Raw genomic sequence first — 61,901 nt, 5'->3', positions numbered from 1 at the left:
CCCCCTTTTAGTTTTTTTTTTATTTTGGCCTTCGGGCGTCCTAATGTAATGTTGGCCTTCGGGCGTCTTTATGAATGAAATGCTTTTTGTTCAGATACTTGTCTTCTCGATTTATCTTTTGCCTCTTTTTTTTTTTCTTTGCAATCCCGAAGACTGATTCCAAATCCAAAGGGATGTCCCAGATCTTTGGCCTACAGGTGGGGGTATGAAGGTTGAAGCTCTCATTCAAGTGGTTCAGTGGGATCCAACCTTTATCATAGGGTTCGATCCTATTGAGTCATTAGTCCGATGGTGTGGGAATAAAGGCTAAGGCTCCCACGAACCTCAGGGTGTCTTCATTCAGCCCTCACCTCAGGTGCTTCCTTTATAACCCCTATCTGTTGTCGGCTCTCAACTAAGGTCCTATCTAAGGTTCCCGGTCAAGTCTGCTCTGCCTTGGCCCGAGCTCCCAACCAAGGTTATTCTTTTGACCATGTTTTCTCGGCTTCGACCCAAGCGCCTGATCGAAGTGAGTGCCTTGTATTAGCAACTATTGGGAAGCGATTGCCGTAAGACAACTCATATATTTATGAAATGAAAATCCTTCAGTGTTTGGGATAGAGAGTTACAACTCGAAAGTGCTTAGGGAAAAAAATTACGAAATGTAAATGTAAATTTGCATACTACTTCACTACTGGTAGAATTTCCTCAAGTTCTTCGAGTTACATGATCGGGGTACCTTTTCTCCCCCCATAGTCTCCAGGTGATAGGACCCTGGTCGTATTATCCTCGAGACTCTGTAAGGACCTTCTCAATTTGGAGCTAGCTTTTCTTGATGCCTTGGGTCTAATATCTCTGACCTTCTGAGGACGAGGTCACCTATTCTGAACTCGTTCCTTCGACTTTAGAGTTGTAATACCTCGCAACCTTTTGATGGTAGGCGGCAATCCTTTCTTACGAGGTGTCTCTGACCTCAGTCAAGAGGTCTAAATTAGCTTGGAGTCCTTTGTCATTTTCTTCTTCATTATAATATTGAATCTGATGGGTCGCGGCTCCTACCTCCATCGGGAGTACAACTTCGGTATCGTAGGTTAAAATGAAGGGTGTTTCTCCAGTGGTTCATCTTTTAGTCATGCGGTAAGTCCAGAGGATGTTGTATAATTCTTCTGCCCATAACCCTTTGGCGTCATCCAATCTCTTCTTTATCCCTTGGAGCAGGGTACGATTGGTTACCTCTGTCAGTTCATTGGTCGTTGGGTAACCGATGAATGTTTTCCTGTGGTCAATGCTGAGGGCATCACAAAACAAGCCAAAATTTAGGTTGGCAAACTGAGTTCCATTGTCCGTTACCACCACCCGGGGGATTTCAAATTGATAGACTACCACCCTCTCGAATAAGTCCCTTATATTCTTTTTGGATATCGTAGCCAGGGCTTCGGCTTCTGCCCACTTTGTGAAGTAATCTACCGCCACCATAACAAACTTTCTTTGGCTCGTGGCTTGGGCCCAGGATGTCCATTACATGGTAAATTGTACCAGGCTTGATAGGGAAGAAGGCTCAATAGGGTGCCACCGAGGGATAGGGGTGAACATTTGACACTTAACGCACTTCTGAACAACTCCGTATCTTTCCTCATGGTCGGCCAGAACAGGCCCTGCCTCAGCACTTTATGGGGCCAAGGCCCAAGCTCCGAGGTGTTGGTAGCATATCCCTTCATGTACTTCTCGGAGTGCGTACTCACCATCGGCAGGGTTTAGACACTTGAGGTACAGTGTGGTGAACCCTATTTTGTACAGCGTCTCGTCCTTCAATAGGAAGCGTGCTGACCACATTCGTACCTTCCTTGCCTCGTCCCTGTCCTTGGGGAGTATTCCTTCCTTCAGGTATTCGATTATGGTATCCATCCATCTAGGGCCGTCCTCGCCAACGAGTAATACCTCCCAAGGTCCTTTGGTGCTTGGTTGGGGTAATACTTCAAAATACAACAATCGTCCAATGTTCGTGAAGTCAGAGGTGGCCAATTGTGATAGTGAGTCTGCAATGGCATTCTCTGTCTGTGGCACCTGCCTTACCTTGAACTCCTTGAAGGCTGTTACTTTCTCTCGGACCGTCTTTAAATACTCAGCATTCCTTTGCTCCTTGGCTTTGTAGTCCCCATTCACCTATCGCACCATGAGTTGTGAGTCACTGTGCACAACTAATTCCTGTACCATCAAGGCCCGTGCTAGATTTATTCCGACTATTAGTGTTTTATACTTAGTTTCATTGTTGGATGCATCGAAGTCAAACCGTATTGCAAACTTGATTTTGAATCCCTCAGGGCTAACAAGTATGATCCCAGCGCTGCTTCCCATGCTGTTGGATGCACCATCCACATACAATGTCCAAGTCCTTTCTGCCCGAGCCTCGACAGACTCCTGAGGTTCATCTGGGAGAGTTATCTTGGCTATGAAGTCTGCTAGGGCCTATGCTTTTATTGTAGTTCTCGGTCTGAACTGGATGTCGAATTCTCCCAATTCTATGGCCCAATTTACTAGGCGGCCAGACATATCTGGCCTCTGCAGTATCTTCTTCAGAGGTTGGTCTGTGAGCACACACACCGTGTGCGACTGGAAATAAGGCCTCAGCTTCCTTGCTACTATCACCATGGCATATGTTACTTTCTCCATCTTTCTGTGTCTGGTTTCTACATCCAACAGGGTTCGGCTAACGTAATATATTGGCCACTATTGTCTTCCTTCTTCCTTTATCAGTACAGTGCTTACTGCCACAGCCAATACAACTAGGTATAACTACAAGGTATCCCTTGTATTTGGTTTCTTCAGTAGTGGGGGCATCGTTAGGTATTCTTTCAATAGTTCGAAGGACTTTTCGCACTCCTCTATCCACTCGGACTTTTTTTATCCCTTCAAAGTTTTGAAGAAAGAAAGACACTTATCAGCTAACCGAGACATGAACCGTCCCAGGGCGGTGAATCTATCTGTGAGCTCTTGGACTTGCTTCACATTCTATGGTGACCTCATATCTCAGATGGCCTGTATTTTCATCAAGTTGGCCTCGATTCCCCTCTCCAAAACGATGAAGCTAAGGAACTTTCTCGATGCTACTCCAAACGCACACTTTGTTGGATTTAGCTTTATGCCGTTTTGCCTTAATACTTGGAATGCGTAGGTCTCGGATGTGGTGTTCCGCCTTTAGGCTTTTCACTAGCATGTCATCCACGTACACCTCTATAGTCTGGTCGATCATCCCATTGAAGATCTTGTTTACTAACCTTTGATAAGTGGCCCCCGCATTTTTTAGTCCGAAGGGCATTACTTCGTAGCAGTAAAGTCCTCCCTCGGTCACGAAGGATGTCTTCGGGACATCTTCCTCACACATCTTAATTTGATTATATCCCAAGTATGCATCCATAAAATTCAGCGTCTTATGTCCCGAAGTGGCGTCGATGAGGAGGTCTATCTTTGGTAAGGGGTAGTTGTCTTTTGGGCAGGCCTTGTTTAAATCCGTGAAGTCAATACAGATCCTCTAATTCCCATTTTCCTTTGGGACCATAACCACGTTGGATATCCATTCGGGGTATTGGATTTCACGGATGAGCTTTGCTTCTAGTAACTTCTCTATCTCCTCATCTATCTTCTGTTGTCTCGGGGGTGAAGGTCCTCTTCGTCTATTGTACCAGCTTTTTAGTCGGGTCGATGCTCAGACGATGCTGTATTACTTCTCGGTCTATCCCAGGCATGTCTAAGGTCAACCAGGCGAAGACGTCAGAATTGCCTCGAAGGAATGAGATGAGTTTTTCCCATTACTGTCTTAGCATTATAGCCCCGACTTGAAATTGGAGAGTACTATCCCCTTCTTCGGCTTCGACTTGTATCAGCTCCTCAGTCGATTCTCCCCTCTAATAGTTTGTATCATCGCGTAGATCTTCTATCGGGAGCGCTTCGCCCGCATTTTTCTTTCCCCATAAGGTGGTGGCGTAGCACTTCCGGGACACCTCCTGATCGCCTTGACACTCCCTAACCCCATTCTTAGTTGGGAACTTCATCTTGAGGTGTGGTGTGGAGACGACAACCTTTAATAAGTTTAAACCAACTCTCCCTAGTATGGCATTGTACACTGAAGTGATGTCTACTACCAGGAAGTTGATCATAACTGTTACCTAGTAGTCTCCAATGCCTGCCCTTACCGATAGCTCAGCCGACCCTTCTACTTTGATCGGGGCACCTGAGAACCCTTGCAACTGGTGTTCAACCTTCTTCAAATTTCCTTTATCTAGACCCATCTTCTGGAAGGCTTCAAGGAATAGGATATTAGCTGAGCTGTTGTTATCCACCAAGATCCTTTTTACTCTCCAATCGGCTACGGTCATGGTGATTACCAGGCATCGTCATGTGGCGTTTGCACCCCTTCCAGGTCATCATCCGAGAAGGAGATAACCATCCCCATCCTTACCCTCTTGTTTGGCCATTCGGCCACATGCACGCTTCTCGCATAGGTTTTTGCTTTCCTGGCCAAGATGAAACTATCTCCAGCGGTTAGGCCTCCACTGATAGTTGCTATAACCCTATTTGGGATTTTATGATCGTCACGGGGGCTATGGTTAGCTTCCTTGGGTGTTTGGTCCCTTTGTCATTCCTGATTGCCCCTGCAGGCTGGCCCCCTTCTTTCACGGTGGTCTCTACCATCTCTTTGGAGGTTGTCCCTGCGGACATTACCGTCTTGGGCATCCTCCTTTTCGCAGTCTACGAACTGACCTAGGTATCCTCTTCGGATCATTCCTTCGATCTCTCCTTTCAGGTGCCAACAATCTTCAGTGTCATAGCCGTGGTCTCTGTGGAAGTGGCAATACTTATCCATATTGCGTCTCTCAGGATGTCGTCCCATCTTCCCAGGCCACTTCATAACTCCGACGTCTGGGGTTTCTTTTATCTACATTAGCATGTTCGTCCGTCTCTGGTTTAGCAGTGCATATCTCTCGAACTTCTTCGGCAGACTGGGTGCTCGATCACGTTCAGACTTTCATCTCTTGCCCTCGAAAGGTTTGTCATCATCTATTGAGGTCCTTTTACTCCCCGTCTTCGCTTCAACTTCCTCATCAGCTTGGAGGGTTTCTTCCATCTGAATATACTTATCACACCGAGCCCTCAACTCAGCTAGGTTCTTCGGTGTATGCTTCGCCAAAGACATTTTTAGCTCTTTATCTTTGACACCTCCCAACAAGGCCGTGAACTCTTCTTTCGGTTCCAAACCTCTAATCGTGATCTTCTCCTGCTGGAAGTGCTTCATGTAGCTTCGCAGTGACTCTCCTTCCTGTTGTTTGACGTTGGTCAGGTTCAATGTGATCTTCTGAAGGGGTTGGCTACTGGAGAATCCCCTCACAAAGAAGTAACTCAAATCGCTGAAGCTATGAATCGATTTTTTCAGCAGGCGGTTGTACTATAACTTTGTCGCTCCTCTGAACGTTAAAGGCAAGACGGGACACATGATGTTTTTCGAGACTCGGTGAAACTGCATCGTAACCTTGAAGCCTTCCAGATGATCCAGACCCGTCATAGGTGTCATATTTGGGTAGACGAAAACCGATCAGGAGCGGGTCCCTCATGACCTCATTGGTTAAAGTCGTGTCATTAGTGAGGTCTGGCTCATAAGTTCCCGTCTAGTTTTCTGTGACCTTTTGGATCTCATCTTTCAGGTCTAGGATCATTTGCTTCAACCTCGAGTCCTCACGTCTCTGTCCATCTCCTTGGTGTGGCCCCTCATGCCTGGCCCCGGCGGTGTGCCGCGTCCTTTCTTTGGATGCGGGGTTTTCCCTCATAGCTTGATTTTGAGGATTCTGGCCAGACCTTATCGATCCTGAACTGCTCCAGTCCTCATCTTAGGCTCACTCTGGCTGGACATGGGAGCCTCGTGGTGCTTCATCGGTCCTTTGAGAGACGGCCTTGGAGACCTCCTTCATTGTCTCGGCCATTCGGTCATACTTCTCCTGAAGGGCGTCGAACTGCTCCCTTGTCACATATTCCTACTCCCTAGGAGGGGGTGGAAGATTACTATCTCCGTGTATAGAATATTTAGCCGAGCATTGGTCCCTCGTGGAACCTTCTCGATCATTGTTTCCCTGTTCTTTATCGATTTTCTTCGAGGGGGGGGAGCCCTCCTGAAGCTTCCCCCTCATCCATATTTATACTCGGAGCTGCTCTGGTTTTCTTATGATTGTAGGTTTTTCCCATCATTACTGTCGTTCCCACAGATGGCGCCAATCTGTTACTGTCGAAAATCGGTATGAGCCGACCCTGCATAAGCACGGAAGGCAGAGGCCCAGAGGTATCTCCGGGATTAGTCCTCCGATGCCCAAGTTAGTGATCGACAGAATAGTGTTTTTACAAGAGTAATGGTGGGTGTCGACGTACCTCCCTCCAGGTTTCTTTCGGTTCCCTCTTATAGGGTTTCTCGGCCTAGGGTTTTGGAAAACCCCCTCAGGCATCTTCTCCTCATGTGGTTTGAAGCCTTTCGGCCTCCATCGGATGGGCGACACGTGTTCCTCCCTAAGATACCACATGTCTTTTCCTTATTGGGTGACAAATTCTACCGTATCAGGGAGTAATTTGGTGGAAGGTGTCCGAAGGAGGTTCAGTAAATCACCTTATCCCCATAAACCAAGTATTGTCTTCAACCACACCAACAACAGAGAAACCTTCACAAATGATGAGGATGCGGATGAGGAAGACAAAGAGCATACCAACTCTCAAGGACAAATTGATGGGGACATCAAGATGTACAGCCGAAAGAAGAAGAAGACCCAACCTTCTTTGTGATTGGAAGATTAGAAAGAAGAAGAAGAAAGAAGAGGAAGAAACTGGCGAAAGAAAGAAAGGCTTGATCCAACCTTTTCAGCACTGGATTGAGCCCCTCTGCTTCCAAATTTTTCCAAGATTGTGTGGCTCCCACCAAATCTAATAGTTTAGTAGTTTTATTTTCTAGGATTTTGTTATTTGAGTCTTTAAGTTAATTAGGAAACTAAGTAATTATCCTATTTTTTTCTTTTTAGAAAGTTTCTTTGTTTATGAAATAACGTTCATAGAATAATATTTTCTTTTTAATGATTAGTCTCTTATTTATGTAAGGCCATTGGCCAGGATTGAAGGAATTTAATGAATGAGAATTAAAAAAATAGCGAAGGAGCAAACCCCCCACCCCTCTCATGATTCTCTCTCTCTCTCTCAATCTCGTCTTTCTCCCTCTCTCTTTCTCTCCTTTCTCTCTTTTCTCTCTTTCTTCTCTCTCGCTTCTCTATTCTCTCACCTCCCTCCCTCTCTCACTTTTCTATCTTTTCTCATTGGAATTATTGCTGGTTACTGACTTGAACTGCTGCTGTTTACTGTTACTGTTGCTGCTTGCTGTCTACTGCTGCTGGCCAATATCTGCTGCTGCTGTTACCTTTTGATGTTGAACTGCTGCTGCTATTTTATCTTCCTTTGATGCTGGATTGCTACTTATTTTCTCTTCAACACTGGGTTACTATTATTCTTTACGTCAAGGACTGGGCTGCTGCTGATCTCCTTTCAACAATCGGACTATTGTTGGACACCATCTTCAAATCTGGGTTCTCTTCTTTTATTCTTAGACCTGGGCAACAGGTAAGTATAGAATAAACCCTCCCATTCTCTCCATTATCCCCTCATTATTTACTCTGTTACTTTCATTAAAAGCCACCCCCTTTTAGCCATTGTTTAACCTTTTATTTACATCACTGTTTGCCTTAAGTCTTGTTAGTCTTCTTATTACAAGTATAACTGATTTTAAGAGTATATAGCATAGGTTTTTTTTATCTACTTTTGGTGCTTAATAAGCCAGTGTTACAACCTAATTTTGCTTGCTGCTATATTCCCTATCACATGTTTCCCCTTGACACTTGAGTGAGTTCATATGCTTTTCTTCCTAGATTATTATTGCTCTTTGTTACTTTGTTCATTAGCCTCACTTTACTTTGCATGTAATCTTGTTTGCTGAGCTTCCTCTTTATTATAACCAGCCTAAATCTCTTGAGTTTGCCCTACCTAGTTAGTTAACCTTATAGGAAACCTAATCACCTAGGAACCCCCTAGATCATCTTGGTATCAGAGCATGGTTTTATCCAGGTTTAGGGTAATTAGGTACTGCTGTCCCTAAACCTTACTTCAGCATGGTTTTATCAGACTATGACTGAATACTTGAGCAAGTTCAATGAATTAAAAATTAGAAGCCGTATTTGGGAGGATGTTGACCAAACACTATCTAGATTCCTTACTGGGCTTAACTCCAAAATTCAGTCTTATACGGCACCCCATCTGATGCGAGACGTTCCACAGGCCTTCAGGATAGCCCTTGAGGTGGAATCCACCATGAGAACTTATTCTCAAAGGAAGAGCTTCCAAGCTGGGGAGTCCCAATTTAGAAAATCACCCCAAGGCTCAACTGGATTCCCAAAACCCCTTGCTGCACCACAACGTCAATTTGAGAACAAAGCTAAAAGAATTTTTGGAGAAGTACTCAAGAGTAGTGGGCAACAACAATGCTTCAAGTGTCGCGGGTTTGGTCACTTCTCCAGAGAGTGTCCCAATAGGTATCTTTATATGGGAGAGCAGACCCTTAAAGAAGGTGACCAAGAGGGTTTTCAAGACCATGAGTATAAGGACTATAGGCCAGATGAGACCATATCAGATGAGGACACTGAGAAGGCCGGTGACCTCAAGTTCGGCATTGTGCGATGCATGGTCTCACAACCTAGGAGTAGCGATGATTAGTAGTGAACTAATATTTTCATCACTTACACATGTCATCAGGGCAAGAACTGTCGTGTCACCATAGATAGCGGGAGTTGCATGAATGTGATCACCAAGAGCTCTGTTGCTTGAATAGGCCTCAAACCTGAACCCCACCCTTACAAGGTTACCTCAGTTGATCAGTCCACCATTCCCATTAATCTGAGGTGTTTAGTTCTCCTACACTTTGTATGATAAGAGGATCGAGTGTGGTGTGATGTCCTAGAGATGGATGTTGCCCACATCATCCTAGGTAGACCCTGGTTATATGATCAGGATGTCACCAATTATGAGAAGTCTAACACCTATGTCTTTGAGTTCAAAGGGAAGAAGATCAGACTGACCCCCTAGTGCCCCTAGGGAAGTTAGGGTTCCAAAACATAAGGGAAGTACATCCAAACACATCCCCACCAAAACACTTAACATTTTAAATCAACAATAATTTGAAGGAGAGTGTCAGGAGTCAGGGGTGATTTATGCTCTAGTTTCCATTCAGAATAATACCGATAGGTCATGCTTATTCACTGAGGGTCCTAGAGAAGTGCAACCCTTGTTAAGGAAATTCAAGAGGTTATTCCCTGAGAAAATACTTGATGAGTTATTGCCTATGTGTGACATCCAACACGCTATTGACTTAGTTCCAGGATCCTCTCTCCTGAACTTACCCTATTACCAATGAATCCCAAAGAACACGCTGAACTCAAACGGTAAGTGGATGCACTATTACAGAAGGGATTCATTAGGGAAAGCCTTAACCCGTGTGTTGTACTGCCTTGCTCATGCCAAAGAAAGATGGCATCTAGCATATGTGTGTTGATAGTAGGGCCATCAATAAGATCACCATCAAGTATAGGTTCTCTATCCCTAGGCTTGATGATATGTTAGATATGATGGCCAACTCTTAGATCTTTTCAAAAATTGATCTCAAGAGTAGTTACCACCAAATTAGGGTTAGGCCTGGAGATGAGTAAAAGACAGCCTTCAAGACGAAGGATGGCCTCTTTTAGAGGTTAGTCATACCATTTGGCTTGTTAAATGCACCTAGCACCTTCATGAGGATAATGAATCAAGTGCTTCAACCATTTATTGGCAAGTTCCTAGTGGTTTACTTTGATGACATCCTCATCTATAGTAAGACCCCATCTTTCCACTTGGATCACTTACATAAGGTTTTTCATATGCTCTTATAGGAGAAATTCTATGTCAACATCAAGAAGTGCACCTTTATGAGTGATCAAGTCATCTTTATAGGATTTGTTGTGTCAACTCAGGGAGTGTTTTCTGACCCTGAGAAAATGAGAGCGATTCTAGAGTGGCCTGAGCCAACCAATGTCCATGAGGTACGAAGCTTTCATGGCTTAGCCACTTTCTACAAGAGGTTCATTTATCGGTTTAGTTTCATTATGTCTTCTATCATCGATTGCATGAAAAAGAAGGAGTTTCAATGGACCAAGAGTGCTATGAAGGCCTTTAATGAGATTAAAAAGCTTATAACTAAAGCTCCAGTCCTATGCCTCCCAGATTTCTCTAAGGTCTTTGAAGTGAATTACGATGTATCTGATATTGGGATAGGTGATGTCCTAGGACAAGAGAGCCACCATGTTGCCTATTTTAGTGAGAAGCTTAATGAAGCTAGGCAACGATATTCCACATACGATAAGAAATTATGTGTGATTGTCCAATCATCGCGCTTTGGTGACATTACCTTTTACCGCAAGAATTCGTGCTATTCTCTGACCACCAAGCTTTGAGATACTTGAGTGCCCAAAAGAATCTTAACCAGAGACATGGAAAGTGGGTTGAGTTTCTCCAACAGTACACTTTTGTACTCAAGCACAGACCTGGTGTCGAGAATACTACTGCAAATGCACTGAGCCGGGTAAACATGCTCCTCAGTTGCATGAATTCTAGGAGTCGTGCTAGTGTGCTACTCCAGGCAATGAGTGTAGAGGTTGTAGGGTTCGAGTGAGTCAAGGACTAATACCCCACTTATCCTGATTTTAGTGAGTCGTTCACTTCCTTGAGTGAAGGCAACCCAATCAACTGCTCAGACTACTTACTTAGGGAGGGCTTCCTATTTAAAGGAAGCAAGTTGTGCATTCCCAAGACTTCACTCTGAGATTTACTGATCTGGGAATTACATGCTGGGGGAGTCGCTGGCCATTTCGGTAGAGATAAGACCATCACCCTAGTTGAGAACTGATTCTTTTGGCCAGGACTGAAGAGGGATGTTACTAACATTGTGAGTCAGTGTAGGACATGCCAGACTGCCAAACAACAAAAACAAAACACGAGTTTGTACACTCTCCTACCCGTTCCCCATTCCCCTTGGTAGGACCTTGGCATGGACTTTGTGCTTGGTCTACCAAAAACTTCAAGAGGCTATGATTCTGTTTATGTGGTTATGGATCGCTTCTCGAAGAAGGCTCATTTCATCCCATACTCTAAGACCTCTGATGCATCCATAGTAGCCAGACTTTTCTTTAATGAGGTTGTCAAGTACCATGGGTTGCCCCTCACCATAGTGTTCGATAGGGATGTTAAGTTCACTAGTCATTTTTAGAGGACCCTATGGTGGATGATGGGCACGAAGCTCCGTTTCTCCTCTGCTTTTCACCCTCAGACCGATGGCCAGATCGAGGTTGTCAATAGGAGCTTAAGAAATTTATTACGTTGCCTCATAGGAGAACACCTTACCAGTTGGGATCGAGTACTTGGCCAGGCTGAGTTTACATATAATAATTCTAAGAACAGTACCACTGGTCTGTCCCCCTTCGAGATTTGCTTAGGATACCAACCTCGGGCACCCATAGACCTTATCCCAGTAGTGTCTAATTCCAGGACCTCCCAAACAGCTGAGTCTTTTGCTCAACATATACATGATTTATATGCAGGTATAAAAAGACAGATAACACTGAGCAATGAGCAATATAAGTCGAAGGCAAATGTACACAGAAAGCTACAAGAGTTTCAAGAGGGTGATATGGTGATGGTTAGAATTAAACCGCAACACTTTGTTAGGGGAAAAGCGAGCAAGCTACATACTTGTAGCACAGGTCCGTTCAAAGTACTCAAGAGGATAGGTACCAATGTGTTTATTCTTAATCTGCCAGCTAGTATAAAAATCAATAATATTTTCAATGTTGAAGACCTTGTCCCATACCATGGTACCTCTACCATTATCCCTTTCTATCCTCATGACTTTGAGGACTTTTCCTTCACCATTGATGAGACTATTGAACTAAACCAACCACTTCCCCCCACCTCATTATCACCTGTGCCTATGGTCACGAGAAGGACTGAAGAAGTTGAGAAAATCCTTGATGAGAAGATTGTGTCCACACACACTAGAGGTTCTAGAAAGTTCTTGGTCAAGTTGCGTGGACATCCAGAAATTGACAACACCTGAATCACAATGCAAGAAATCCAACAACTCAACCCAGACCTGCTTGAATATTAGAGCTTTAATTCACCAGAGGTGAATTCTTCCAAGCTGGGGAGAGTTGATGGGGACATCAAGATGTACAGCCGAAGGAAGAAGAAGACCCAACCTTCTTTATCATTGGAGGATTAGAAGAAGGAAGAAGAAGAAAGAAGAAGAAGAAACTGGCGGAAGAAAAGAAGGCTCGATCCAGCCTTTCTAGCGCTGGATTGAGTCCCTCTCCTTCCAAAATTTTTCAAGATTGTGTGGCCCCCACAAAATCTAATAGTTTAGTAGTTTTATTTTCTAGGATTTGTTATTTGAGTCTTTAAGTTAATTAGGAAACTAAGTAATTATCCTATTGTTTTCTTTTTAGAAAGTTTCTTTATTTATGAAATAACGTTCCTCGAATAATCTTTTCTTTTTAGTAATTAGTTTCTTATTTATGTAAGGCCATTGGCCATGGTTGAAGGAATTTAATGAATGAGAATTGAAAAAAATAGTGAATGAGAAAACCCCCCACCCCTCTCACGATTCTCTCTCTCTCTCTCTCAATCTCGTCTTTCTCCCTCTCTTTCTCGCATTTCTCTCTTTCTTCTCTCTTGGTTCTCTCTTCTCTCACCTCCCTCCCTCTCTCACTTTTCTATCTTTTCTCACTGGAACTATTGCTGGTTACTGACTTGAACTGCTGCTATTTACTATTACTGTTGCTGCTTACTATCTATTGTTGCTGACCAATATCTATTGCTGCTGTTACCTTTTGATGTTGAAATGCTGCTACTATTTTATCTTCCTTTGATGCTGGACTGCTGCTGATTTTCTCTTCAATATTGGGCTACTGTTATTCTTTACATCAAGGATTGAGTTGCTGCTGATCTTCTTTCAATAATCGGATTGTTGTTAGACAACATCTTCAAATCTGGGTTCTCTTCTTTTATTCTCAGACCTGGGCAACAGGTAAGTATAGAATAAACCCTCCCATTCCCTCCATTATCCCTTCATTATTTACTCTGTTACTTCCATTAAAATCCACCCCCTTTTAGCCATTGTTTAACCTTTTATTTACATCATTGTTTGCCTTAAGTCATGCTGGTCTTCTTATTACTAGTATAACTGATTTTAGAGCATATAACATGTGTTTTTTTATCTACTTTTGGTGCTTAATAGGCTAGTGTTACAACCTAATTTTTCTTGCTGTCATATTCCCTACCCCATGTTCCCCCTTGACACTTGAGTGAGTTCATATGCTTTTCTTTCTAGATTGTTATTGTTCTTTATTACTTTGTTCATTAGCCTCACTTTACTTTGCATGTAATCTTGTTTGCTAAGCTTCCTTTATCCTAACTAGCCCAAATCCCTTGAGTTTGCCCTACCTAGTTAGTTAACCTTGTAGGAAACCCAGACACCTAGGAACCCCCTACATCACATATCATAGAATATTCTGAAGAGGTTTATGTTGCTATTGTAGATGGTGGTGACGATGGAGGTTTTGCTACTACTTCTACTTCTTCATCTTTAACATCCTAAGACTTCTTATCCTAGAAAGAGGACCTAGCAGCCATTATGATCCAAGCCTCTTTCAGGGGTCATCTTGTATGTATCTTCCTTTAGATTATTTTCTCACTAAGGTCTCAACTGATCTCTTTAATTAATGGGATGAATTGAATTACCTTATCTTTGGCTAATTAACAGGCAAGAAGAGCATATCGAGCTTTGAGGAGCCTTGTAAGGCTATAGGCTGTGGTTCGAGGAGCACAAGTAAGGAGTCAAGCACATATTGCATTAAATTGCATGCATGTGCATGTCCGCCTACAACGCAGGATTACAGAACGCCAAGTTCTAAGCATGTCATCCTCAGAATTGAGCTGCCAAGTGTAACAACCCAATTCCCATCATAGTGTGGATCAGGTTCTCATACAAGAATGATTTTGGTACACAGTTTCTATCAAATCAAAGGACCTATGCTAATGGGAGAGAGAATGAGTGAAATCCACATTCCTACCTGACAGGTGTATGAAAACCATTCTCGTTCCTGAATATGGTCCAGGCTTCCTTCCTTCAGTTATATATGTGTTTTTCTTTGCTTTTTACACCATTGTTTAAACCCGTGCAATGCATGGTTTGTCTATGAATTTTTTTGAAAGGTTGGATAGGAATTGCAATTTTCCTTGTGTGTGTTTGCTTGTTTGTGTGTGTGTGTGTGAGAGAGAGAGAGAGAGAGAGAGAAGAGGGGGGGGGGCCGGGGGAGCATAAACTGTTCATCTCTTCATATTGCAGTGAAGATTGTATCAATGTATATAACCATTCCTATGATAGATAACAATGAGTTTGCATATATCTTACTACAGGATAGTATGGCTTGTTATGAAAATTTGCTTTTATGATTCATGCAACACCAAACTTTCACCTAGGATCATATGGTTTGATAACTGATCATCATTATGCTTTGGAGTTGGGGGCTGGATATCTCACATTTCTCAGGACAGTCAACTTCTCTAAGTGTTCAAACCACATCATATGAAAATGTTGACTGCATAGTTGTCTAGGCATCGCCACGTCTAGGCATGAAGGCGGCTTTGCCTAGACTGCCACCTTGGCCGCCTATGTGGCACCTAGGCAACTTGCTAGTGTCGCCTTAAATTCTGTCCTCCACCCCGCAACCCCCTCAACCTTCTTAGTTTGTCTAGATGTCGTGACAACTATGGTTTACAGTATTGGATCCATTATCTACGAATTTCATATAAGTAATGTACGTAAGTCACCAAAGAAAATGAATCGATAACATGAACAGAAAAATGCAACTATTCACAACCATTCAAATAGAACATCATCTGTGTAGAAGGCAAAATTTATTTACGTCACAGACTCAAGGAAAAACCCCAGCAAAGACAAGCATCTGAGTTTATTTTTTTGATGAAAAGCATCTGAATTTATTGATGAATTGGAGTTTGAGAAACTGTCAAGTAGTTTCTATGGGTTACATAAACACCAATTCAATAAAAAAATGTAAACCGCACAAATTCTGTGTTGATATAGATATCAATCACAATTCAGTATAATTTCTCTTAGGATTTTAGATACCTAAGAACCATGCAGCTAAAGACTATGAGAAAATTGGAAGTTGTTTTTGTAAGGTTATCAAAACCCAAATTCTGTTGGCCCAGTGAACCTACAAATTTGATGCCCATGTGGCCTTATACCTCCAATTTGGAGCAGATCTCCGGGAACTTGACTGGAAAGTTCAAATCCACTCTCATTGGCTACCATTAGTCCATTACCACCATTATCATGGAGCTGGACTTTCCCTAAATTTTACAAGATTTTTTTTTTTACAAGATTCAAAAGAAGAGAATGGGACCACTTTCCGTTGGTTTCTCACAGGGTTTCAAGAATCGGCCAAATCTTATTCTGAGTAATGTCATTCTTACAACTTATTTTGGAATTGGTCAATAAATGCTTTTCGATCTTCATTTATTATTCTTCCTTTAATCAGTAAAAATATCTGAAAATCAATGAAACTTGCCTCTAAGTTTATAGGTTTTTTTTTTTTTTTTTTTTTTTTTTGCTAATGACAAGTTTTCAGACCTTCTGCCTGACTAGTCCCGCGTGCCCATAATAATCACACAATTGCATAGACCGGATTATACCGGTTTGAATGAGAACCATTCAACTTTCACCAAAAGATCCCTTACCAACTCTACTACCCCTTAGGGCTAGATCTACAAGACTTCTAAATAAAAAATAAAATAAAAACTTAATAAAACCATAAATCTATGAAAATATTTGTTTCTTCTTTCCTTTTCATTCCGATCAATTTCGTACTGAATAAATTAACTGAGATAACTAAACAAATGTTTTCAGTTCCGGAGTAACTTGTATAGCATCTATATATAGATCGCAAGAATTGAGACCCCAAATTACGCCATGTATAAATAATTCCTTTATTAGGACTTCCGTCGAACATTTGGGTTTCAATCACTTGAGATCCCCAATTCCAACTTGAACCACCACGAAACTGAAAAGCAGCAAAGTTTAGAATTAAGGCTATGTTTGGTTGTAAGGGGAATTAAAGGGAAAGGAAGTGAAGTTTTCATATTTAAAAAAGAAATATATGTAATCATTACCCATGTGACTTTAACATTAATTTCAAATCATTCCATATTTGGTTATTAAATTTCATTTCACTTTGCATCCAAAACCCTTTGCTATATTATGTAAAATAAAAATTACATGTAAAATATATCACTACTAATATGGATAGAAAAATTAAGTAGTTTATACAATCATATGGGATAATGATTATAAACATCTCTTTTTAAAGTATGCCACCATAAGAAATTCAACACTAACAAAAATCAACATCATCTCCCATGTTGATGGACAGAGTCCCAATGTAGTTAATGTTGGATATATGTTTCCATCAAATCTAATATATATTAGATTTTTTTTTTTTTAATTTTCATTATGAGTGATGGTTTTTGTCTTTTTCATTAAAAAAAAAAAAGGGATGGTTTTTGTTCATCAGGTTAGAATTTTGCAATATTTGTAATTGGGGACTGAATTAGATATTTAGTTCATAAGGTTGTTGTAATATATATTTTCTTGTGAATGAGATTTTGGAAATATAAGTGTTTGTATCATTGTAGGAATCTTGCACAGAAGATCATCTATTATATATTTGCAGATCATTTTCATCATCGGTGCTCTTGTTTCCAAATCTGAGAGCTTCACACCGTTGTAAGTGGACATTGTGCATTTTGTTATACTAAAGGTTGATACTAATTCTAACTAATTACATGTGCATGGGATTCACAACATTCATTTGTGAACCGGAGAGATTCTTAATAAGAAAGTCATTTCTCGAATAGGGAGAATATCAAGTGGGAATCCATTGATTGTGATTGGACAAAATTCTACGCTCTATGGCAATTTTGTATGGCGATTACTAAAGAATTGAAGTATTATATGAGGGTATTTTATGGTGTTAATATTCCATGTCAAGTGATATTGTTAAGTAGAGTGAATAAGAGGTAAATTCTTTAGCAAATATGTGAATTTTATATTACAATTTGCTTATGGTTAAGTGATTGGTAAAAATTTGTCGATCACTAAAGTTGTAGTATCTCTAGTTATAAGGCTACATACATCTGCCCCTTATAAACCCTACAATAGAAGAGCCTCATGCATTGTTTTGCTTCTTTTATTACTTTATTATTATTATTATATTTTATTTATTGGTAACTAAGAGCTGGATTGCAAGAACCCTAGCTAGATCACTCTAAAAGATCCCTCCACTTGTCTTGTGAGCCCCACTCAAATCAGGATTCGCTCTATAATGAGGTTAATGAAGGAAGGATAGATAACCCTTTTACAAATTGTGAATTATTTCTTCCTCTCCTACATTTGGTTTTGAACCCTAGCCTTCTTAATGCACTAAGTGCGGACATTTCCAGAAGGGTTGAGAATAGATGTGTTGAGATTGTGACACCATAGAGAGGTAATTGGAAACTCGCTCTTTATTTTTAGTGAATACACTTCTGCTTGCGAGAATGCATTCTTGATGGCCAAATTTTGATTTAATATACTCCATCGCTAACAATCATATCCTTCCCACTTTCTGTTGTTCCCCCTTCTGATCCTCTCATTGGTATTTTCTCCACCAAAATTGCATCTAATTACATCATTTTCGTCATTCCTCCCAGTACCTGTCTTCTAGGAATCCTCCCACCCCAAATTTAATTTCTTCCTATGGAAACTTCTAAAGAATGGATTCCATACCAAAGCCAACTTAAAGGAGATTCATGAATATTGAGGATCAATGCCCTCTTTGTCAACAGGAAAAGGAAACTGACTGGCACCTCGTCCTCTCTTGCCCCGTCTCTAAAAAGATCTGAGCTATAGGGATCTTAGGGTTATAAACTGAAAACCTTCATGGATCCTCCATTATGAATGAATATGTTGTTTTCTATAGCTGACCAAAGTCGGGCATCTAAACCTGATTACTCCTTAACCCCCCACAAGATAAACCCTTCCAATGGCCTCAATACCAAGCGCTGCTACCCAAGGATGTGTGTATAATGAGCTTTGATCAATCTTCATGCAAAACTGGTTGAGCTGCAATTATTTTTCTGAATAGACAATGTGCATGTCCATCTTCAAGTTTCAACTATGCAAGGAGTGCACAAGAATCAAAAGTCCAAGGAGTTCTAGAAGAGAAGTCTCAAGCTCTCAGGCAAGGTGATTAGAACTCACCACTTAGACAGACAATGAGTGCTTAGTGCAGACGTTGCAGCAAGAATAAGAATGGCCATGGGAGATTTTTTTTTTTCTTGATGGATGTTAGGAAATTTTTACTTCAGTTAAGATGCATTAATGTGGAGAAAAAGAACAAAGATATGGTTTGCTAGGAAGAACAAACATTCTAGTTATGTGAACAATGATTTTCCTTTTATCTTATTATTTTCGGTAGAGATATGGACTAAGTTCCAAAATCAGACTCTGTACCATCCATAAAACAGGGCATGATCATTTAGCCAACTTCTTGTTGCTTTTCATGAAAACTGGCCAAAGAGTAGCTCTATAACAGTTTTAACAATTTTGATAAGATTATATAAAAACCCAATTTTGATTGGCAAAACACACTGGAATCAGATACAAATATAAGTTATGAGATCCACAAGTGATTATAGCCTTGGAAGCAAAGTCCAAACATACCAAATTTTCCAACGCTCAACAATGTTCACAATGCAAATGACCAAAACAGTTTCAAAGTACTTACTAGAGAAATACACCACACAATTAACAGTGAAATAGGCAGAATACATCAATGAAAATAACTGTAATATGTTCTTACCGCAAATTACCTTTTAGTCCATTAATTTGTGGTCCTGAAATGCTACAATAACTTTGAAGCAGCCCATGCTTCTGCATCCACACTCAGCCTGGCAATAAAAGAAGCAAACATGCTACAATGCCCCCACTGTCAGAGCATTACCAGTTTTATGCAAAAAACTTAATTAGATTTTCAGCTTATAAAAGTAGTAAGTGAACCCCAAGGGACCATAGGTGGTGTTTCATGGTTTCTGGTGGTGGTGATTTTCAATTAACAGGCCCACCATAGTTGAGAATCAAATCAGCCAGTTGAACAAGAAGGATCTTGGAAATTTAATTCAAGGCTAAACTGTTGCGATCAACACTGGTAAAAAACCAGTCCCCATGAAAGACTCTTGAAAATGCAATCATTAGAACCATCAATTATTTTTGTTTCTGGCAAGCTGGGTTGAACAAGGACCAACCATTACGGCAGTATGATGTCTAGAACATTTTCCAAACCTTTGGTGTCAATAAGAAGTTCAAAGATTTTTCTTTAACAATCATAAAACTCTTCACAATTAAAGAGTAAAAAAAAAAAAAAAAAAAAAAAAAAAAAAAAAAAAACAGTAATGGATGTATTGCAATCAGTACGGAGCATATGTTGATTAACCACTGATTGTAAATAATAGCGAACAAAGAAGTAATTCAAGTCCTTGTCTACCTCATCACAGATTATATATAAGGGATTTCTTCATGCTAAGTCTTACGAAATTGAATTTCTATGGACATGTAGGTCCCCTGCTCATGCCAATATTCCAACCACTCCGAATTTGCAAAGTATCCAAACAAGGAATTGAAATATCTGGGACTTCCAAGTGGGTGCACAAGACTTCAATGGAGGTGAATCATGCATGGACATACATGTGAGGCTATGGCATTAGATGTTAGGTTAAATAATTGATTTTGATGCTGAAACTTGACACGTGGACTGACAATTCAGACCACTCCTTAGGTTGTTCCGATTTGCCACATCACTCTTCCGTGTGGCAAAACTATGTATGCTCGTTAAGGAGATTCTTTCCTAAATAGTCATTTGTAACTCTTTGCATTTTTCTATTCTACATTTAACTTTGCAAGTTTTCATCCACAGTGAACTGCCATTAGTTGTCAGTCCTAATAAAGGGGGAGGGAGGGAGGGCTGCTATCATTTACACTCAAGTTTGTTTAAACAGGCCCATCAAGCAGTCACAAACAAAGATATATGGAAAAGGGATGTTTTCTGATGCAGCATACTTCAGCCCCTAAAGATTATCAGTTTTCCATAGAACTATAATGTTTTCATATTAAGCTGTGTGTCTAGTTTGATATTTAGCTGTACTTGTGGAGATATGGTAATTCAAGGTGAAAAATGTTAAGCGTTTTCATTGTTTCTGTTTCTAATTGTGCCATGTATCCCTATTATCATCACCCTTTTAACTTGAATGTCACTTAATAACTTAGTAGTTCACCTGAAAAGCTTATCTGGAGTGTGACATGATAACTTGCATGTTCTGACGTTTAATTTTATGAGGGTCACACATTAGATTATGCATTAGTACATCTGTTTGTTGGCTTAGGGAAAGAAAGAGAGTGATCTAATCTGGATATCTAAGTGTGTATAGAATCAAGCCAATTCTATCAATTCTCAATAAGGAATGCTACAAAATAGTCGGATCACGTTTCTAGCTCCAAATTCTAGATCATAGATATATTCCCTTGATCATATGCAAAACAAAAGTGGTGAGTCAAAACAATTCACTATGCATACTATCCTTGAGTATGTATACATACAGAAGGCCTTCTAATGCTAACAGGAAAGGGAATAGAAGCAGAACAACTACAGAATGATATGTCTATCTATTAATCAACCATACATACACATTGACATCACAAAGAGATAACTGAGTAATGAAAACACAATTTAAAACATTAAAGAACCATAAATATGTGGTATAGGATAGATAGATAAACAGAACAAGCATAAATTTTGGCTGGCTAGTTGGATGTCAATACTGATGCCAAGAACTCCTCATCCTCCATGAGAAGTTGCAGATTTTTGGTCAACATCAAGAACTTGACTGCTTCTTCTTCAAATTCCAGCAGAACACCCAACTTGATAAGCTCAGATAGTCTAGAAATCTGATCTTCCTTCATCCATAACAGTCCCTCAGATATTACTTTTGAAAAATTTGTAGCAAATTCAATGTTGGCTTTATGCCCAGATGGTATGTAAATCTTCTGTATGAACAGCCTTGAGTTCTCTCTCTCCCAACGAATCATTTGGCCGACCTCTGCATTCACATTCTTTCCTGAAGAGAGTGGCAAGATATAACTCACAGTAATGGATTTTCCCGCCTCAAACACAGCAAGATCAAGAAGATGCTTGATTGTCTGATGCCTTGTTTCCACATCCATTTTGAGTGATGGGTCTGCTAGAAACCCAAGTATGAGTCTAAGCAGCCCTCCTCTGATGAGTATATCTCTTGGATTGACCTCCTTGAATTCAGTAACATCTCGTATTGAGGATTCATCCTTCTGTATGGATTCAGATACGGTATGGACTCCAACATTGCTGTACATTTCAAGAAGCTTACTGCGAGGAAGAGTTTCCAAACTTTGCTGCGGACTCCAGACAAATAATGGATGAAGGGAAGCCTTCTGAAGCTTATCCTTCAATTGTAGGTCATCTGGGATGAAGACATCTTGTTTGTTGGACAACAGAATTCCTCCAGTGCCCGTCTCCACAGGAACTTTCAGTATGTTTTCTGCAAGAAGTTTCTTTGCCTTTGGGGTCCAATGCTTTGCAACATTAACCCAGAAGGCACAACAATCAGTCTCTGTTAATTGGTGTCCTGAATTTTCCCATTCCTTCCATAGCTTACAATAGTCATCAATTGAAGGACTGCGTCTAACACCCAAAGCCATGGAAAAGAATCCTAGTAGTTCATTCTCATAATACTTGTCTAAAACATTCAACTGTGCCCCAAAGAGATTATCCCCGTCACAAAGGATACAGTCTTCAGGGCTTACCCAATCTCCCTTGTTGTATCCATTTGGAATCCAAATCCAATTTGCTGCTTTATTGTCAGGCACCCAACTGAATTTCATCAAGTACTTGTAAATTCGAGCTACAACGGTAAATTGAGAATGGAATTCAAGGTGACTAGCAAGCAAGGCGCACCCATTTTTAACATCCAAAGTGACACTTATCGCACTGAGCTCATTTTTGTAGGACATCATACTGAAGCCATAAAAATTTTCATCAATGAATGGCCCATCTTCTGGATGTAAGAATAAAGCCCACTCTGTATCAAACAACAAACATTTCTCCGGAGATTGGTAACCCATATGAGTCTTCAACCAACTAGTATTAATTTTTTTCAAAAACTCTGCAGGCAAGGGATCACTATTTTCATGTTTTAAATTTCGGATGCAATCCAGCAATGAAGCCACATTCTGAGAAGTTAAGACCATTGGATTTGAGGGGATACGAATGCCAGCTGTAATAAACTTTGCTCCCTCCTTGAATTCAATCACAACTCCCAAGGCCTTCAGCTCAGTTTTGTATTCTTGGATGCCCTTGCCATAGTAATTGTCACCATCATTGAGGAATGGAAGGGTTGCAATTTGAGAGATAGAAATCCAATCTGGGCCAAACAATATAGAGTCTTGAGGAGACCTGTTGCCAAGACGAGTCCTTAACCATTTCTCCTCACGGATGCACTTGCTCAAATCTGTTGGAAATCGAAGGTGTGCCTTTTTTAGTTGTCTATAACATGAGAGAAATGAGAGCACATTCTCCTTTGTAGCAGAGGATGCATGCTGCTTAAAATAGTGAGCAAATGCGATTGCTGCTTCCTCAAAATCCACCACTACTCCTGCTTCCTTCAACTCATTTTTGTATGAGAAAATAGTACTTCCATAGATCTTTTCACCAATCACTGGGAAACCACTGAACACCTGCAGAAGGCAACCCCATTCAGGACTGTACAGGAAACATTCACCAGGAGACTTGTAGCCAAAACTGGTCCTCAGCCATTTTTTATCTTTTAACACTTGAACAAGTTTCCCTGATGATCTTGAATACCGAATACATTCCAAAATGAAAACAACAGTATCAGGTGTAATAGAAGTTAAGGGAGCTGGCAATCGAAAGTAGTCAGCCACGAGCCTGTAATTTTGGTTGAATCCAACAATAACACCTAGCAACTGAAGCTCCTCTCTGAAGTTAAGGATTTCCTCACCATAGTGGTCTTCATCAATGAAGGGGAGGTTAGTAACTTTTAAGGCTTCTTTCCATTCTGAATCATACAAAATGGATCCAACAGGAGACCTGTCTCCAATGTAAGTCCTAAGCCATCTTCCTTCTTTTATATTCAGGATAAGGTCTTCAGTAGGCAAAAACTTCTTCCTCAAGAATTTGATGAAATTAAGCATTGAAAGCACATTGCTTCTGGTTAAATTTGATGATGCTGCCAGAGACATGAGATGCTTCCCAATGAATTGACATGCTTCTCCAAATTCAGACATCACTCCCACAGACTTCAATTCCTCCATATATGCACTAATTCTACAATCATAGAATCTTTGATCAATCAAGGGAATATCAACTAGCACAGACCCATTCTGCAAGAGATTTCCCCATTCTGCGGTCAATAGGAATGATTGCGAAGGAGGCCTGTAACCTGGACTGCAGCCCAAAGAAATTCTCAGCCAACTTCCTTCCTTTATACATCTCAAGAACTTTCCCTCCATTTTTATTCCCTTACGTTTCATGGTTCTAATCCAGTCTAACAACAAAAATGTGTTCTCCTTGGACAAGGGAGAGGATACTGTGGGAAATACCGCATTGGGAGGACAGAGATCTGGGATATCAGAAGCTCCGACATAAGTTATCATGAATGTCATGAGCTGTTGCTCTGATGTATAAACACCTGCAAAATGGCCAGCTTGCAAGTAGTCTTCGCCTAATTCAACGTAATTTTCCCCCCTCCATGGATTTGTACCAATCAATCTCACCCACTTGCTTTCATTCGCAGGGACAAGAACGCCACTTCTTCTTCTAGTTACACATCCATAGTTATCTACTAAGGGCATTTCATAACCACAAAACTGATCAACATCCCGTTCAGATAGAAATTTATTAGAGAGAGAGTGGTGCAAGAAGTGAGCTAAGGCAATAACAAGCTTCCTGTCACTGTTTAGAGACTCAGTGAGAAGAGAGGCATAACTATAAGTACTCATAGATCGAATTTCAACATGAGATGCAAGCCATTCCAATATCGATTCCCTCTTAGGATATATTCGCAGAGCCTCCTGTGTGTGTTCTGGCATAAAGAACTGATTTCCTGGACATCTGAAGTCTCGGTTCCAATTGATCAACCATGAAATTTGACAAGCCTCACTTGATAGACATAATGCTCTACCACCATTCCCCCGTGCCACTTCATTGATGCTCAACAAAGATACATTCCCATCTTGGGTCACATATTTCAGAAAGGGTAAGTTCTTCACATTTACATTATTGAAGCAGGAACCCCAATTACTGGCAAGAAAAAATAGAAGCTCCATATAAACATCCTCCGAAACTCTCATTACTAGATTAGAACTCTGGATGCACTTCACATACCAATTGTTATCCATTGGTCTCACTCCCAAGAAATTCAAAACATCATTGTACTCCTCTCTATCAAATGCCGAATTTAGAACACATAATCCATGGGATGACAAATTATGCAAGCTCACATCCTGCTTCCTTGCTTTAATCAAGATATTCCAGAAAGAAGGCATTATCCTACCTACTTCACTGGGCTTAGAAAAGAGCATCTGGTCAGTGTATGACTCACATGGAATAATGGTTTCTTCAACCAGTTTCTCTTTGATCTTCTCCCTCACAGAATTCAGCTTCGGATACGAAGAGCTTCTAACAGGTATAAAATCAAACATATGGGCCAATGCAGATACTGGAGCAGCTGTAGTTGTCTTCACAAGTGAGATGAAAGCATCAAAAAATGCAAAGGGCACACAGTCCAGAATCCCCTTGTTCCATTGGTTGTCCAAGCGAACAGTTTCCCTGGATGATGCCAGAATAAAATCAGCTTGGATTATGAAGGGAAAATTTGTGACCATTTCTGTTGGCAGAAATGCGTAGACCCCAGGTGGGTTCATCCCTCTATTAAGACGCTCTCCATTTGGAAATGCTAGTGTGATCATCCATTCCTCAACCTCCTTTCGTTCTACTCTATTTTCCAGTCTAACAGGAAATTTTTGCCTCCACATGTAGTAGCTGCATTCTCCTCCGCTTTCATCATTGTTTTCCTCAGCTGAGAGATGAAGGGAGTAGGACTCTGCATCAATGTTCTTCCTCATAACAAAATCAGTCTCACTTGAAATAGAGATTGCACTAACTGTATTGAGTCTGCGATCCTCATTATCTTCCCTAATAGAAAGCCGCTTGATTTTGGAAAGAAATAACAGAACTTCAGGATGCATGCAGGAAAGCTGTTGCTTAACAGGTCCCACCTTATCAGATTTCAAAGGTAAGACTATTGTTGTGGCTGGAAAAGTACTAGCAGAACCATATAACTGCTTTATGTCTGCAAGAGTAGGATTCTCCTCTACCCATTCTGGAACAATGTATCCAACATTGCAATCTGGGCATGGATCTTCACTGAACCTTATCTGATACCCATTACTGAAAATGTAAGGCTGAGCCGTTATCAGAAATACACTTTTGAATCCAATACCTACAAATCACCGATATGCTAGTTGTCATTTATAGAAAGCACACCTAACTAATGCAAAAGAACAAGAAGGTAAAAAAGATGATTGTTAGTTTGTTTACTTTTAGACTATAGCTACAAGACCTTGTATATATGGGAATTTATTTGCATGATGGAATATTAATATCTTTAATAAGCAGCACTAAAATAGTCTTACCAAGCAAGTGAGTGAACAAGCATGCGAGAGAAATGAGAGCTTATTTTTATATAAATGGTATGTCGTAATTATCTGTTTCATGATTATAACATCCAGACTCTCCACAGTTTGGTTGAAATATCTCAAGTGCATTACTGTGTGGTGACGATCTAATATGATAAAAAAAGAAGTTGTATAAGATGAAGAAGGAGAAGAAGAAAGAAGTACCGAGACTGCTAGTTCACAGAATTGTGAAAAACAGTCTCCCTTGCCTTTATTATATAGCCAATAGAATTACAAGGGAAAAAGGATACAAAGTAATTGTGATCTATCCTAATAAAGAAACAAGAACCAATAAGGGAATTACAAGTAATTAGGAAATAAACTAAAAGAGGAAACAACCTAATACTACTTGCAGCAAGGGATTAACCTGGTGACTACATGTACCATTTGTACCCCCACGGTACGAAGGGTCCATAATACTTCTTTAACACTCCTTAAGCTGGAGCATATAAATCACCCATGCCCAACTTGGAACATCCTTTTTTGAAAGCAGGACCAAACAAGGGTTTGGTAAACATATCACCAAGTTGGTCAGCGGAAGCAACAAGTGGAGTGGTTCAACTTCTTCATGACAACATTACGTACAAAATGACAATCCACTTCAATGTGCTTGGTTCTCTCATGAAACACAGGATTACCCGCAATATAGATGGTTGTTGATTATCACATAACATCTTCAACGTTTGAGTGATCGAAAAACCCAACCCAAGAATTAATGACTTTATCCACATCAACTCAGTTGCAGTATGAGACATGGCTCAAGACTAACTTCTTCACTGGGCCTTGCAATTGTAGTCTGTTTCTAACTTCGCCAAGTGACAAGACTACCACCTACATGCAATACCCGGTGGTTGATATCTTGTCAACATCAGCACCAGCCCAATCAACATCAGAGGAACCTACCAAATCAACACACTGATGAAGACAAGCTGCCTCCCAATGTATCTTCTTTGGAGATTGCATGTATTGACTAAAAACACCAACAAAAAATAATATGTCTGGTCTAGTGATAGTGAGGTAAATGGATTTTCTCACTAATCTCCTATACTGGTGCTTGTCTTCAAAGTCTTCACCATCAGCGGACCCAAACTATTGATGAGGATCCATAGGAGTATCAACAGATTTTGAAACCAACATCCTTGTATCAGAAAAAAGATCCTACATATTTCCTTTGAGATAAGCTAATCTCTTTCTTACTCCGAAGAACATCAATTCCAAGAAAATACTAGAGAGAGCCCAAGTCCATCATCTGGAAATGTTGATGAAGGTAAGATTAACTTTAATAATACAAGCATCATCATTGTCGGGAATAATGATATCATCCACATAAATAACAAGGACAACAATCTTGGACTTTTGGAGCCAAACAAGCATTGAGTGATCTGAGTACCATTCTGAAAAACCACAACGAAGAATAATATAACTAAATTTGTAAAACCACGCACGTAGTGACTGCTTTAACCCATAAATGGCCTAGTGAAGTTTGCATACTCTATTAGAATTCTCCCTCTAAGTGACATACGCTAGAGGTTGCTCCATATAAACTTCTTGAAGATCACCATATAGAAAAGCATTTTTTGAAATCCATCTAATAGAGAGGAAAATCTAGATCGACCAATGGCGTCGGAAGACCGTGACACCATCCATGGCGTGGGGACGAAGAGGTAAGAAGGCAGAGTTACTTATCTATGTGGGATAAAGTTACAATAGAAGTGGAAGCAAAAGCAGACTCAAGCTATTGGAGACGCTTGAGTATTTAATTAAAGTCACCTCGAGACACAATCCCAATGGATGAAGCTCCTAATGTAGATGAAAAGGTGGTGTCTCCAGAAGTAATGTGCTTAGTAGAAATTTCAAAAGTGACAGTATTGGCTAATTCCTTAGAGCAATCTAGCTAACTATGTTTTGCCCAACATGTTTCAATGGTATGATTTGCTTTATTATAATAACTACATTGATGAGAGGACTTATCGATTCGCTATCCTCCTGAATTGTGGCCATAAGATCCATGACCATAACTTTTTCCAGAGCCATGGCCAATAACAAAGGCGGAATTATCTTTAGAAGAGGTGTCATACATTCCCACATCCCAGCTTGCACAAAAGGGTATTGAACTAATGATGGATGAGCCCCTTTATGAAGACGTCTGCCAATTGATCACCTATCCTCAAAAAAGGAGTGCATATGTAGCCAGAGTCAATTTTTTCTTTGATGAAGTGTATGTCCACCTCTATGTGCTTCGTTCGGTTGTGATGCATAAGATTATAGGCTATATTTATGGTAGCCTTGTTATCACAGTATGGATGCATGGGTTCCGCGGTATCAAACCCCAACTCTTGGGCGACTCTTCTCAACCATAGGAGTTCACATACTCCATGAGTCAAAGCTTTAAATTCTGCCTCTACACTTGATCAAGCCACAAGTGACTACTTTTTACTCCATTTTGTAACCAAGATATTACCCAGAAATGTATAATACTCAAAAGTAAATCATCTGTCAGAAATTAAGCCAACCCAATTAGAATCAATGTAGTCTTCTATCCTCAAATGATTGTGCCTGTCACACAATAATCCTTTCCCCGGGGTGGACTTCAAGTACCTGAGAATGCAATAAACAACATCCACATGCCCACTCTTGGGGGCATGTATAAACTAGCTCACCACCCCAACTGTATAGGTGATGTCTGGGAAAGTCAAGGACAGGTAGATCATCTTCCCCACTAGTCTCTGGTACTTCCCTGAATAAGGGAAGGACCACAGTCTTCTCCAAGCTTGTGATTTTATTCAATAGGAAAATTTGTTGGTTTGCAACTGAACATTCACGTCTCTTTCAGTAAGTCTAGCACAAACACCCTCTGGTAGATATTTATCCCCTCCTTAGATCTTAACACTTCAATCCTAATAAATACTTCAAGGGTCCAAGATCTTTAATCTCAAACTGTTGATACAAGTAGGACTTTAATCTCATTATCTCAACCTTGTCATTTTCAGTCACAACAATATCATCCACATAAACAATAAGGATTGTGATATTATTATTACTTTGTTGGGTAAGTAAAGTGTGATCAGTTTGACTCCGAGAATATCCGTTCTTCAAAATAGCCTTTCTAAATTGTTAGAGTTTATGTAATAAGGGTACTTTAGGAACAAGTTTATTATATTCTTGTCTCTTATTGTATTTAATATTTTTCCCTTTTACCTCCCTAGGGAGGTGTATGTGATTCCTTTCACCTTGTTAGTGAAGGAATATATGTGGTAGAGAATCTTTTCTCAACACACAACTTTCTTCCACTATTTTCTTCTTCTTCTCCTTCTCCTTCTCCTTCCTCTTCCTCCAACCTTCCATTCTCTTGTTCCCTTACTTTCTCTCCATCTTTATATTCTAACTTGGTAACAGAGCCTAGGGTTAGGGTTTGAGAGTCAAGTTACAAGTTCTACATTTCTTTTTCGTCTCCTCGGAAGCCTAGGTTACATTGGGGTTTTCCAAGAAATGAACTATTATGTGATAGTTTGAAGAAATCATGAGATGAACATAGATGAAGACCATAGAGACACCAAAAGGAGACATCCATTGAAGAAATAGGTTGCTAGAGCTCAAAACAAAGTTTTCCAGCCCTCCCCAGATTTTTGGTGGATTCTCTCTCTCTCTCTCTCTCTCTCTCTTATCCAGCTACTGTTGGAGGTGAAATAGGGCTCTTTTGAGTCACCCTAGGGTGCCCTCCAATTCCCCCATGGTCTCTCTCCTTGAAGATTGAAGTTGTGAATCCACAACTCTTTTTTCCTTGGATTTTCATGGTATCGCCAGCCCTCTTTTTGCCTCTTTTTTCTCTCGAAATGGTGTATGTGATGCTTCCGACTGATTTGCGTTGGTGAGGTATGTTTTTTGAGTCTCATTTGTCGCTTTGAGAAGATGTTATGCCTTGAAGATGGCGGTGTTGTTGGATTTATTTGACTTGTATACTGTCTTTTACCTGCTGGAATTGCTTTTTAGTGCTGGGAAGGACTTTTTGGGTAGAGTATATACTCCCTGGTTGTTTCTTGGGTGTCATTCCCTTTCTGAGTGTGTTTCTATATCATGTCTGAGGACAGTGCAACTGCCGAGTGTGTTTGAGGTGGATTTCTTTGAGTTGGATATTTGTTTTCTTTGCTAATTTCTCTGTGATGTGTGATTGACACCTTTGTTAGGTCTGTTTCTAAGTAGAAGTTAATTTTTAGGTAGAGTGTGTATTCCCCATCTTGTGAGTGTTTCTCCACTTGTTTTCTTATATTATGTCAGATATTAGAGGAAGAAGACAATGACCACCTCTAAGGAATGACAGGGATGGATTTAGGTGTGACCACTATCGAAAATTTGGGCACACTAGAGATATGTGTTGGGAACTTTATGATTATCTAGAGAGAGACTCATAAGTTGGTTTCTCTACTTAGCCCAAGGGATGCATCATAATATGAACTTCCCTACTTGACCAAAGAGTCACTCTTACAAGGGTTACTCTACTTGGCTTTAGGGAAAGGGAGACAATTAAAATAAAAACAATAAAATGATGGTTCTATGGCTAGGAGGGGCAAAGCCAACACATACACTAGCCATGAACCTTGGGGGAAAGGGATAGCAATAATGTAACGACTGAAATTAAAATCCTAAACTAAGAAAGAAAGGGTAGTCAAAAGAGGGAATGAGAGGGGGGAGCAAAGACTACTAAAGGAGCCTACTTACTTGAACTTCAACTATTGAACTGAAGACTTAATCGATTTGAGATATTACCAGTACTAAAAACCAGATCTGGAATAAACATGAGTTGGACCTTCCCATTGTTGTTCGAAAGGGAAAGAGAATTTGTACTAATCCTATTGCCCAATTTGTTTCCTATGATTCTCTTTCTTATATGTTGCTTTTTTTGTTGTTCTTTCCTCTATCTCCATTTCCAAGAATGTCACTGAGGCATTGTCAGACCCAAAGTGGAAGCAAGCCATGTTTGAAGAAATGATGGCTCTTGAGAATAACTATACCTGAAAATTGGTCAATCTCCCCACGGGGAGAGTTCCTGTTGGATGCAAATGGGTCTACTCGATCAAGTGCCACTCAAATGGTGCCGTTGAGAGGTACAAGGCAAAGTTAGTAGCCAAAGGGTACAATCAAGTGTACAGAATTCACTATCAAAAGACATTTGCTCCTGTGGCTAAGCCCAATTCTATAAGGGTTCTCCTGTCTTTGGTAGTAAAAAGAGAGTGGGCCCTATATCAGTCAGATATGAAGAATGTCTTACTCTATGGTGACTTAGAGGAGGAAGTGTAAATGCAGCCTCCACCTAGATTGAAGTGTCCATCAGTTGAAGGAAAGGTGTGTCTTCTCAAGAAGACTTGGTATGGTCTCAAACAATCCCCAAAGGCTTGGTTTGAGAGGTTCAGGCAAGCTATTCTGAAGAACGGATATTCCCAGAGTCAAACAAACCACACCTTATATACCCTGCAAGGTAAAGGTACTATTACTACACTAATTATCTATATTGACGACATTGTAGTGACTGGAGTTGACATAGCTGATACAGATAGACTCCAGTTCTCTAACTCAAGATAATATTACAGCTTTTCGCAGGGCTCTATCATATTTGCATAGTTCTTCTTCCACACATACAATACCAGACTCTTCAACCACCACCTTGTAGGTCTCTACATCTACTCTTTCCACTACCTCTTCTTAGGTCATTGACTCTGGAACCACCAAGCATATGACCGGTATATCTCAATGTTTTGACTCCTACAATATTTGTTCTGGCAGGGATAAGGTTACGGTTGCAGATGGCTCACTTTCTTCTGTTTCTGGTAAAGGCCGTGTTCCTGTTACCTCCTCTATTTCTTTGTACTCTATTCTTCATGTTCCAAATTTTAACCTTAATTTTATCTGTGAGCCACCTAACCAAATCCTTGGATTTTTGTGTTATTTTTTTTTCCATCTCATTATGTTTTTCAGAATTGAGAGACAAAAACGACTATTGGCAGTGGATGTATGGAAAAAATGTACTCTACCTTCTTGATCCAGGATCTTCCCCTCTACCTAGTGCTTAGTCCTACGTATGTGAGCATAGTGACAACAGTACTGTTGACACTGTTATGTTGTGGCATCAAAGTTTGGGTCACCCCTCTTTTGGAGTTATGCAAAAAAAATTGCTACACTTTAAAAAAATTTCCTCTATTCCTTCTTCCCATGTGTTTTAGAGTGAGCCATATGTGTTTACAAAACATTGTCGCTCTCCTTATCTTTACCATGGTAATAGATCCACCATTCCTTTCATATTGTGCATGCCATACTGATATTTGGGGAGCTTCTCCTACTACTTCCTTGTTTGGTTATCATTATTTTGTCTCATTTGTTAATGATTATTCCAGATCTACTTTGACTTTTTTGATGAAACATGAGAGTGAAGTTTATAATATCTTTAAAAATTTCTATAAGCTGATTCTTACTTAGTTTTCAACCTGTATTCAAATTATTCGTTTGGATAAAGGGTGTGAGAACATGTATGGTGGACTCTAGACCTTTTTTACCGTTCATGGATTAATCCATCAAATTGCTTATGTTGACATACCCCAACAGAATGGGGTGGCTGAGAGGAAAAATCGTTATCTATTGGAAGTTTCTGGGAGTCTCCTCTTTGGCATGCATGTCCCTAAGACTTTCTGGTCTGATGCTCTTCTTATCTTTCCTTTCCTCATTAACCGCATGCCCACTAAACTTCTTGGTTCCAAATCCTCATTGGAAACCTTATCTCCTCAAGCTCATGCTTTTGCTTTTTCTCTTCCCTCTAAAGTGTTTGGGTGTGTTTGTTATGTCTATATCCACAAGTCTGCTTGGACTAAAATTGACCTCAAGGGCCTCAAATGCATCTTTCTTGGGTATTCCTCCTCTACCAAAGGCTACAAATATTATCATCCCCCTCTTCCCGCCAACGGCTTCTTTCCAAAGATGTCACCTTCCATGAGTCTATCCCCTTTTTTGCTTATTCTCAACATCCTCTTTAAGGGGAGCATAGTAGAAATGAAGAGGCTACTGATGTCATTCCTTTTCTAACACCCTTGCTTATTCCTATTCCCCCATTTCAGATTGATATTGGGAAACATAAAATACACTGGGAAATCAATACAATATCTTGAATTAACATGGTATCAGAGGCATTTTTGGCTCACGCCCTCTTCTTCTTTTTACCCTAGCCGACCCATCTCTTCTTCCCTCTTCTCTTCAATGGCAACTGAACCCCCTTCATCCCTGACCACCGGCGTCTCCACCCCTAGTGCCCAACTCCAAATGCCCTCTTCTACCTTCCCTCAACCTTCCATTGGTTCCGCACACCATTTTCTCTCACTGCGCCTTACACAAAAAAACTTTCTTCTATGGCGTGCTCAATTTACCCCATTTTTCTGAGGCAACGCCTTCTGCTTTTTGTTGATAGCTCTCATCCCTGTCCTTCTGATGTACCCTCTGCCACTGAATGGAAAGAACAGGATGCCACCCTTATGAGTCTCCTTATTCCTTCTCTCTCTGAGGAAGTCCTTCCCCAGATAATTAATAAACCTACCAGCAAAGATATTTGGGACAGCCTTGCTCAAACCTATCGCTCCACTTTAGCCACTTGCATTCATCTCACCCTCTAACGCCTCACCTAGTAACCTGATGAGTCTGTTACTCAACTTCTCAAGCACGCCGAGTCCCTATCAGATGAACTGGCTGCCTTCTCTCCTTGGAGGATTTTAATCTTCATATTATTCGATCACTTCACTAGGAATTACAAGACATTGATCCCACTCTTCTGGCACGCTCGGACCCTATCTCTTACACTGACTTGCACAGTCTTCTTCTGAATCATGAGATTCTACATGTGAACCCCCTCATCAAGCTAACTGTTTCTACTCTTGATGATCCACCTGTGGTTAATACTGTTCAAAAGGCTCCCCTACCCCCTCTTCCCATAATTAGGAGAACAGGAAGGGACGTGGTGGAGGTAGGCGTGGCCGTGGTGGTCGTGGTCATGGCCATGGCAACTTCTGGTGTTCCATCTGCAATCAAACCAATCATACTGCAGTTACGTGCTTCTACAGGCAACAAGCTCAGCCGACCCATCCATCTTACCCCTATTACCACCAACCTAACCCCCCCTTGGCCCACTACACATACACCAACACCTACCCCCATCCTAACTGCCCTCTTCTCCCCACCCCCCACCAATCGGCCTTACCCTGGTACCCTAATACTGGAGCCTCCCATAATGTAATCCCTGACCTCCATTCCCTCTCCCACTACACTGAGTAAAATGGCTAGGATCAGCTTCACGTTGGTGATGGTAAAGGACTCCCCATCTCTCATATTGGATCTTCTTCTCTCTCCTCTTCCTCTCCCTCTCACACTTTCTCTTTATCTAATATTCTCCATGTGCCTACTATTTCCAAACACCTTCTTTCTGTTCAAAAATTTTGTACTGACAATAACGTGTCTTTTGAATTTCATCTATCTCGTTTCTTTGTCAAGGACCAGGTAACCAAGTCCACTCTTCTGTCAAGACAGAGTAAAGGTGGCCTCTACACTCTTCTTGTGCCTCTAACCTTCTCTGTCAATGTCTTTGAGCATCTCTCCCTCGACTCTTGGCACCATCGTTTAGGCCACTTTCACAGAACGTCTACTTCGCTATATGCTCAAAATAAATAAATTGTCGTGCCCCTCTACACGTTTTACTTTTGTTTGTCCTTCTTGTCAACTAAAAAAATCTAGCCGTCTCTCCCTACGAGAGACTTTAGGAGATTATTTCCACTGGATCTCATTCATAGTGATGTTTGGGGCCCCTCCTTTCTGCCCTCTTTCTCTGGACATCGTTATTTCGTAATTTTTATTGATGATAGTACTAAATATATCTAGCTTTACCTTCTTATAAATAATTCTAAGGTTTTTTCCATTTTTCTATAATTTCAATCTCTTTTGGAACATTAATTTGGATATAAAATAAAAAATGTTCAGACCGATTGGGGAGGTGAGTTTCACTCACTTCCTCAATTCTTCAATAAAATTAGTATCCATCATCGTGTTTCTTAGCCCCACAAGTATGAACATCAGGGAGCTGTAGAGCGTCGCCACCACCATATAGTTGAGATCGGACTCTCCCTACTGGCCCATGCATTAGTACCCCATTACTATTAGACTTATCCCTTTGAAACTGCTATTTACTTGGTTAATCGAATGCCCTCTTCTATGCCTAGTGGTGTGTCCCCTTATCAACTCATGTTTCATCGGCCTCCTAACTACACCTTTCTCTGTGTTTTGGATGTCTGTGTTTTCCCTACCTGTGACCATACAATCGTCACAAACTTGAGTTTCGATCCACCCCTTGTGTGTTCTTAAGGTACAGCCCCTCCCACCATAGTTACCGGTGCCTTGACCTCCGCTCCAATCGCACCTATATTGCCCGTCATATATGCTTCTCTAAAACTTCCTTCCCTTTTCTATCTCGCTTCTCCCCTTCATCCCACTGCTGGATCACCACCCTCCCCCTTTGTACCCATCCCATTGAGGATCTCTATGGCCCTCAGTCTCTAACCCCCACACCCACGCCCCCTGCTTCACCGCCTGCTGCACCAAGCCACCTACACCCTATGCAACTACGCCCTTGCACCTCCTCCCATCAGGCTCTCACCGCTACCCCTCAACCTCTTAAATTGTCTTGCTTCTCTCAAGCCTTTAAACACCCTGAGTGGCGCCAAGCCATGGCTGAGGAGTTTAATGCCTTAGTTAGAAATGGAACCTGGTCTCACGTTCCATGCATTGCTAGTATGAACTTGGTTGGATGCAAATGGGTATATCTATTGAAACGGACAGTTGATGGTTCCCTTGAAAGGTACAAAGCGCGTTTGGTGGCTAAAGGATTTCATCAGCAATAGGGGCTTGATTGTCATGAAACTTTCAGCCCTGTTGTAAAACCCATCACCATTCGTGTCGTTCTATCCATTGTTGTCTCTCAGAATTGGCCCATTCGGTAGCTGGATGTGTATAATGCATATCTCCATGGCGTCTTATCCGAGGAGGTTTTCATGTCTCAACCCCAGGGCTTCGTTGATGCTGATCGCCCCTCTCATGTATGCAAGCTTCACAAATCCCTGTATGGCCTCAAACAAGTGCCTCGTGCTTGGTTTCATTGGCTTTCAGATTTTCTTCTGTTGGGGTTTCTTGCTTCATAGACCGACCCCTCCCTCTTTATCTATAAGGGTGGATCGACTCTTGTATACATTTTGGTCTATGTCGACGATATCCTTGTTACAAAAAATGACTCATCGCAGGTGTCTTCTCTTCTTACACGGCCTGCTCATGAATTTTCCATTAAAGACTAAGGCGATTTGCACTTCTTCTTGGGTATCGAGGCAGTCCAACGTTCGAAGGGTCTTCTTCTCACTTAATCTAGATATATCTCTGATCTTCTCAAATGATCTGGCATGACTGAGTATATGGTTGTCCATACTCCCATGGCTACTACTCTCAAGCCATCTTCAGGGGGTGCACCGATGCACGACCCCACTCTTTATCGTTCTATGGTTGGAGCTTTGCAATATATCACTCTTACTCATCCTGATGTGGTATTTGCAGTTAATTAGGTTTGCCATTTTATGCACTCCCCTACTGAAGATCATTAGGTTCTTGTTAAACAGATCTTGCGGTATCTCAATGACACTCACACTCATGGCCTTCTCCTTAAATGCTCCTCTTAGTGCTCACTTCAAGCGTTCTCCGATGCGGACAGGGCTGGGAGTAGTGTGGACTACAAGTCCACAGGGGGATATGCGATCTTTCTTGGTCCTAACCTCATTTCATGGAACTCCAGGAAACAACGAACTGTGGCTTGTGTCTTCCATTGAGTCGGAGTACAAGGCTCTGGCTGATGCTTCTGCTGAGCTAATATGGTCGGAATCTCTCTTCAATGAGCTTGGCTTTCCTCTTCATGGCCCCCCCATCCTGTGGTGTGATAAAATTGGGGCTACATATTTGTCGGCCAATCCTGTCTTCCACGCAAGGACCAAGCATGTGGAGATTGATTTCCATTTTGTCCGGGATCGTGTCGCCTAACGCCAGTTAAGTGTTCAACTTATGTCTACAACTAATCAAGTGACTGATATTCTTACCAAGCTTTTGTTAATGGCCCAATTCCAGTTTCTTCGAGACAAGCTGAAGATTCGTGGTATCAATTCTTCACCTTGAGGGGATGTATCAGTGCATATAGAATAGTCCCATATTTGGGAACTCAATTTCACATATTGCATGTATCTTCTAGCTTTGGAATCTCAATATTCTATATTGCATGTATCTCTTATCCTTGGAAAGGATCCTCCTTATCCTTGGAAAGAATCTGACCTACCATAAATGTGTAGATGGCTAGGGTTACTCAATCTTTGTATATATATTTGTATTCTTTGTAATCTAAGATACACTGGGAAATCAATTCAAGATATTAAATTGACAAGGAACAAGATTCGTCAAGGCCGATACCGATCCAAATCACCATGATCGGATAGAAATAACCCCGCTTTCAATTAAAAAACCATTTTTAGACTATTTTACACTTCATTGTTACTGATCCACCGATATGATATCAGCCAAGAGTTGGGATCGGTCAAGGCTAATTCCGATCCAATTGCTCAGACCATGGCCTGTTGTTGACCAGCTGAGTTGTAGAGAGATTAATTCCCAAAATTGGAATGATATCAATCAGATTTCTAGGAGAATATTCTCTGGTTTATTGGGAGATATTGTCCAGTTCTAAAGGAGAAGATTTTTCCAGATTTCTAGAAGATCCTGGTGGTCAATACGTGGGAGAGGATATGGATGAGAATTGATTGCTTTCAATAGGATTAGTTTTTTATAGGTATTTGGTTCTATTTTAGTTATTTGATGCAATTAGAGTAGGAGACAATTTCGGATTTAGTTTCCAATTAATATTTGGAGTCTTATTTGTTTCTAAAAAAATTCCTAGGGTGTAATCGATTGGATTTATAGATAAAGGAATAGGCTGATAACCAGCCAAGTTGATTTGAGTGAAAGAAAAAAAAGAGTGGCTTTGTGCTGTAGCTGTGAGAGTTGTGCGATGCAGAGACGGTGAGAGGCCCAGGACTGAGATAGTCCCCTATCCCCCCTTCCCCTTACTTCTATCTCTATTTTATTTTCTTTTCAATTTCAGACTCATTGTTCAGTAAGTTAACTTGCAACTAAGAGACAATCGATCCAATTTATTTTCCTCTAGTGTCTGCTGAAGTTCTCTATTGATAAACCGTACATCGATCCTACTGTAAGGTTGGTTCTTAATTGAACTAACTCTTACATTATCCATGACCCGTAATTCCTTATTAACTTCCCATAACCATACAACAACTTCATAAAATAATAATTATACAGTCAAACTCATATGTAACCCTCAACCATCAAGCCTCAAGTGTGCATATGCCATGCATGTACTTATATCGGCACGTAACAAATAAGCAAAAGTAGAAGTGGAATTGGTGCAGGACAGGTTTGTAAAACTAGAAAATTATCCTATCTAAAAAGTAGGAAGGCTGGAAAGGGAATCCAACTCATATATCTCAGCGTACATGCAGAAACTCTTAATAAGGATAGCCATAAATAAAGAATTAAACAAATCATACATGTAGAATTTCATGCTAAAAATGGAAAGGAAATTTTAATAAGAGAAACATGATAGATCAGCACCTTCCTTTGCTGTCCCTCGGGTTAGAAAGCTGTGAATAAGTGCTGGATCACTACTTAACTCCAAAGATTGTGTCCTCAAGGCCTCCTTGTGGTTGATAGAAAATATCCAAGGTATTTGGGGCTGAAGTTGAGATAAATATTGGAGATATGGGACTGATACAAGAACTGGCAAGAAATTTAGCAAGAATTGAGTCTAGACAAGAAGGGAAAATTGGATTTCTTGGAGATTTGACAAGGTCAAGGGAAATTGGGATACCACATCTTTCATGAATATCAGTCCTATTCCAGCCAAACAAGTATGATTTATTGGGGTTTATGGGATGCTTTAGTTGAAAAAACAACTGGAATGCTCTTAGGAAATGAAAATGGAGGTTGGGAGAAATACAATGGAACAAACAATGGATTTTGGGGGGAAATCAAATAGGGATGGTTAGCTGTAGGTATAAAGTCTGAAAAAGTGGATTGGATAGAAGAAGAAGATAGAAAAGAAAGTAGATCGCTTTGGTTTCACTCCAAGAATTGCAGAGTCAATCTGCTGTAGAAAAAGAGAATAATCGCCAATTCCAAGATAGTTCCATTCGTTCATTGTCTTGTCATTATTAGTACAACGGCTTCATAACATTACACAACAAAAAACTATTTTTCCTAAAACAACTACCCATATAACTACATATTCAACCTCTAAACAGTTATTTTCTAAAACAACGACCCATATAACTACAACATAATAACAACACAACACAATAATAAAATAAGATAGTTAGCCTAGATAAAAATACAACAAAATAATAAAGAACTACACATAATGTTGGTCATCTAGCCATAACAAAGTGACATGTGGCATCTTATGGTTCTGTCTCCTCTAACAAGTCCTAAATCTTGAAGTGATGTCCTCATCAGGATGAGAGAAGGAATAACACTTAATGTTTTGAGCAATGTTTCAAAAATTGGTGAATCAGATCCTACTTTTGCTTTTTCTTCTCCCATTCTCTTCTATCTGTCATTTTATCTTTTTCTCTGACCTTATTTCTACAACAAATTATTGAGTTTCGCCAACCTAAGTTGTCCCCGATTTACACCATTTGGAATCAAAATATTCCAATCAAAATTCCTCTGAATTGGTGGTTTTCATACCAAATGCCCGATTCTAGGGTTCTTGAGGCCAATTCCAAGCCGATCTGAATCAGAATCAACAAGAACGATTCCATCACAGATTCTTGTTTTTTAAATCCTAGTTTTGAGTGAAGAAGAAAGTATCATTTGTAATGGGGGCAGGGAGGATGAGGATGGGGACAAAGACAAGGGTGATGGAGGCAGCCGGTTAGGGGCGATGGGGCTAGCGGGATAGAGGGGTAATTTGAGGATTTTAAATAGTAGGGGAGAAGGAGAGGTTGGAGTTCAAAGTAGGTGACTTTCAGTAAATATAATGCGAGAATAGGGGAGTGATACTAATTACCCCTTTTTATTTTAATTTTTGAGGAGGGTTTCCTACGACGTCAATGTAAGAAAGAATGTACCAATAAGGGTCTGAAGAATGGTATCATTCATATGGGTCCACATGAAAGACACATGGTCAAAATAAGAGAGAGAATGTCAGTGTGAGACCCACTATTTTTTATGCAAGAGGTATATCGGAATATGTACCAGGGCGGTGCATACTTCCATCCTGGTACCAAAGATGCTCCATTGAAGAGTGAGGGGTATTCTTGGGGTTACTTGATCATGCGACGAAGCATTAGAAGACTTATGCTGCATGGATGCCATGAATAGAAAAGAAAAAAATAAATAAATAAAATAAAGATAAACACATAAATCAATCATTATGTCATCGTATTTTTATCTCATTATTTATTGTTTGAGGTGAAAACTATCCCTCTTGGGCATGCGTGGATAGTGTAATCCATGGTGAAGGGCAACTCGGTTTTTTTAATCAATAAAGCCAATTCAGCAACCGATCCACTATTCCAGCCAATTAACTCGGGCCCAATTCCTATAAAAGTGGTCCAAACCCGAAATTACGGAACTCAAACACGTATTTAAGATCGGTCTACCAACCAACATAATTAAAACCCAACGCAATACAATGCAATGCAATTTTATGATCAGTGCTAATTGTAGCTTTGGACTATAGAGAATGGAAGTTGGGAAAACAATGGGAAGTACCTTTCTCGCCTATGTAACCTCGTTGCCGATTCCCTTTCTTCGTGGACCTCCCTACACTGCAAAGGGAGTCAATGTTCTTTGGGTAGAAACCCTTCTCGTTGTTGAAAACCAGCAAGGTAGCAGTAGCTCCAGTAGCTGTGATGTCCCGAGATGTTATTATAAATTCCAGCGATGCCTTCACCCCTTCCCGGTACTCATTATCTTCTGCGTTCTGAAAGCATATTTGCAACAAATAGAGGGAAAAATGAAAACAGAAGAAATTTAGCAGAATTCCATCATGTCATCTTCACCATCAAACCATGTTCTTTCTTAAACAGTTCAAAAACTCAGTGAGTCAACTAGGGAGCTCAGAAAAACCAAGGTTTTTCACTAAGGGCAGTGAAGTCATTCACATGATGAGAGAGAGTGAGGTTTTTTAAATGATTTCGAATTAGTTGGAAATCCTTTCCATACGTGATCTGGACTCTGGATTGGAGAGGGAGAGGGAGAGGGAGAGGGAGAGACCTGGATGAGCTCCATGAGGAAATGTACATCTTTGGCGTAGAGTTCAGCAGAGAGATTCTTGACGGCTTGGTGGAGATCCTCTGTAAGAGGGTTCGATTCCCCTCCGATGGAGAACTTCGTTTTCCTAATCTCTTCTATATGTTCCCTTGGCGTCATCGCCATTGTTAAACCTTCAAGCTTTCAACCACTCACTGAGCTTACACACAAACAGAGAGAGAGTGTGTGTGAAAGAAGAGTGATATAAACTGAGGACGGAGTGAAGACTGAAGAGAGAGTACTATATAATGAAGAGAGAGACGTTGCAAGACATTTTTTTTTTTGGTAAAAAGAGGTAACTTGAAGACGAAGCAAAGAGAAAAAGAGAGGTTTTGTACGAACGGGAAACTAAAGCAGTGGATGGTTATTTTCCTAGCGACGCAAGATACAAGAATTGGAAGAATGTAAGTCGTTAAATTGGTATTTTTAAAAGATATTAGAGGTTGAGATCGTTGGATTGATATGTTTTTGTTTTTTCTGAAGTAGAGTTGGAATGCGAGGAAGATGGAAGGATGGAGAGGAAAGATGGGAAAGCCGTAACCTTTTTTCAGGCTCCAATAATTGTTGGGAAGGTTCGTTGGAGTGCAAGTCAGTCAAACACTGGACTGTAGTGGGAATAATGGGACCACATCCGTACATGGATGGGTTTTAATGTCTATAATCGTACTGGATTCTATGTTTTAAGTTAAAGGTATGGGTGTCAATTCTTAAACCCAACCGATAAAATCGGCTAGATCGAATCGATAACAACACGGATTGAATCGAATCGAAGTCTTATTGGGTCAGCTCGGTTTGAAGTATTACAACTCCAAAATCAAACCGAACCTCATCGGAAATCGGATGAACCCAAAATCAAACCGAAACCAGCTCAAAACCCAGACCGAAACCAAAACCAAACTGGTAAGAAACCGAAACACTCCAAAATTCATTAAAAAAATCAAAATTTGCATAGTTTTGTAAACATTTGCATGGAAAGTCGAATCCAAACTGGACCAAAAACCAAAACCAATCCGGTTACAAATCGATTTAAGAAACCGAAGACAAACCGAAACCAAACTGCACCGAAACCGAAACCAAACCAAAACCGGAATTTCCTTATTGGTTTGGTTTCGGTTTCAACTTTCCCACACCGAAACCGACTCAACCCGGACCGAAACCGAGCCGGACCGACTGATTGACACCCCTAGTTAAAGGTCTCATACGGTTTGATTCTTATTTGGTTCAAGTTTTAATGGACCAAACCCAAACCGACATTTAAGTTAATGGTGTCAATCCATTTGGTTCTTAATCGGTTCAACTTGTAATGCACTGAAACCCAGAAATTTGATCATACAATAGTGTAGAGGGTGAAACAGGGTCGGGGTTGACCTTAGTTGGTCCTGTATTTCTTTTTCTTTTTTTTTTAACAAAGGGGATGGAGAGATGTTAAGACTATAGCCAACCATTTTTACCTTTAATCCATTACTTTGTGGCAAATAAGATTGTCAATTTAGCTATAAGATAAACCTTTTAATCACATGTCATTACAACATCTCTTAGAAACTAAACATGTCAAATTTTGACTCAATTCTTCATAATTGCTACTGTAACTAAAGTTCATTTCAATACATGACAAGAGACAAAAAGAGAGCCTATATAAAGAAAAATGAGAGAAATAGTAGGCATCCATCAAAGCGATGGTAAACACATGATGTGGGTTAAAGTCATACACTCAACTTGTTGAACACTTGTGTAACACATGATATAGACCTAGGGGAAGAAAAATATTATTACTAAACACAATAATAGATCAGGATTAAAATCAGGCGGGGTCAGGCTGGGCCTAGGTCTAATTGAGGCCCAGCCCAACCCTAGTCAGGTTTAGGTCGGGCTGGACTGGATTGACCTCAGAGTGGGTTCAGACTATTACTGCCAAACTTACAACCCTAGATTTCATCTTTGGAATCAAATCAAGAAAAAAGTTCCTTATTTTAAAATCAAAATCATCGTAATTTTTATATTTTTATTTCATCTATTTCAAAATTGTGGGTTCCACATGAATTTTGGATCACTAATTGGTGTGACACATGGATTGTCATTAGATTGATATTTTTAAAAGATATTAGAGGTTGAGATCGTTGGATTGATATGTTTTTTGTTTTTTCTGAAGTAGAGTTGGAATGCGAGGAAGATGGAAGAATCGAGAGGAAAAGATGGGAAAGCCGTAACCTTTTTTCAGGTTCCAATAATTGTTGAGAAGGTTCGTTGGAGTGCAAGTCAGTCAAACACATCATGGATGAGTCGGGCTTTCCACATTTATACAAGTACTTAAAGGTGATCATATAAAACATGTAATTCCCAGAACGTTCCCAATTACGCTATATAAAGGCCAACTGTCAGCGGGTGTTGGAATAAGCTGGAGTAACCTCTTAGAAGAGAACCATACTTCAATAATAGTCCAGCCCTTGGACATCGCCCAATGCAAACCCTGCGAAATTCCAAGTGCTTCAACCTCCTCCAGCGACAAGGCTGGAACATTGGCCACAACTACATCCTGAAATTGACCTTGGAACAAGATACCACACATCCAAAAAGAGCCTGCACAGCTTGGATTAAAAAAACCTGTACACACCAAAACATTATATGGCAAAAAGGGAATGCGTAACTAGCTGCTCAAGAGTGCCTCAAGAGGATCTGTAATGAACATGAATGTTGAAGTTGATGTCTTAATCTAAGCCTCTTGAGGATCTGTAATGAACATGAATGTTGAAGTTGATGTCTTAATCTAAGCCTCTTTAAGGCTCTCTTTCTTGCAATTATTCATCTCTGTAGAATCCTTGTGAAGGTCCACATCGTTGACTTGTTTTGACTTATGTTATCATGGTTATCACTTCTTACGATATAAGTAGCGTTTAAGTTACCGCTACTGAATGAGATATTGTTAAGTTTGTCTTGAATTCTTGACCCGTTTTGAAGATTGACCCGATCCGACATATTTTGGTGGCGACCCAAATGGAAAATTTTCTGAGATCTGTGATGGAAGCAGAGCCCAAGCCCGAAGCCCATCACTGATCTCGTATGAGGGTGCGGGCCGTATGGTTCGACCGGATCGACCACGACCCGATGGATCGACCCACGTTTTTTGGAATATATATAATGTACTGTTGCTTGTTGAGAAAGTCATTGTATTCTAGGGTTTTCACGAAGCTAGGGTTTCATGGCGAGTTCTTCCTCACCGCTGCTAGGGTGTAATCTCTCTTCTGCATAGTGAATCATCTTCTTCTTCGCCCGAGGACGTAGCACACCACCCTGGTGTGTGAACCTCGTTAAATCTCTATGTCGTACGGATCTATTGTCTCCCTTTATTCGTGTTTATTGGTGTTTGATCTAACAGATATGCGTATGCGACTTCAGGTATTTAGATTTGTCCTAAACAATCATCAATGATCAAAACATTACACGTTGGATGTTCGTGCACCACTCATAAAAATAACAGTTGAAGAAAGACCAACATATGACCCACGTTCATACATACTTTCAACTTAAAAGACACTTTAATCCAATCTTAGATTCTAACATAATCAGGTATTATTGGAATTTTCAACAACCTTGCATGACCTTCAACTTGATTGGGCTAATCGAACCATAACTCTTGATCAATCGGATCCAAATATTAGGATATCTCCGTTACAGTCCTTTAAAGCCTTCACCGATTTCACGATCGAGTCTCACTCTATTTCTTTTTTTATTTTCCCTGCTTGGAAAAACTTAATTGCAATCTCATGTGTAGAGTTTAAGAGTACCAAGAAAAATTATAATGTGAGTAATGTCTCTCCCGATCATCATCAATATTTGATACTAGTAATTTTGGTTAACGTGTCAAAAAATTGGGCTGGATTAGGACCAAAGATCTCTCATACTAATTTGTAAATCTTTTCTATCTTACCCAACTTTAGCCTCTTCTTCCCTATCCATTTTGACTAAAATCCTAGAACATCACCCTTTCTGTAGAGCCTACTCTTTAAATCCGGTTTAATTAACCTGTTGGTTCGATTTGGTCTTGCAGGGTCCGAATCGGAAAGGGTCGATGCTGGTGCCCTATGGTACATGACTGCGAGTGTGACGTCAAATGCTGGGTGGCCAGACAAGATTGAGCCAGTACCCGATGTGATTCACACTCCTAAGTCGTGTCTTTGCACGTATCACAAGGCCATATACGAATAGGAAAGGTACGTTATCATATTTGAATGATAAGAACTCAGTTCACAACACTTTGTGAGAGTGAGATACACGTAAGATTCCACTTCCCCCAAAAATAAAGCAAGGTTGGCTATGTTTTGACCAACTAGTTGGTATCACTAGTAGGTGCGAGACCGACCAGTGTGACCCACCTGTAAGGGTAGCATAGGCCCCAGCAAGCCCAACTTGTGTGAGCAAGTGTATTTCAGATTCCTCATCGTAATGAGACCTCGTAGGCCTAATAATGTCGACTATTTTGATCGGTATCATGATCTAACGCGTTTTGGTCCATAAAAGGGCAAAACCAAATAGACCTTAGAAGATATTTATTAGCCAAGGTATAAATAACATTTATATATCTCTCTCTCTCTCTCTCCCATTTATGATTTCAGCAAGGGTTTGGTGAGAGGAGTAAAGAAGAGGGAGAAAAGAGGAAGAAAAAGAGAGGGGAGAGGGAAGAAGGTCTTCCCTTGGTATCCGAAACTGTGACCTACTTTTTCCTCGTCAGAATAGTGTCCGGTACTTGGAGATCTACGTTTTGAGGTCAGTAACACTCTAAACCATTGGAATGTGATGAAACCCTTTTGTGTATAGTCAAATCAAAGGGATAGTGAAACCCTTGTATGATTTTCCTGAAGGTTTGAGAAAAGGGAAGCAAAGATTTGAAGTTATTGAGGTGACATTTTGAGTTTGGAAAGAAAATCCCAAGTTTTGGGGTTTATCGAGCTAAGGTATGATTTATTTCCCAAAATCCTAAAGATGACTTAAATCCATGGAATAATCAAGTAAATGAAGCTTAGAATGTGTAGGAAATGAGGTGGGAACAACCCCTTGGATCCCTAAGAGGAGAAATGAAGAAAGGAAGAAGAACAGCAAAACCCGCAGAACACTGGTGGGTAGCACCAGCGGGTCGTCAGACCTACCGGTGTGATCCCCCAATCCTACTTGGGCTTTTGGGCCAACCGACGGGTAAGACCGGTAGGTGCCATGACCCACCAGTCTCTCCTAGGTCAATCAACGAGTAAGACCGGCGGGTGCCTGACCTGCCGGTATAACCCACCAGTCTCGCTAGTGCTTCTGGGCCTACCAGTGGGTAGGATCGACAAGTACCAGACCTGTCGGTAGCACCCACAGGTTCTCTTTGGACCTACCAGTAGGTAGAATCGGTGGGTACCAGACCTGCCAGTAAAACTGTCGGTTTGTGTCAGTGTTGTTTGTTTGGGCAATCTGCACAAGTGAGTTCTCCTACCCAACTGTTGCCCAATTGAACTCCGTTGGAACTCAAACTTGACGGCAACCTTCTACGCATTGTTAAATGCATCATGACCATATCTTACGTCATTTACAATTCTGAAATGGACATGTTCTAAATTCCTATTTGTGTTAGGTTTTGAGACACTCATCTTCACTCCGGATCATACCCGTACCGTGAATGCATATTCTCTTACAATAATAGGTAAGTGGGGAGAGGACTTTGACTTTATTTTAGAAGTGTTTTTGGCATTTTATGCATTCATGTATTATCTTGACATTACGAATGTCATTCCCATGCATAATTGAATGTTGATGCATGTAGGAAGGAACTTGTTGGATCTTTATATTCTTGATGATTGTTACTTACTATGAATCTGAGCATGGATTATCAATGAAGGTTCATGATGATGATTTGCCAGATATGTGTGAAATTTTTAGATTAGATGCCATAGTCGACTTAGAAATAAATACATTGGTACACCGTGGTATGGGACGTGAAAGTACTATGCAGTTGTACTATCTCATATAGGAGAATGTGGTTAAGATTTCACATACCCTCATGTCACGACCCTTCCCAATAGGGGTTTACGTGTTGGGTTATCACTAGGGGGAAGTGTCAGTCACGGACCATCATGGTGGTGAGAAGTATGCTTGACTGATCATTAGGACAGTTGAAAACCTTAGTGATATATTCAGAGAGCCAACCATACTGCTTTTATTTTCTGCTATGGTTTAGCCACAATTTATATTTCTGTTGTGGTTCGGCCACGATTTATTTTTTCGAGTGCTCACGATTGGCCTTCTCCGATAATCCTATGGGCATATGACGAAATGGAATATGCATCTCATACCCGATGCATATGCTCACTGTGATTGTGAGTAGCATATAACCTATGACCTAGAAATGATTGTTTAGGTGAATTAGGATTAAAATGAATCGCATGCGTATAGTATCATTTGATTGCATCTACTTGTGTGAGTCTTTCTTTCCATTTACTGAGCTAGTGAACTCACTCCTCATGTACACACCTTTTTAGATGATTGTGTAGGGTATTCGGTAGAAGAACACATGTCAGGTCCCACCGACGAAACCCTAGTGGGGGATTGGTGTTTCGTAGAAGGACTCGATCACGGTGACGATTGCCCGTGCTAGAGTTGTGTTGCGGGGCAACAGTAGCAGACCCTATTTGCTATTCTCCTTTTTTATTCTTTTGGTATATATCCTTTTTGTGTTCTCGATAATTCAATTGTTATTTCTTGTGTAAATATCATGCCTACGGGCCCACATGTAATTATACTATGTAAAACAATTTTGGTATCAAGAGTATATAGGGACTTACAGGTATTTATATACCATAGATTTCTTCAGAATTACATTATTATATTCCATGATACTGGTGGCTTGTTGTGCTATGGTTACTGTATCAGATGATCCTGGTGGTTTTGGGTTAACTGGAGGAAACCCGATCATCGGTCTGGTTCTATGTGAATGGAGCATGACACTTTCTTAAATCAATGTAAAACCATATAAATACCTGGTTGTCCTTTAAGACTTTTTGTCAATGAATCCCAAATGATTTTCATTTTATTTTTAAACTTTATATGCTCTATTACCCAAAAAAAAAAAAATTAAATGCTCAACATGGGCTTATTTGTTATTACATATCATTAAAATGAAAAATAGCATATATTGTTGTAACCTTGACTTACTATGATAAAATATATTTTTTACAATAAATATTTTTACCATGTAGTTAAATGAAAAATTAGCATTTAGTGTTGTAACGTTGACTTACAATGATAAAATACATTTTTTACAACAAAGGTTTTTTTAGCAGCATATAATTCACGATGATGAGTAATGGTAACGAATAAGGAGATCCTACTACTGTAGTAGGGGAATTGGCCATTTATCGGCCTAACTTGTAGAAGTATGACAACATTGAGGAGGCTCATATGCTCTTAGAGGATTAAAGCCATTGCTCTACCTATGCACTAGTGTTTAACTTTGAAAATTGATTTCTCATTCTCCATCTACCCTATAATAAATTTCTTTACAAAAAAAATTAGAAACTAATCCTTCAACCTAAAAAATCAATGATAAATATGAATTTACCAGTTAAATTCTATGATTTCCTTCAATGTCTTAGTTTTATCATTTGAAGATTCTTCATCATAATTCTTTCTCATTTTCTAACAAGATACAACTAATCTAGGAGAAAAAAAGAACACAAAATGGTGTATGGTGACTATTTTGGACTATGTGTTGTTATAATTCTGATTTTTTATCCCATCATGCCACCTCACCTACCATTTTAAATTCAATCTTATCCCATCTAATTCCCCATCAGATCCCTTTAATTGCTCTTCTACAACAAGCAAATTATTGTATAATATTGTTGATAGACTTATTTTAGGCATTGATGAGGCAAAATATGTTCCCTTCCTCAGCACGGCTGAAGCATGTACGCAACCTGAACAGGATTGATCTACTACCTCGGCCTATAACAGGTCGTGCTTCATCTCGGCCTCCATTAGGCCGTGCTTCCACCTCGGCCTCCGTCAGGCCGTGCTTCCACCTCGACCTCCATCGTGCCGTGCTGCCACCTCGGCCTCATCAGGCCGTGCTACGAACTCGGTCGCCATCAGGCCGTGCTACCACCTCGCCTCCATTAGACCGTGCTTCCACCTCAGCCTCCATCCGGCTGTGCTGCTACCTCGGCCTCCATCAGGCCGTGCTTCCACCTCGGCCTCCATCAGGTCGTGTTTCCACCTTGGCCTCCATCAGGCCGTGCTACCTCCTCGGCCTTGATAAGGCCATGCTGTCACCTCAGAGTCCATTAGGCCGTGCTGTCACCTACGCCTCCATCATGCCGTGCTACCACCTCGGCCAGACGTCAACAACAAGGATTCCAGAAACGTGTTTTTGTCCACCCCTACATTCAAGGAACGTAATCCCTATTCCGGAGGACAGGACTCTATCCACTACACGTCATCATAGACGTCACACGGTTGGCCTTTCCAAGTTAAGAGGCCTGGAATATTCCCAGAATCATAGAGCCACTCCCCTTGAGGACTTCACGCCTAAACAGGACTCTTCATAGTCGTCTCCCACTTGCCCTCCATCAGCAGCCTATAAATACCAAGGTAAGCCTTCATCCGAGGAGATCGATTACTCACTTCTCTTAGTGGAAAAGCTCTCTTGAGTATCTGTTGTGGAAAGATTTGACTTAGGCATCAGAGAGTCCCCCGTCGGGTCAGCCTGGCTCTCCCCTGTCATCTCTTCTATGAGGTCGGCCAAAGCATAAGGAACTGCAGTTAAGATCTTCCGGTCAATTTTTTCCGCATCAGGCATGTATATCTCTCTAATTGATTTTTTATTTAGTTCCATGTAATAGAATTATTCACTCCCTTCCCCAGAAATATAGCTAAATATCAAGTTCCAACCCCATGTTTTTGCAAATATTTTACTCCCCTTCCCCCAAATGAAAAGATCCTATGAACCGTGCCTGGACGTTAAAGATTATTGTTAAGTCTTCAATCTTTTTTTATAATGCCCCAAATACCCCCATCCCTTTAGACAACACATTATGCCCCTTAATCGATCAAAACAACCCTACCCTACATCTTCAAACTCTAATCGATCATATTTTCATCTCTCTCTGCATCTCCTTCTTCAATGTTTTGTTTGGAACATTTGATTGTGCACGAAGGATGTTGAAGTCCACTGCAAAATTTTCGTTCACAGCCTCCTGTTGTCTAACCACCGCCTCCTCATACCTAGAGACCGAAACCATTGGATTACAGAAATTGGGAATACGCTCTAGAAAGACCACCCCCTCACTATGCTATTTCTTCCGCAAATTTTATGCTCTATTGAGTTCATTGGAATATAAAAATTGTTTTTACTTTTACAAATTTTAACAGTTGCAATTCGTAAGTTTCTCTGGATGCAAAAGTTTAAAGAATTTAGTTTATCTGAATCATTGGTTGAAACAATTTGGATTGCAATTTAGTTTCATATTCTTATTTCAACAGAAACTATAGCTATTCCCCATATTTTCCCCTTCAAGAGCTGCAAAAATTTGCTACCTTGTTGGATTTACAGAGCTGTTCATTGAACTGTCATACAATATACTTGCTGACTACCTAGCCATCAACCATAGCCAAGAGATTTACTTTCACATACCGAGACATATCTTAGACTGGCAGCGGCGAGTTAGAAACATAATATTCAAGCTGGGACTATGGTCATTTGACATCATGTGTTTTCAATTAAGGATTAACATATTACATTGTTCTTGATTGTCATGTTTAATTGAAGCAAATGATGTTGTCTCTTATTTCTCCATAGTTATACTGAATTTTTAATTGTATATCGTGCACAATCGAATGTTCCAAACAAAACATTGAAGAAGGAGATGCAGGGAGAGATGGAAATATGATTGACTGGAGTTTGAAGACGCAGTGTAAGGTTGTTTTGATCAGTTAAGGGGTATGTGTTGTCTAAAGGGATAGGGGTATTTTGGGCATTATAAAAAAAAAGATTGAAGATTTAACAACAATCTTTAACGTCTAGGCACGGTTGATAGGATCTTTTCATTTGGGGGGAGGGGAGTGAAATATTTACAAAAACATGGGAGAACTTGATATTTAGCTATCGTTCAGGGGAGGGGAGTGATAATTCCTCATAATTCTAGTACATGGAACCAAATATATACAAGAAAGAGAATGAGTTACAAAGATATACATGCAAGTCTTTGTCTCTGTTGCTGTCGAAAATCCGTATGAGCTGATCCTGCACAAACACAGAAGGCAAAGGCCCGGAGGTTTATCTGGAGTTAGTCCTCCGACGCCCAAGTTAGAGATTTGCCGCACAGCTTTTCACAAGGGTAATGGTGTGGGTTTTTTTCTGCTTACCTTTTTTCCTCCGCTCGGGCCCTCTCTTATAGTCCTTAGGGTTTAGGGTTTCTCTTTTCCTTGGAGGAGTCCTCCTCGGATCCACCTCCTTTCCTCTTCGAGTCGTACCCAGATACATCTTATCCCCTTCGTGGGGAATATTCTCTTCACGCGGTTGACGCGGTCAGAATCTTTGCAGCCTCTATCAGGTGAGTGACATGTGTCCTTTCCTTAGATACCACGTGTTCTTACCCTACTGTGCAATCAATTTGGCCGTATCAGTCTCTTTAACATTGTATCAGCCTAATAGCTTTCTTGGGTATTTTTCTTCTTCCTTGTGATGGCTACTGATACGCCAACTGCTCCACAACCTACTATTCAACCAACATCACCATATTTTCTTCACAATTCAGATCAGCCCGATCCTCCATTGGTGAGTCCTGTACTAAATGGGGACAATTTTCCTACAAGGCAACGTGCCATGCATATGGCATTTGAAGCAAAAAAAAAATTGCAGTTCATTAACGGTATCCCTAAACCCGCTAACACCGACCCTGAGTTTCCCCTTTGGATCTGATGCAATAGCATGATTCGTTCTTGGCTTTGTGCGCTCTTGCATTACGTCCATTTCGAATAGTATTCTCTGGATTGATACAGCCCATGACGTTTGGGTCGATCTCCATGACCGATTCCCCAAGAAAAATGCTCCTCGCATCTTCGAGATTCGTCTTGCCATTTCGACTCATACTCAGGGTCTGGATTCCATCTCAGCTTACTACACTTATCAAAGCTTACCATGATGAGTTATCTTCCTGTCGGACGCTGCCCTCTTGCCAATGTGGTGCCATGACAACTCTCAGTGCTCTACTTGAGACTGATGCTCTCATGGATTTTCTCTAAGGCCTCAATGATTCTTATGCTGCAATTCGTAGTCAAATTTTATTAATGGATCCATTGCCTTCCCTTACCAAGGAATACTCCTTATTGCTTCAAGAATGACAAGTTCGTTGCACGATTCCATCCACCTCATTGGAACAAGCAGCTATAGCTTCAATGTCTACCAACCGTTCATCTTCTTGGCCCAAACTGATGTATCATTACAACTTTTGCGACAAAGACGACCACTGGGAATCTCGATGCTATCAAAAGCACGGGTATCCCAAATGGTGTAACTCTCGCAAAGTGATAAACCGTCACAAGACACACTACATATATATGAGCCATCTTCCATGCATGACAGAAAGAATGCAATAGGCCATTCTATCAGACTAAATGAATGAGTAACTTAAATTTGCTTCATTAGTAGATTAATTACATAAGATTAAGTGAAATTTGATTAAGCTTTTAAAGAATCAAATTTGATTAAGCTTTTAGAGAATTGATGTTATCAAAGGAAAAGGTTATGCTTAGCCTGTCTTATCTAACATTCATAATAGCCATATCATCTTTACCAAAAAAAAAAATTAATAGCCATATCATCCTCGAATGGTTTAATGGCTGAAATTACAGAGGGAAAAAGAACCCGCTAAGTGGTGGTCCATGTGTAGTGAGATAGATCATAAAACTTGACAGTTAAAAAATCCAAGAGAGGTGTTCTATCTACCGATGAAAGGATTGGTCACATCTAACCACTCATCTAGAGATTGTTCTCTCGGGTTGAATCTATAGAAGCTGTTGCCTGTCCTGGTTGGGTAACTCTAGGCACTAAAACCAGGCCAGGTTTGCTGTAAAATGCTAACCTCACAGCCAAGGATTTAGTTCTTGTATACCGATAGGATATCGATCCAGGATCGGCTATATCGGTCAATATTACCCATATATTTTTTTTTTATATAAAAATAAGGTTTTTTTTTTTTTTTTTTTTTTTTTAAATTATGATTTCACCCCTGAAACTGATACGATACCCGATCTTAGATCAGCTAGGTATCGTGATCGGTCTCAATCGATACTGATACGTTATGGCCGATACAACCGATCCAATACCGATATCTAAAACAAGGGGTGTCAATCAGCTGGGCCTGGCGGGCCTATAGCCTTGGACCGTGACCTACCTATTTAAAGAATGAGTCGGTCTCATCGGTCTCAGGTCGGGCTCGGCGGGGTTCCACGCCTTAACCAGTCTTCTCTTAATCGGGCTATAATCGGACCTTAAATAGGATAATGTACCAATAAAATCTTAAAATGGGCTTTAAACGATCTTTAATTCTCTTAGATTTTAAGGTACTTTAATATCCTTTATTAAATCAAAAACAATTTAGAAATGATATTACACTTATTTACATTCAATAATTGATAAAATACCAATACATACTCTATTCTATAAAAAAAAAAAAAAAAATCAAAATATACAAATAAACGATAGGGCTAAATGTGTCGAGCCGAGTCAGGCTTGTAAAAGGGTCAGACCGATTGAGCACCCACCAGGCCTACACCTTGTACCGTGTACCACGTTTAATAACTGGTGTAGGCCGGGCTAGTCTTTAAATGGTCTAGCCTGATCAATCTAACTGGTGCAGGCTTGAGATTGACACCCCTACCTAAAACCATGCTCACAACACTATGGCATCACAATCCAATAAAATTACATCAGAATCTTATTTATTTTTAGGGAAAAAAATGCTACCTTGTAGGCATAGATGCATGTCAACGCACGGGCCAATGGGAGCATCTTCAAGTCATATTGGGAAAGGCAGCATGATCTTTTTGTGCTCTGTTTTGTCCAGGCGTGGGGAATGCAAGCAGGTAGCATTCTTTCTCCTTTATTTTTATTATACCTTATTTTTCTATGCCAAGATCATATGTGATGTGATGTGAAGTTGTTTCTTCAAAGTTTTGATCAAAACCCTAATAGGTTTCAAGTAAATTAAAAGAACTCTATTTGTCTAACCCAATGAATTGAAATAACTCTGTCCATCTAGCATTTCCTACACCCACACACTGTCCTGCTTTCAGGGGTAAAGGCATCGTTTTCAAGGGTAAAGGCATCCACACACAGTCCCGCCCCTACCCCTGAAAACAGGGATTGTGTGTGGGCAAGCTAGATAGATAGAGTTCATATTTCATTAAAAAAAAATTTGGTTGAAATTTTGTTTAAGACTTTAAGCCTTTATTTTTAAGAATGATTGATGTTGATGATGTCTCATTTTTCTTATTAACTTTTTTTTCATGCATATAAGACTACAAATGAAAAGGGGGTAGCCAAGGTTAATCAAGGTTAGTCAGAACCTAGAAAAAAATCAAGGTCAAAATAACCCAACCTAGCCTGAGCCCGGTAGGTCAACCCAAAATCAAATCATTAAGAAAGTCTATGTTAAGGAATATACCTCAAGTGCTGATATCAGCTGGTTTATTTTTCATTTTTTAAATACAAAAATACCCTAAAAAATGTAAAGCACCTGATATACCCTTCTCTCAGCCCCTAACCCCTATCACACACCCTTCATCGTCTTCGTCCCCAAACCCTAAATGCTTAACTCCTTTGCTTGTCCAGTAGCAATAGCGATAGCTAGGTTTATTACGTAATGCTTTTGGTGCTCCATGCCATTTTCATTCTTGAAGCCCAAGTGAAAATGGTCGTAGAATTTTGCTTAATGAAAAGTGTTAAAGAGTAAGTTTTAGAGCAATAAATCAAAGAACAAGCATAGTTCTCTTTCATCTTCATAGCTTTATTGGATTAGATTAAAATATTTCCAACTATTGTAGACTTTTCTCTCTCTCTCTCGCTACATAGTGAAAACTGTTAAGTTTGTCTCGAATTCTTGACCCATTTTGAAGATTGACCCGATCCGATATATTTTGGTGGCGACTCGAATGGGAATTTTTCTGAGATCTGTGATGGAAGCAGAGGGGTTGGGCCGATAGGGGGTGTGGGGGCGTAGCCCCCGCGGTATGGTTCGACCGGATCAATTGGATCGATCGCGACTCGATGGGTCGACTCACGATTTTGGAGTATATATAATGTACTGTTGCTTATTGAGAAAGTCATTGTATTCTAGGGTTTTCACGGAGCTAGGGTTTCAGGGCGAGTTTTTCCTCGCCGCTGCTAGGGTGTAATTTTCTTCTGCATAGTGAATCATCTTCTTCTTCGCCCGAGGACGTAGCACACCACCCTGGTGTGTGAACCTCGTTAAATCTCTGTGTCGTACGAATCTATTGTCTCTTTATTATTCATGTTTCTTGGTGTTTGATCTTACAAAAACAATAATAAGATTTTACCAAAAAAATAATGAGAACAAAAAATGGCCCTGGTTCAAAATTATTTGGCAAATATGAAGCTGCCAACCGATGCGTGGCGTGAGACAGCGATATCGGTAGCAAGTGCCTTGAATTTGGAACTGATGTGGTGAAAATGCTCGTTGAAGACGACGACTCCGGCAGCTCCAAGCTGTTGCAGAAGAACCTGCCTTCGACTGTCATAACCAAAGCAAGAGTAGGAGCTCTCGTAGATTTGGATCGGACTTTGCGAAGAGTAGCAAGGATCGCATCTATGAATTGGGTTAAGCCTACCGTGAGTAGCTCATCGGACACCTAATCGACATTCCCAACCTCTTGGGTTAAAAATGGGGAAGAAAATTTGCTTTCCTCTCTTCACTTTGGCTTTGGTCTTCCAAATTGCAGGTATCTATGGCCAATGAGATGCAGAACCACTTGGACAGCATAAGTAATCTTTCTTCTTGTTGTGCTTGTTATTGCAAACTAGTATTCCTCTCATTATGTTTGATTGTACTAACAATTTTTATGATGTTTTATGAGAAAATGCATATCTACTTAACAGAGCTGATATGGTTTTGGGAGACTGAAAAGCAACCATAAGTGAATCTTCCTTTAAATCCCACATTGTTTTACCCTACTTCTTTACCTTTCTGGAAATAGAAAGAAGATAATGGCACGAGATGGGGTAGAGGATATGAGTAAGAACTAAGAACTGCAAATGGAATGATTGTTTGCACAGGGATGTTGAAGAGATTCAACTCCTCTTTTTTCCACATTCAAGGCTTGCACAGTGAAGGTGAGCGGTATTAAGGGGCTAGGGTAAAATATAATTGGGTCATGCGTTTTAGTAAAAAGGGTAAAACTGTCATTTTAAATCCTCATTTAACGGAGACTGACGGTAGGGGTGTGAGCGTAATTTGAAATTATACAAGGAGTGTCTCTCTCATAATGAGATTTTCGTGGAGCTGTGAATTTCCCTTAAACTGACACACTCTAAGACGAAACTAAATAAAATTAGTTTACAAAACTCTGGGATCAAACAATAAAGAGAACTTGAATTCATGCATCATCCAGTCTTTTGGATCCTTGGAATATGGCCTTAAAATTAAAATAAAACGAATTTAAAATAAGAAAAATTAGGCAGTTTGAGTTCATGTATAGCCCATCCAATCGCATAGACTCTTCCTGAGCTCCGGTTTACCTGCAAAACAACAAAATAGTCACAAAACCATAGTTGGAACATTTATTACTTTAACACAATTTGATATTGGAATTTCTAAATTACAAATCTATATTTGAAATATAAGTAGATCCCTTCTTTGGTAATTCTCTAAGGCCCTATTTGTTTGGAGATGTAAGATTTAAGGGGTGGGATAATTGTTCATGTTTGTTTATCAATGTGTTTGTTTGTCTGCGGTGGGCTTTTGAGCAAACAGCACGTTTTTGTTTGTCGGCTGACGTGGATCACAAATTCTCCCACCCCTAGCCCTCACAAAGTCTTACCGATTTGGTAGAACTCTTGTGGAAATCCAAGGAAAAACCGGTTGGAGATGGCATAAGAGCTTCAAGCACCCCTGCCGAGCCATTGCATACCTACTGAGGTGCATTGAAGGGGGAAAAAAAAAAGGGAAGAAGAAGAAATTCATGAGAAAGTTCGTTAAGGACGATTTTATGCAATTTCTGGGTCATGACAAAGAAGATGTGAGTGTCCCTGCAACTCATCTTCTCCCATTTTAAATTGAGAAGGGAAGGGGAAATTAGGAGGAGTTGAAAGGGGTTTCAAAATTAGGGAGAGAAAAGGGTTTCAGAATTAGAAAGGGTTTCAGAAATTGAGAAGAAGAACAAGATAAAAAAGAGCAATGAAAAACCTACCTTTCATTTGAAAAAAGGCACTGACTGTATGATGGTTTTTTCTTAGCCATGGAAGAGGGAACAGTGGAGAAGAAGAAGACGAAATTGAAGGGGAAAAGGCCCTAATTGTCCCAGCAACATCTGGGTTTTTAGTTGTTGGTCTTTTCTCGGCCATGGAAGAGAGAACAATGGAGAAGAAGTCTGGGTTGCTTTTTTCTCAGCCATTGAAGAGGGAACATGGGAGAAGAAGAAGATGAAATTAGAGAGACAAAAGAGGAAGAAGAGAAGTCAAGACTTGAGCGCCACTACTGCCACACCACCAACTTCGGATGTAGAGATAGAGCAGAGGCAGCTTAGGGAGTGGAGGACGCCATGGATACCCCTCTCTCTCTCTCTCTCTCTGCTTTTTCTCTCCTTTTTCTCTTTGAGTCACCCAAACGATACATGGGGTGGAAGTGTTTAACTTTTTCCGAACTTCTACTTTGCTGTTTTTCACCTCAACAATATGTGGGTCCTAACCTGACAACTATTCCACCCCACACTCCTCTCTAAACAAACGGGATCAAATGGAATAAATAAAATACATACTATCCTATATGACTTTTGGCCAAACTGATTTACACACCAAACATAGTTTAAGAGGTGTTGAGTTTTCCACAACGAGGCTTATTTACATTGCACTTATTTATTTATTTATTTTCATAAAAAAAAAATAGCATTCAATGTAACCTTGGCTTTTCTTGATAGAATACATTTATTTATTTTCCCTCGGATGCTTGAATTCCGGCAACGCACACATCCCAATGATCAAATTTTACAATGGGCTCAATGGTTCTCAAAATGGTCCTTTGATATCAAACACATCAAAGGAAAAGAAAATGTTTTGGCAGACTTCCTTTCTCGCCCTACCTCTACGTTCTCTGTAATCCCAATCCTTTACCCAATAACACCAAATACCTCTACCTCATCTTCCTCTCAGCCTCAACCAAGCCATAACCTTTGCTGTGCTCTACCTCCTCATCTTCCTCCGGAAATCCTTCATACCCTAACCTACAAAGCCATCCTTACCTACAGTAAGCACACAGCTACTCAGCTATTAGAAATTGCCCTTAGACAAGAAGGTCTATTTCTTGCAGGTTCTACCTGCCACCCAGATTTTCCCTATCTCACAATCTTTACCTTTAACTCCTTTCATGACCTACAAGAGTTACCCCCTATTTTTAAATGCATTTTCTGGCATTTATGTACAGCCTACTCCATAGCCATATGTTTTCCCCTTCAGGCCATTCAGTCCATGTGTATGTGTTGGTGTACACCATTAAATCCACACCGTCCTACCCGACCTATTTTCCAGTTTTTACAACTTTTTGCTCCCATGGAAACCTGGTTCAACCTTTTTACCTCTCTTCTTCCACAAGCTGATCCCCCTGATTCACCAATGCACTACATCACTATCCTTTTCCATAAACCTCCAGCCATCCTCCAAACTACTGACCCTCCAGATCCTCACCCATGCCATTACATTCACTACACACCAGACTATCATGTGTATGGAACAAAGCCCTATGCACTTTTCATCAACAGACGGCAACATCGATCAGAATGGCGTCAGTTTCTTCATACCATGTGTCAAGTAAATGACATTCAGACTCATCAAGTTCCAGCCCCCCTTCTTCACACAGTTGATTCGGCTTGGGAACTTCATCAGAATGGTCACCTGCCACATCCTCGCATCATTTCTCTAATGGATGCCTATGATGATTGGCTCATTGATAAAGCTGCATTCTACCCATATAGCAGTTCATCTGATCCGGATACTGATTAATGTCAATATATGCGTATGTATGTATGAGTATGTTTGTATGAGTGTATGAGTATCTCTGTATGAGTGTATGTATGAGTGTATGAGTATGTATGTATGAGTGTATGTATGAGTATAAGTATGTATGTATGCCGACATACTCGATATACGGTCCCACAGCCATGTGAAGTCCATGTGAAGTCCGCGTGACGGCCATATGTCCTTGGTCCCACAGCCATGTGAAGTCCATGTGAAGTCCGTGTGACGGCCATATGTCCTTGGTCCCACATGTCTCTTGTATCTTTGGCTATTTAAAGCCCTTATGAATGAAATTAAAGGACAGAGCCCAGTTGCGTGAAAAAAAAAATACAGAAAAAATGGTATCAGAGCCTAGTTCTTCCCCCTTCTCCGGCTAAGGTCCTTCTCCGACGACGGCTCTACCTGGTTTGAACCTCTGCTAGTTAAAAGGACATTCTAGGCCACACCCTATTGTAGGTTACTTCGTGGTTTTGGTTTTCTGGTGACAGAGAAAGAACCCTTTGAGCGATGGGTCCTCAGGCCAAGGAGTGGCCGTCTTTTACCCTATAACGGCTCGGGTTGATCTGTCTCTGAGAACTTGAACCCCGGGGGTCCTGATTGGCCTCAACTAGTTGTCTTTTTATCTATCTGAGTTTCGCCGGTGAGTTGTGTTGCTCGAATACTGAACTGCATGCTTTTCTGGTATGTCTCTTTCTCGGCGATCAACCTCTTCTCGTAGTTCTGCTCCATCCTCTTCTTCTTCTTCCCGATCTGCTTCTTTTTCTTCTATTGATTCTCTATATGAGTTTGATTACCTCCCTAAAGACCAGATCATACCTGAGACTCCATCTCCTCTGTTGAACCCTTATACTGTCTTTCCAAAGAAGAAATCTTCTTCTTCTTCCTTGAAGACTCTTATTGCTCCCCGAAAGAAAACCCCTCCTTTGAAAGAATTAGTCCAGGCTTCTCGGTGTGAATTATACCATATCCCTGCCACTGACAAAGAACAAATGTTTACTCTGGAGATTCCAACAAATTTCATTCCTGATTGGCAAAATCAGGGTTATACTCATCTCCACTTCGGTGTAATTAAATTTGCCCTTTCTTTCCATGGCAGGAAAGGTCTTCCTGTGTTCTCTCGGATTGCCCTCCTTGATAGTCGGTTTTTACGGTATGAACATGCCGTGATTGCTAATATTCAGACCACCTTGAACGCAGGAACTATATTTCTTACTCTTTACCCTAATTTCAACATAGCTTTGGCAGATCCTCATCTTCCCTCGGCTTTGAAGTTCCAGATCCAAATTTCTGGTACTCCCCCGGCTCCTACAGCTTTATCCACTATCAATTGGCTTATCGGTTACATCATGCCTTTGATTTATCAAAAGGCCAACATGAGGATGCTCTTTTCCTCTCAGTGGACTCAGACCATGTTCCAAGCCTTACCTATGTCCCTAGACAAATACCGAGAGATGATCTTTATCGTCTCCTTCCTTCGTCTTGGGTTACGGCTTATGAACAACAAATGGCCTCAACTCAACCTGCTCCCGTTGAACCCCTTCAGTCTACTGACCCACAGTTCATCACTCACCCAACAGGTGAGGTTGAAATCAGATTTCCTCCCCCACAACCATTACCTTCTCCAGAAAGGAAGTCTGCCAAAACATTTTCTTTTCCTTTGATGTGTTTGATATCAAAGGACCATTTTGAGAACCATTGAGCCCATTGTAAAAGTTGATCATTGGGAAGTGTGCGTTGCCGGAATTCAAGCATCCGAGGGAAACTTGACATATCCAGTTCAATGAGGAACCTGTGTCCAATGAGATGAAACTGGAATTTTTCAATACCTCGTCTGACTGCAAGGATTTCTTTGAATGTTGAATGGTAATGAGCTTCAGATGGTTTAAATGAGCCGCTTTTGTAACCACAGATGGTTCGTGTAGAATCAGGAGCCTCTTCAAGTAAAACTGCACCCCAATGAGTATCACTAGCATCAGTTTGAAGGACACGTCGTCCATCAGAAGGAATCTATAAACAGGGAAGTCTTGTAGATAGTTGTTTCAGAGCTTGAATAGCTGCTGTGTGTTCAGAAGACCAAGGAGGAGCTTTCTTTCTCAAGAGTTGATGAAGCACAGACGTGTGTCTGATTTGTTGAGGAAGAAATTCTGTCATGTAGTT

The 61,901-nt window shown here is 40.5% G+C and overlaps 1 protein-coding gene and 1 long non-coding RNA gene across 2 annotated transcripts; both read right to left on the bottom strand.

Moving 5' to 3' along the window:
• Window positions 1-15,811: 15,811 nt before the first annotated feature.
• LOC122080679 lies at window positions 15,812-19,561 on the bottom strand. The gene is made up of 2 exons (XR_006140866.1): window positions 19,056-19,561; window positions 15,812-16,217 (listed from the first exon to the last, which is right to left on the bottom strand). It is a non-coding gene; the product is annotated as an uncharacterized LOC122080679 (long non-coding RNA).
• Window positions 19,562-20,792: 1,231 nt separating this feature from the next.
• LOC122081759 lies at window positions 20,793-41,725 on the bottom strand. Its single transcript, XM_042649007.1, has 3 exons — window positions 41,435-41,725; window positions 40,931-41,141; window positions 20,793-25,800 (listed from the first exon to the last, which is right to left on the bottom strand). Exons 1-3 carry the CDS (start codon window positions 41,594-41,596, stop codon window positions 21,050-21,052), a joined length of 5,124 nt encoding a protein of 1,707 aa, XP_042504941.1. The 5' UTR covers window positions 41,597-41,725; the 3' UTR covers window positions 20,793-21,049.
• Window positions 41,726-61,901: the final 20,176 nt, after the last annotated feature.

The sequence above is a fragment of the Macadamia integrifolia genome, chromosome 6 (assembly GCF_013358625.1).
Source record: "Macadamia integrifolia cultivar HAES 741 chromosome 6, SCU_Mint_v3, whole genome shotgun sequence".
Lineage (NCBI taxonomy): Eukaryota > Viridiplantae > Streptophyta > Magnoliopsida > Proteales > Proteaceae > Macadamia > Macadamia integrifolia.
Note: the sequence above shows the minus strand (reverse complement) of the source record. Positions and strands in the feature narration are given on the sequence as shown.

Bases quoted from the DNA above. Each gene is read 5' to 3' on its own strand.
- LOC122081759 (XM_042649007.1), bottom strand. From the start codon at position 41,596: ATGGCGATGACGCCAAGGGAACATATAGAAGAGATTAGGAAAACGAAG. The intron at 41,142-41,434 runs GTCTCTCCCTCT...ATATGCTTTCAG, and splicing joins TCCTCATGGAGCTCATCCAG to AACGCAGAAGATAATGAGTA. The intron at 25,801-40,930 runs GTACTTCCCATT...GGTGATTTGTAG, and splicing joins AGGTTACATAGGCGAGAAAG to GTATTGGATTCAAAAGTGTA.